The sequence below is a fragment of the Xiphias gladius genome, chromosome 22 (assembly GCF_016859285.1).
Source record: "Xiphias gladius isolate SHS-SW01 ecotype Sanya breed wild chromosome 22, ASM1685928v1, whole genome shotgun sequence".
Classification (NCBI taxonomy): Eukaryota; Metazoa; Chordata; class Actinopteri; order Istiophoriformes; family Xiphiidae; genus Xiphias; species Xiphias gladius.
The window spans coordinates 21,860,216-21,931,812 of NC_053421.1; the positions used below are offsets into that span (position 1 = coordinate 21,860,216).

General features: G+C 39.7%; 4 protein-coding genes across 5 annotated transcripts; 1 reads left to right on the top strand and 3 right to left on the bottom strand.

Annotated features, from left to right (window-relative positions):
- Window positions 1–1,320: 1,320 nt before the first annotated feature.
- si:ch211-1i11.3 (mitogen-activated protein kinase kinase kinase 5) lies at window positions 1,321–17,739 on the bottom strand. 2 transcript variants are annotated; one of them, XM_040118171.1, is made up of 28 exons: window positions 17,290–17,739; window positions 17,049–17,188; window positions 15,963–16,150; window positions 15,624–15,792; window positions 14,923–15,029; window positions 14,553–14,720; window positions 14,219–14,331; window positions 13,806–13,965; window positions 13,434–13,584; window positions 13,114–13,218; window positions 12,743–12,792; window positions 11,981–12,076; window positions 11,293–11,377; window positions 10,832–10,965; window positions 9,999–10,126; window positions 9,328–9,464; window positions 9,070–9,175; window positions 8,767–8,924; window positions 7,720–7,918; window positions 7,323–7,491; window positions 6,825–6,990; window positions 6,118–6,294; window positions 5,933–6,038; window positions 5,432–5,678; window positions 5,005–5,117; window positions 3,674–3,771; window positions 3,482–3,558; window positions 1,321–3,276 (listed from the first exon to the last, which is right to left on the bottom strand). In XM_040118171.1, the coding sequence occupies exons 1-28, from the start codon at window positions 17,624–17,626 to the stop codon at window positions 3,180–3,182; spliced, it is 3,981 nt and encodes a 1,326-aa protein (XP_039974105.1). In that variant the 5' UTR covers window positions 17,627–17,739; the 3' UTR covers window positions 1,321–3,179. The 2 variants fall into 2 exon arrangements, with proteins under 2 accessions (XP_039974105.1, XP_039974103.1); XM_040118169.1 differs by having other exon boundaries at window positions 14,553–14,723.
- Window positions 17,740–18,165: 426 nt separating this feature from the next.
- snip1 (Smad nuclear interacting protein) lies at window positions 18,166–21,434 on the bottom strand. Its single transcript, XM_040116666.1, has 4 exons — window positions 21,065–21,434; window positions 20,706–20,835; window positions 19,355–19,896; window positions 18,166–19,157 (listed from the first exon to the last, which is right to left on the bottom strand). The coding sequence occupies exons 1-4, from the start codon at window positions 21,223–21,225 to the stop codon at window positions 18,905–18,907; spliced, it is 1,086 nt and encodes a 361-aa protein (XP_039972600.1). The 5' UTR covers window positions 21,226–21,434; the 3' UTR covers window positions 18,166–18,904.
- A 290-nt stretch (window positions 21,435–21,724) lies between these two features.
- dnali1 (dynein, axonemal, light intermediate chain 1) lies at window positions 21,725–25,142 on the top strand. Its single transcript, XM_040118433.1, has 6 exons — window positions 21,725–21,895; window positions 23,621–23,757; window positions 23,838–24,007; window positions 24,215–24,393; window positions 24,681–24,845; window positions 24,964–25,142. Exons 1-6 carry the CDS (start codon window positions 21,815–21,817, stop codon window positions 24,997–24,999), a joined length of 768 nt encoding a protein of 255 aa, XP_039974367.1. The 5' UTR covers window positions 21,725–21,814; the 3' UTR covers window positions 25,000–25,142.
- gnl2 (guanine nucleotide binding protein-like 2 (nucleolar)) lies at window positions 25,089–36,664 on the bottom strand. Its single transcript, XM_040118432.1, has 16 exons — window positions 36,601–36,664; window positions 35,713–35,797; window positions 35,498–35,592; window positions 34,825–34,964; window positions 32,964–33,148; window positions 32,760–32,826; window positions 32,494–32,652; window positions 32,261–32,374; window positions 30,427–30,555; window positions 29,150–29,254; window positions 27,676–27,834; window positions 27,171–27,278; window positions 26,557–27,035; window positions 26,097–26,179; window positions 25,742–25,818; window positions 25,089–25,559 (listed from the first exon to the last, which is right to left on the bottom strand). Exons 1-16 carry the CDS (start codon window positions 36,662–36,664, stop codon window positions 25,416–25,418), a joined length of 2,193 nt encoding a protein of 730 aa, XP_039974366.1. The 3' UTR covers window positions 25,089–25,415.
- Between the last annotated feature and the right edge of the window lie 34,933 nt (window positions 36,665–71,597).

Consider the following 71,597-nt stretch of genomic DNA (forward strand, 5'->3'; position numbering starts at 1 on the left):
AATGATGAATAGGTAATTAAAAAGCACGTTAACTGATGGTGCACTCAAGACCAGAGACACCATTTGCTCCTTAGGACACAATCAAAAGTCTGAGTCATGTTGCAACCCCACTGCTGTACTTTTAATCAGAACCTGCAAGAAATGGTTACATTTTGCTTTGCTCGTGCGTGTGAGCTCAAGTTCAGTCCAGGACAGTGGGGAGACCTGTCCCATGGGAGCTGGCATGGAAGAGGGTGAGCTCAGTAATCCCAGAGGTTCTGAGCCTCCCAGTGATGCATCCTCAATCCCCCCAAGACCTTGCCAAAATCCCCCTGACAGCAGTCCTCATGATTTGCATATCAGTGTTTGAGCTCCACCTCCACACGGGGCAGAAATGGAGAGATTAATTAAGGAGGAAGAAAAGAGGGACATTCAAGACAATACAAACATGATTCTCTTATATCCCAAGGTTACACTAAAAATATGTGGAAAACTAGAGAATGTGACTAGAAATGAAAAATCTATCATGATGATGACAAGAAGATAGAATAGACGCATACTTTAGGACAAAAGGTACATTGTCAGTGTGAGTGATAAGAAAACAGTGAAACCTTGAATGTTAGCTCTCTCCATTGTAAATAGCTGAATTCTCCCACGAGCCAGTTGACACTGATTCTGTGCACCATTATATCTGATCAATGCTAACAGTTTGCATCCAATTAGCTGGACAATCCTAATGCTACTGTGTTACAAAGCTTATTAGAATAAGGGAGACGCAGGGGGCTGTGCTCACATTACATTAAATTATCTGTTATAAGAACTGAGTTTGAGGTGACAGCTGCTGCCTGCCTTGTAGCTGTTAGGCACTGTGACTCAGTAAACATAGCACTCTAGCATTAGTTTGCCGCATTTGCCGACAGCCACTTAATGTCAGTTTACATTAAAGAAATCTGGGTTTGCTGCAATCATGTGCAACAGAGAGCACATGGTTGGAGTTTTCATTTCAGCCAAACAGTATTACAATCTCATTTATTAGCAGTTTAAACCAGAGGAGGAAGTAATCAATGACATTGTCTGCGGGTTTGAGTGAAAAAACCTGCAAGCATGTAGCTCTCAGTGGCTCATGGGTAGACAGGACAGCTTTATATATAGTGTATGTTGGAAAGAATATCCTCCGGTTCACCACTGAAAGCCTTTAAATCCAGGATGAATATAAGCATACTATACTGTATAATTTTGTATATATATATATATATATATATATATATATATATATATATATATATATATATATATATATATATATATATATATATATATATATCTCCAATATCAAGAGAAGGTTTCTTTGTGTATTCATCACAATATTAATATATTACACAAAGAATAGGGGAAGCAGTGGAGTGGAATGAGAGGCCAGGATGGTACCAAATTGAATTTGCTCGATAACATCTGAGTATTAATTTTCTTTGCGTCACTATCCAAGGACAGCCGAGGAAGACGTCTAGCTTGATTAACTGGCCCTTGTGCCTTCCGATTTGTCCGGCATTCTTGATCAGTCCACAGGTAAATCAAAGACTGTGATCTTCGCTGTGAGAGGCCTAAACAGTATTATGGCTAAAGGGGACTTCATGATACTGAATGAATAATGGATGTCATATATCCATGAACATAGGAATGGGAAGTGCCAGTTATAAATTAAAGCAGGGATTGCAAAACATTGAACATTTTTTATAATTCTTGCTTGACAATGTGTAAGCTGGGCGACATTGAACATATACATAAACATGTACATCTGAACATATAGATAAAATATCTTAAATCATGGTGGGGTTTTTTCAATAATTCAGGCACTTGTTCGCTCTCGTTTCATCACGACAACATTGCCCTCCATTAAATACGCCGGGTCACACAAGGCCATGTAAAAGCAATATGTACACATCCTTTGCCATTGCAGTCACAGCCAACTGTTCAAAACCAAATACTGAATAAGGCATATAGTCATATCAGTGAGCGCCGTAGTTATTAGGAGCCAAGCCCAGTCTCTCAATGAAGTCATATCCCTGTTGACAGAACACGGGGGTGACATTATCAAAACAATGAGCATTCTCTGATCTGACACATCGCTCCTGAGAACACAAGGCGATAATGACACACTGGAAAAAACAAATCAGATAAGTGCTCAAATTTCTTCTTACACTAGTAAAGAGTTTTCACTTATGCCATTAATTCCCTAACATTTTGATCCCTACCTTTTGCCTTCCTCCTTTTTTTTCCATTATTATTACCCAAGCTCAATTTCTGAAGTCTAAGCCATAAACCTAGGTTTTAACACTTCTCTCCTACCTTGAAGAAGTGAGGAGCAGACAAAGTGATTTATCAGAAAAAATGAGCTCTCACATGGAATGTGTTAAACAGTAGACTTAGCTATCAGTAGCTAAACAATACAACACCCACAGCAGACATATACACCGACATACACACAAAGTCCATGTCGCTGTTTCTAAGGAGATGTCAACATTGTGAATACAGATGAGGAAACACATGTGGAATTTAAAGTCTGCTCACCATTTCATCACTTCTTCCAGCCTACGTCACTCCCTCACAAACCCCCTTTTCCGGGTTACAAACAAATGGCTGCATCCAGATAACAAGCCAGTCTGGGAAATTCCATGTTCCTGTACATTATTTGAACGAGTTTTTAACATTATTTATAGTGCAAATAATTTTCAATATAGTATCCCCTTAATAACTTAGGTCCTGCTACGTTTTCTGCAAAACAAAGTAGTACAGTCTCATCAGAAGGTATCATTAAAATACCATCAAACCACTTTGTTTGCAGACAAATCAGTACTCCACTAGGTAGCGTTTTATAAAGGCATAATTATCATCCCACTTGCCAAAGCCCTGAGAAAATGTTTAAAAAAAACCAAAAAAAAAAACCAAACAAACAAACCAAAAGCTGGCAAGATTTGCTTTTAAGTGAATATTTTTGCATTCTGCCTTACATGGACAAAAACATGATGAATTGGTCAGGATCTTTACAAAAAATGACATTCACAGTTCAACAAGGTTCAAAATCTATTCTGCTTTACATCAGCTCCCTGCAGGTCAGTTATGTTCACCGCTGCCTCTTCCCTCCACAGCACAGGACCAGCCTGTCAATAAATCTGTTCATGGATGTACAACATCAGCAGCCATTAAAGAAGAGTGTCCTCGCTGTCCTCACTGTGTGTGCTGAGCTGGGCCCTCCTGCGACCTGTGATGGCTGCCCAGATTCGACACAGCATGCCGCCTCTGAAACAATAATATTAGACAGAATAAAAGAGATTTACGTACATTGTTCCAAATTAATTATCTCAAAGACTAACTTAAACTAATGAGGTAGACTGCATCTTTTCCCCACCACCATCTCGAAATGGAGGAAGGGGAGGTAACCCCTTCCTGCATTTCTGCAAGTACAGATCGCGTCAGGGTGGGGTGATGTGTGGAGGAGGCTCACCTTATTCTACAATATATCAAATCATCCCTGGAGGCCATGGAGAGGAGACAGTCCAAGGTGAACTCATGAGAGAGCAACTAGAACACAGGATCGCACAGGTTTGGATTAAAAGTGAGTGGATGAGTAATACCAACCAACCAACCTCAGGAGTAAAAAAAAAAAAAAAAAAGGCTGATCTTCATTTGAGTTTACCTTATCAATGGTGTCTTGATCTACAGGGACAGACTTGAGCCAGCGCACCAAAGCCTTCATCTCTGGATAAGAGCGTTTCTGCAAGGCCGACTCATCATCTATATTGTAAAGACATAAGAGCCATTCAGGCTGTCTGTTCTGACACTTGATGCAAATTACAGGCATTCAATATTTTATGCTATAAATGTTACACACAACAAAAACACTTAATCTGTTTCTGCAGCCAGACTTTATAATCTTTGTACAAACAGACAAGTCAAGTCTGAGCACATCACAGATGGTCTACGCCTCTGACGGAAACCAGTCAGGCAGAAAACCCGAGTCTGAAGCTGAGGCGTGGTAGGGATTGACTGGTACAAGTGTTAGGAAACACTAACGAGAATCACTGACTGTATTGATAAACCCAAGAGGGCTTGGCCTCTTGATGTAATACTGGTCATGCAGCAGCGTGTGTGGCTAATCGTCAGACCACAGGCTGAGATCTTACTATCTCCTAGAAATTGGCTCACTCCTAAGCTGAAAGGAAAAACAACTTACATGATCAATCAACTTGTGCTGAATATCCTTTATTTTAATATGGTATATTTTCTTTATCAAATATTACAATAAGGGGGGAATCCTATAACACAGAGAGGTACTTTACATGGACTCAGACGTTTGATGGTGACATCGGACCCAGATCAAATAAAATGTGCAAATATTTCTGCATGTTTGTTTTAACCTGCTCGGTGTACTGGATAGGTAGGTTACGACAGGTCAAAGTTAAAGCTACTGGAAGATCGATTATTTGAAAAGACCACATCAAAGCCTTTGAAAGGATAAGTTTCGATTTTTTTCAAGTGTATTTTAATACAAAATATGAGATATTAAGAGGGTATATTCCAATGTTACAGTCTTTTTAGTGCAAAATTCCCTTTCTGTGTTTCCCTGGACAGTGGTTCCTAAACCTACAGCATATGACTATGACTATCAGAATGCAGATACCAACTTGATTTGGATAGCTCATACTGCTGAAGCGCCATATCAGCTTTGGCTAAACAGAAATTGTGCCGCACCCCATTTTCCTACAAGTAGTCGTGCTACAGTGACCCAACTGCAGCGAACAACTCTAGCAGAATACATGTGGCATGTAAGGTTTGTATTGTGATAGGCTTACGCTATTTATCTAAAACTACAGCATCTGAACTGCCTTGATCCGGCACAAGTGGTGCTCTGAAAAACCTACAAAGACATACTTACACACATGATCAAACTCGCCTGGCACTGAGAGTAGCTATAGCGCAGTCGACATGGTTGTAACAAACTGTGCGGTTAAAAAAAGAAAACATTACCTTCAGTGACAGCTGTTTTCTTCAGTGCATCTATCTGTTCCTGTTTCCTCTGGACAGAGGTCCTCAGTAGCTCCTGGTACTCTCTCTCCTTCTCGCTCAGCTGACTCAGCAGTCTGAAGCACAAACAACCATCATCCCCTCAGCAGAGAGCAGTGCGACTAGAAATTCCTACTAATTACTGTGTACTGCCCAATAAAGATGCCAGTGTTATGCTTGTTCGCATTTCTTTGCAGCGAGGGTGTTACTTTTAAATTTCAAATGTCAGATTACGTAGCCTTGAAAATTAAATACTTTAAAGGCATGACATGACCTCAGACCCGAAAATCATTGGCAGTTTGTTCAAACACCTCAAACACATTAAAATCATCAAAAATAAATGTAGCACAAAAAAAAAAGCATCATGATAACGAAGACAGCTGAATGCTACCTTTTGGTCCCTAGTCGTAGATCTCTCAGTTTCTCGCTGAGGGTACAGGTAGAATTGAGGACAAGGTCTGTGGGAAATTGGAGGTCGGCCGTAGGGGTGATCTCATTGCTGGGTGCCGACTGCTGCAGGTCTGCTGGCGCCCCCACCTGGTCAGGCACAAGGACTACAGGAGTGTCTGGGTCGGCAGACTGTTCCTCGGGGGAGCTGTCCTCCATCTCAAATGAGGACTGCAGCTGGAGTTTCAGCTCTGAGAGGCAGGGAGGGGGCGGGGGTGTGGGGGAGAGGAATGGAAGAAACAATGACAAGGAATAAATAACCAACAGGAATCCCCAAAACAACCATATAAATAAATGAAAAAATATAAACACTGGACACACGAGAGAAAAATTTAAACTGAGAGCTGGATGACAGTGTTCCTACTGCAAATATCTAATATCTGCCTGGCTCTCTAAGAATTTAACCCAAATTATTGGACTTGTCTAGAAAAAGACGACGCTTTACCTGGTAGGAGCACAGTGATGGCATCTTGTACTGCCTGTCTTAGAAGATTGTCCAGGGCAAACATCCAGTGAGGCTTCACTTGCTGCTGCTTCAACACCCTCTTCACCTACATACAGAGCAGTTAGTTTGACACGATTGTGAGAAGAAGCTGACAGCTGTTGTGTTGACTCAGAAAAGAAACTCACTGCATCTTGGAAGCTGAAGAGCACTGCCTGCAGGCTGTTGAGAGGTACTGTGGCAGCAAGCAGCGCGGCTCGAAGGTCCAGCAGGTCAGCGGTCAACTGCTTCCTGTCCGGGGAGCGGATGTTGTCGCGCAAGCAACCAATGAGCTTGGAGATGTGGTCCGCAGTGAGCGATGATCCCTTGCCATAAAAAAAATAAAAACATACATAAAAATAAAAGACTGAAATATTAGCAAACAGCTTTTCTATCGTTCTCCCTCTGGAAATATTTAAAGACAACAGAGCAAATACAGCTGTGGTATTTGCTCTGTGGAAAAATCCTGCAATGCATAAGACATAACAGCTTTTAAGTAGAAAACAAATGCTAAACTCAGTGTGAAATGAGATGTGAAAAATGCCCTTAGGCTCCAGATTTTAAACTTATTATTAACTAGCAAGCTAACTTTAATGTTAACTTTGCACTTTGCAGATAGTCAGTGCCATGTAGGCCCCAATTTTTCTCATCTTTCGATACTTTGTCCCAACTTTGCCGATACTGACAAGCTATCTGTGAAATGTAACAACTGGCCAATAATTATTAGTGATCCAATAATCAGTCTGACTCTTAGAATTTTCGAGAAAATCCTGTAGGTGTCGTGCAGGAAGCCATGCGGTTAACAGATTTCAACACAATGTTTTAACCTGTGGTGTTGTGACTTTTCTTCACCCACCTGAGGCACAGACTCCTGTATATTTGCGATGACGTGACTGATATAGTCAGTGAGAACTCGGTGCAGTGTGGCTCTCCTCTCGCTGTCCTTTCTCAGCATAAAAAGACCAATATTCTCCTCTGTTGAGGCTGGACTGCACGTTTCTGAGGGAGAATCCTCTGGTATCCTGGACAGCAGGGGGCAATAAAGAGATAAATCACACTCAATCAACAGATAAAGATATTAAAAAAAACAAGTGTTGTACAGTATATGCCGAAATGAAAATTACATGACAAAGAAATGATGACATGGTAATAAATATGTATGATTTACAGGTTATTTCATAAGTAATAAATTGATAACTGTGGCATTTGATACAGTGGCATTATACCCTTTTTAGACCTACAAATGATACAACCTGACCTCATTCAACTGCACTTCCTGTAAAATTCTGCACCACTGTGCCCTTTTCAGACATTATAAGGCTTTCATCTTCTGCCGAGCAATAATTTAACTCACGGCAGGAAGCTGCTGGTGCTTGGTGGGCTCTCTGAGACTTCAGCTGCTCTGAGGGTGAACTGGGTCCTCCTGAGGTCCAGGGAACAGGACAGGTCAAGTGAATCCGAGTATAAATCAGTGTCCTCCACAAGGATGGAGATAGGTACAGACAAGCTGCGTTGGTAGTCAGCTGCAGAAACCCAGCAAGATGATAATTAGATTATGTATAACACTGATCAATACCTCTGAGCACTTATCACAGGTGTCACAACAAGTGCTGTAACAACAGCAATGATGCAAAGAAGAAAGATTTTTGAATGGAAATGAAATGCAATTTAGATAACCTGGATGATGAAAACTGATAACATATATGAGAAAGAGCAGTACGTGAATTTGAAGTGCACTTAAGCCTCACTACCAGAAAGGGAGTCTTTAGTTTCTGATTCCTGCGGCGCCTTGGTCTTCTTCTTGGGGGGCGACCTGAGGAAAGTGTCCATCAGCAGCTCCGCAGCTGTGGCTCTGTCGTCTGGGTTTGGTACGAAACAGTTCATGATGAAGCCCTTTGCCTCACCTGACATGCACTCAGGAACCTTGGGGTGGATCTTAAACATGCCCACCTTGACAGGATTGTTTAAAAGTTACTGACAGAGTATGGAGCAGATTATAGCATTTCTTATTAAAAGTAAATTGTTGACGTTCATTCAAACAACTTTGCTTTTAGATTGTTTGTTTTGATTGAGAAAAGCTGGATGTTGCGTATATTTATTAAACAAGACTACAGCCATGCTAGCTCTGTGAGGCTGTACTTAGGCATAGCATTACTTTGTGCTAAATGCTAATGTCACCATGCTAACATACTCACAAGGACAACTCTAACCTGCTGATGTTTATCAGGTGTGGTGTTTACGGTGTTTGTTTAGTTTGGCATCTTAGCATTTGCTAATTTAGCACTAAACACAAAGTACAGCTGAGGCTGATGAGAATGTCTTTAGTTTTAGCAGGTATTTGGTCAAAAGAAATTTAAGAAAATAAAAGAATTTGACCTGATGATGGTGTTAGATGAAAAGTTAAGGGATGACCAGAGTCAATACAAATCATCCTAAGGGGATCATGAATGGTTGTACCAAATTTAAAGGCAATCCATCCAATAGCTGTCCAGAGATCTCACTCAAAACCACAACTGTCAACCTCACGGTGACACTCGTGGGAAAGGTTGGGGTATCACCAAGTCATTGGGATTCATCATCTGGGGATCATGAATGTCAATCCATCCAATAGTTACTAAGATATTTCAATCCAAACCCATTCAGAGTGACTATTATGATTTTTCCTCAAAGCCCCACTAATGTCTACTACCATTACTAAAAAAAATTAATGTATGCCAAATTTAAAACTATCATACTATGACAATACCACTATCTGGATGTATTTACGTCTACATAAAATGCAACTTTCTCTTTTTTACCTTGAACATGGCTGCCTGAGGACTTCCCAGCTCATGGAAGGGTGTTTTGCCTGTTGCCATTTCTATAATAGTGCACCCTAGGGACCAGATATCAGCCGGCTTCCCATAACCCCGAGGCCCTTGGTCTATAATCTCCGGGGCCATATACTGGAGAGTTCCTGTAAAAAAATCACCATGAAAATAATGAAAATGCAGCTACTTTAATCAGTTCAAAGATAAAAAATACATTACATCCTTGTAAAATTGTTAACTTTGTATATGGGGATCACCTTATACTCATATACACTGTACACAGCATCTTACCAGTAAATGTCTCAGTACAAGGGTTGATCCCTGCTAACCGTTTGGAGGTTCCAAAGTCAGAGATCTTCAGTACTCCACTATATGTGTTGATCAATACATTGTCACCCTGCGGCAGAGACATGTTTGCCCAGGTTACAATGTTTTGTTTGTTTCACAAATACTGCTATCTCATCCCACAAAGCCATTATGCAAATTATTCCGCAAAATAAAATAATTATTTGCCATGTTACCCACAGAGTCCCAGGGTGCTCTGCTCACCTTAATGTCTCTGTGGACTATCTGATTCTCATGAAGGTATCTGAGCCCTTCGAGGATCTGTTTGGTGTAGAAGATGATGGTGGCTTCGTTGTCTTTCAGAGGACCCCATTTGGAGCGCAAGAGAGATGACAAACTGCCTACAAGCAAGAATGTAAAATTGAATAAGCTTATACATTTTAAACAATAGAAACTTGTGGTGAAAATATTTTTCTCACATGTTCACGAAGGCAGGGGTGAGAACAAAACATAATATCTTATTTTAGTGTCACACTGGAATATAAATAATTTTTCTGTTTTGGTTTAAAATGGGGGTTATTTCTCAACTGTTTCTTAGCTACACCTAATAATATCAAAGTCATTGTCATACAGTAAAATAAAAACTCCTTCCTCAAGCTTTCTTATCCATCACAGCCTCAAACTAATTTTAAACACCCTCAAACATTTCTAGACAGACACACTTTCATGCAGTTTCCTGTTTTTGACTACATTGTTTTTAAGTTTCATACCGCAAGGGTGTTTTTTTTCCATTAAATGTTTTTAAGAGGTAAAACACTGTATTTTATAAAACACAGTGTTCATGTAGATGTGGCTTAGGGAATCCATTCATGGACATTTACTCTCTTGCTATTTGCAGCTTAAAGTATTAGAAGTTTAAATCTTTGGATCTGTACCTCCTGGTACTTCCTCCATGAAGATCTTGATGAAACCGTCGTGACTGACAGAGCCCAGGTACTGGACAATATTCCTGTGTTTGAGTCTCTTGTGAAGAGCTATCTCCTCGTGAAGGGGCTGGGAGTACCTGGAAAGCACATGAGAATGAAAGTTGGTGATTTTCTTAGTTTTTCAAGGTCAACAATATGATATCTCATAGGGCACTTTATCATTTTTAAACAGTGAAACACATACACACAGACGAGAAATGATCTCTTGTATGTATGCAAGGTAAGGGCACTTGACCATTTGAAAATAAATTTAGAACCCCTACCCTGAAGAACTTAAAAACGCCTTTTTCATTATGTCACATGACGGCTGCTATTGCACCAAGCTGAAAGTTTTTTTCCCTCCCTTTTGTCTGCCTCACTTCAATTAACAGGATATCCAGTATTCTCTGCACAGCCAGATAATTGCAACATCAGAACAGTGACATAATACAAACATTCCGCGTATTGGACACGGAGAGGTTTGGCAAATGCTTACAAAGTGATTTATTTATCACATTTCCACTGAATCCTTTTTTTCCATACAAAACTGCAGTACGGGCCTAAACTCTTTGTGCAGATTATGGAGTAATAAACACTAAATGAAAAGTCTAAACACTCATCCATCTTCCCCAAGATTCCTAAAGAGTACTTGGGATCCAGAGCATGTCAGCTAGTCTGATGTCTGCCAAATCCTTTCCCATTAAGGGTATTTTCTAAAAAAACATTCATGAGAAACACTGCAGCTTAGTGTCTCCCAGTTAGCGATGACTCTGAGTGAAAAAAAGAACGTTTGTTTCTCGTACGTGCTGTCCTTCTCGGGGATCTCCTTGATGGCGATGCGCACTTGGTTGCTCAGGTCCCTCCCAGCGTAGACCACACCGTACGTCCCTTTACCCAGAACCACTTTGTCGCCGTTCTCATTGGTCTCATAGATGTACTGGAGAATGGGATGAAGATGGCATGAATGAGAATGCAGAAGTCTCTGCAGAACTGTGAGGAATTTCACAAGCGACCACAAGTAGTGAAAGAGAGAAATGGTAAGACTGAGAGTAGGTTTGTTTCATTCAGGGACTTCTGACAAGAAAATATGAGTCCTGTAATCTAAGAATGGATATAAATTTAAATAATACACACAGTGCCAAATTATTTAGACAAGCTGTCTTTATATCAAGGAAATGTGTCTGTTCTCGCCGACTTGTTCGGGCACGCAAGACCTACAGTGTGGCACGCTCGCCGTCAGAGGAATTGAAGGGCTGTGACTTACCTCTAATATTCCCTCAGTTAGATAGTCCAGGACCTGAACAGAGTCTTCAGCCTGCTGAAGCAGAGAGCTCACCAGCTCACAGAAACTACAAAAGTGTGAAAAGACATTAATGTAGATGGAAATATGCTCTTAGTGAAGCATGTAGTTAGATTAAGGTAAACTAAAGAGAACACCAACGATGTGCCTGTAGACTTTTGAATTTACCCATAACAGGCCATTGTGTGGAAGTAAAATTCACCTTTGTCAATAGAATCAGTTTTCGACCACAAGTAGTATATTTTTTTATATATTAGTATATTATTTGGGGATTTGGGTCAACTGACTCTTGAAGAAACAGTGAAAAAAATGTGTCCTAAGGGGATTTTCGAGAGAGCTGCACAGGAAATGTGACTCATACAGCGTCATTACATCACAGTCATTTCAGCAGGCCACCGACTGGACAGTCAGCAGAACTAGCCTGCCTATTATTCTGTCGACCTCTGATTATCTTCCTGCACCCAGAAATGATCTGTTTATCTCTTTTTAGCCAGTAAGTTGGTCAGTAAGCAAATAATTTGCATTGACTCACACACTCACACACACACACACACACACACACACACACACACACACACACACACACACACACACACACACACACACACACACTCTGCCTTGCTGTATCTATGAAGATTTATTAGTCACTCACCCTTTGCAGTGAAGGTCGGAGGGGAAGCAGAGTTGGAAGTCATCTGAGTTGTAGTGGACATATAGGAAGCAACTGCGCTCATCAATCTTTGAGGCACTTTAGAGGGAAAGAAGCGAGAGTTGAACTATTCAAACAGTCATGACGTCCAATTTATTTGTTTAGAAAAAACATGGCTGTGTCATAGACTATATGTAAACGTACTTCTGCTGAATGTAAAAGATAAAGACACTGATTAAAACACAATCAATACTGACACACACCAACACCCTTTTTCTGACTGTTCAAATAATCGTCGACTATTATTTGAATTTCAGTGTCAGCTTTAGGTAAACACATGGGGGACAAACTGATTAATGCAGTAAATGTTGGTGAAGAGCAAGGCCCCGCTCCAATGAAAGGAGTGTTTCTCTTTTCCCCCAAGGGTTTGACTATTTAATAAAGTTGTTTGTTTGCTTTTTATTTTTAATGGCCCAGCAGTTGACTGTTTTGAAGTATTTGCTGAAAAAGCCAAAGTGGCTAATCAGCAGACAAGACAAGGCTAAAGAACACAGTGACTCCTATCAGTAGCCAAAGTGGCATTAACAGAAAGCCTACAAACAACAGCCTGAAATCATACTGACAGAACAAAAATCTGACTGACAGCCAAGGTTTCCCAGACAACCCGCATGTTTTGGGTCCTCTGGCTATGCTGCCAGTTTGGACACACCCAGAACTGAGAGCAGATATTTTAAAGATATTAGCACACGCTGTTCTCCGCTTTACCTCACTCCGCGAATTGCAGAGGCTGGGAAAGTCCACTGGTGTAACCCTTTCTGTGGAATCAAAGATAGTGTCAAAACAAAGCATGCAGACAGTCTGACCGTAAAAAAAAATAGTGCATTGCCCACAACAGGGCAGGTTTTCGTGTGAGAGAGAGAAAGTAAACAGTGCTGAGGTAGGAGATAGGTCATTTGCTTCACACAATGATACTCAAAGAACACGCCCGAACACTTCCCGGATTAAACATTCCCCGGATCATAAAATTACTTCTTCCTTTGTTTTGCAAGTTATACTGCATTCTGTTTGTATGGCAGGGAGACAACATCAGATAAGAGGGTGGTTCTGGGGGTGGGGGGAATAGAGGGTCCACATACCTTTAAGGGTGTGACGTGTCTCAACTGGACAGTGCGACTTTCGTCCTCCTCACTCACACACACAATAGCTGGTTGAAAGACTTTACTGGGCTCCAGAATGAGAACCTGAAAAGCAGAAAATTCAAAATCCAAATTCCATTACCAATATTTTATAATAGCCACATGATTATTTCCATATTCCTCCATATTGTAACGGTATAACAGTAACGTGTGTTAACCTTAAGATCAAAAAGGGTCCCATTTGACAGATATCAACTCCCACAGATGAAAGTTTTCAGTCTATTGTATTGGCCACTGTTAACGTGATTGTGTTGTCTTACTGGGCAGCGGTCTGTGGAGATGGTGGGTTTACAGGTTTGCAGTAGCAGCTCCATCCAGAAGTTCATGGTTTCCTGTTTAGGAGACGCCACCTCAGGCAGTTTGGCAAATTGACGGTACAGGATGTACGTCTCCATAATTGATGCCACATACCTGAAAGAAACACACTCAACTCATTAATCCACATTAAATGAATACTGAAATAAGGCAGGATTCTCTCTAAATGTTTTCTATTTTGCAGGAGTTTTTGATTTTTTTTTTAATCAAAACAATCAAAATGAACTACCGTGCTCTAGTACATTAAATCTTAATGACGATTAAACACTTTTATCTGCATGATTACGACCAATCAAGAACTGGTGGTTAAGCCTCACCAGATAGGAGCCTTGAGCCTATAGAGTTTCTCGGAGGCCTCGATGACCTTCCTGTATTCGTTTGCTAAAATGTTTGCTCCGAGGTAGAAGCCGACATCCCAGTAGTCCCTCATCTTCTCCAAGCTACCCTTCCTACCGAGCAGGGTGCTTAAAGTCACACCTAAATAGCAACATATTAACACAGTACAAAAGAATTCATTGACCATATTCATTTAAAAAAAAAAAAAACATTTCAAAATTATAAGGCTAATACATGCGTCAACATATGATGACCCTGTGCAGAGCTATAAGCTCATTCATCTTGTTGTGTAATACATTAATAGTATAAACTTCATGACACACTGAATCTGCAGACGAAGCAATGTATTTGTCATCGATTGTCTCTGACAAACAAGGCATAAAACATTAAGCACCTATTTTGCGCAGCTCAATAGAAGTGTCAAATTCATGGCCAGCTGCCATCAGGAGGACCACATTATTGATGCCCGAGTGAAGAGTTGGCTCGGTCTCAAAAGCTTTTCCATACCTGAGAAATAATATAAAGCCGACACTGATGAAATACACCACAGCACCAGCTGATAGGGGGCAAAAATAACAACAGAATGGTGATGCAACGTAACCTCAGCAGGCAGTTATTAAATAGTGTCTGTAGTGAAAAACAAAAGACAGCCAAATGCAACCTTTCTCATTGGGTGTGGATACGTTTGTATGACCGTACCGAACCACAAACACACACACTGGTCATACCAATAGCAGGCCTGGTCTCTGCTGCACTGATCAGTGAACCCAGAGCTCATGAACATGTCCTTGTAGATCCGTCCACACAGGCAGTAGACGTCTGATGCCACCTTGTCCGCCAACTCCACAATAGGCAAGATTGCCTCCAAAGCCTTAGCGCGATCTCCAGGGTGATTCCTCCTTGCAAGGGAAAATTTGATAATATCATCAGGGTTGCAGCTTTGATAACGCCCTTTATATCTTATCTTATACATACAGGAGGAGCCAGGATGATAAAGGCACAGACCACTATGCCGAAACCAGAAAGAAGAGATTTCAATCGTCTAATTATGTTTACTTATAAAACAAAATCCGGATCCAATAGGAGCCATGCGGTTACCTGTTTAGAGCAAATATGTAGTGAAACTGGATGTTCTGATGTCTTGCTACCAAACACATGGGCAGGTTGTTCAGAGTCTCCACCAGTTTGATTATGGAATCATAGTCCTAAGAAAGGGGATGTAGAATTACAAGTACTATTTAAAATGCTCACATTTGATGACATGTAATACTTTACATTATTACATCATTTAATATTAGTAATCATTTCTAAGCCTCAGTGGTGAATCTGTTCTTTACATCAGTGTTGTACACTGCAAATCAGGTCTTGGATTTGATTAATCTCTTGCTGGTTCCTATATTGTCTGCTTTAAGTCCTCAGCGATACTTCTATAGTGAAACACAGGCATTGTCATGTTTCAACCAAAACAGGCACCTATTTAGTAGTGAAATGTTTAGTCCATTAGTCAGTTAGAGGATCTAACATGTAATGAACAATTAATTTAAGCAATTGAATCTATTTTTAGGGTTCAGCCTCTCAAATGTAAATATTTGCATGTTTTTCTCTATCTCATATCATTATAAACTGTTTGTTTGAATAAAAATAAATAATTCAACAATATTAGAAGAAATAATTGAAAGATTAATCAATAAAGAAAGAATCAATGTTCCCTGTGACACACCTATTACACACTCCTTGCAGACCGCATTTGCTCTCGGACACACAGACGCATGCACACACATAAATATCCACATACACACCTGAATGTCCCTGTAGGACAACAGCAGGTTCATAACTATATCAGGGGTGAGCAGCTCCACACTGTCCAGGCGTTTCTGGATGTGGCTCAACTCTTCACTCAGGGCTCGGCCGCTGAACCGCTCCCGGGCCATACGTATCTCATGTCTGATTGACTCCCGGAAGTACTCGCTGTCAGCATGGAGAGCAGAGGGGGGTCATAAAATCCCACACTGTCACGATCTTCATAAAAATCAGCCAAGTGAACTCAAAACATAATGGAAGCTGCGAGTTACAGCATTGGCAAATGCACGTGTAATCTGAGGCAATGATGTTTTGGGGCCCTGCAGTTAATGCCTGACCTGGACTGAATGTGTATGTTGTTCAGCAGATGCACCAGTCTTTCCACCAGCGGGGTAAGCAGGGGCTCCAGCTGGAAACTAGGCTGCATCAACTCTTTGATACCAGCCATTATTTTGACATCACAGGCAAACACTTTACCTTGAGGTGACACTACATAAGGGATGAACGTGTAACTTCCACACTGCTCCTGAGGGACGACAATGCAGGCATCATACAGGGACAAATTCATACTCGACGGCGCTGAAGCATCAGTTGCCGGTTGTTTTGATTTTAAGACTCAATGGTTCATTTCAGTTATATTCTTGAATAAATACAACACATTTGCTCCTGATTTCAAATGATCTTTGGCCTAACACCTTAAACACCATAACACCTTTTTCATCAAATTTCTCCTATAAGGGGCCTTTGACGAATTGCATTTTTTTTTTAAAGTAAAAAAAACCAAACAATCTCTAGTCCCAGGTTCCCAATTGTGAGGATTTGCTGCTTTTATATGATTGTATATTGATTATCTTTAGATTTTGCACTACTGGTCAGTGCAAACAAGGCATCTGAAAATGTCCCCTTTGGGTTAGGGAAATAGTCATGGCCATTTTCAATATTTTATTACTATAAGTTATTATGATTATTATAAATTATTTTGTAGACTAAATCATTAAGTGATTAGTGCAGAAAATAATAAGCAGCAATCAATAATGAAAACCTGTTAGTGGCAGCCATGGCTGCATCTACATGCCATGGGATTCTGGGCCAAAAAATAATATTACTTCCCTGGATCAAGTACAGCGTACAGTTTAGAGTACACTTGAAATCTTGCTGTTAATTTCTTTTTTTTAGAGCCCCAGAGCACAACCACAGAACCTATGTACGCGCAAAATAGGGGCCTCCAGGTTAAATAATACTGCAGGACAAGCCTTAAGCTCCTTTTCATTTCAGTTCACGTTACACTTGAGTGGTGTGCATTCTGAAACAAATGAGCAAATATCACAATGTTACAACATCCGATCGTTGCAGAGCATGTCAAAATATGTCACTGATTTACAATAATAAACAGTGGGTGGATATTCGTTGCCTTTAAAAGTTACCTTGACAGCCTGCAGGTCACTATCTTGCTTGTAACAGTACAGAATGATGTTATTGGTCATACTGAAACTCTCTCTCACGCCAAGGTGATAGAAGAGGGACGGCTGGCAGAAAGTGTCACTCATCTCCACTACTGCCACATCTGCGGGGTGAATTTGAGAGAGCGGGTCAGTCGGGTAATTGGCGTAGCGCCGCGTGTATGTGTCATCCGCGGCGCGCTGCGCCCGGCGCGCCTGCACTTGCCTGCGTTGTAGAAACTGTCCAAGATGTCAGTGGTCCCCAGGGATATCCTCTCAAACGAAACCGTTCTGAACACGGCGTGGACGTCCGCGCAGGCTTCCTTCAGGCATTTCAGGGACAGGTTCTCCTCGGTCTGCGGCACCGACGCGTCCTCGTTCACGATGTAAGCCACGGACACTGCCCGGGTCCGGCTCCGGGGAGAGACGATCTGTTTACCCGAGCTGCTGGCGCTCAGCTCCATCGCCAGGGTGTCCTGCCACAGACTTCCCGCGGACACCCACACGGGATCCTTCCTCCTCGACTCGTGCAGGCTCATTCGCCTGCGCTCCGTAGTGTACATGGCCCTGCCTTGATCCGCAGCTGAAACTCAGGGCATGGCTTTCGTCGGGACAACTGCCATTAAACACGCACACGATCCCCGGTTTGCTTGTTCCTGTTTCCCCCCCCCCGGGTGCGTCGCCGCCTCCGCCTCCGCTCACACACACAGTGACATTCCTGGTACTCCTCTCCACTTTACCCGCCCTCCCCTGCTGCTCCGCCCGCTGACAACGTTAGACCGAAACCGAACGCATCACGGCGTCGACTCTCGCACGCCCTCTGCCGGTGGATCACGTTTCTGAAGAAAACGAACGAGGTGCTTGCTTAAAGCCAAATTTGTTTGCCGTTTTGTGTCCAACCCCTCATGTAGCCAGATTATTTATCCTCGCCCAACTGAATAGAATTAAGAGTCTCACGCTGTAGATAAACGAAAAGAAACAAACAAAAAAAATAGATATGCAGAAAACAAGATGCGTAAATGCACGTGTCCGACAAATAATTGATTACTGTTCTTCAATCTGCAGTACAAAAGTCAAAGAATCAAACAAACAAACAAAAATGACACAATTCTGATGCCGTGTCTACATTAAAACTCGAGACAACAGAAATTTTCCTCTTTATTTACAGTACAAAAATGGAAATTTACTATGAATGCTGTGGGCCTCCAAACAGACAAAAATAAAAGGGGGAGTCTTTAAATACACACAACATTATCTACTATTGTCCCTACACTACAAAGCAAAAAAGGCAATACCACTTAAAGTTGCATGTATGTATGTATGCATGTATTACTCTGACAATAAGCAGTTTCCCCATTAAACATGAATCTAAAGTTCACATTCCACATTATCATTTACATTAACATATGCAGCCTGGACTTAGACAAGAAGTTAGTCTACAGGTATATTTGTACTCAGTGCTGTGATCCAAAAATATAAATTTAACTATTGTATTTAGCAAGATATCTTTATCTGGCACTGAGCACTTTTTTTATTTTAATTTTTTTTTATTTTTTATTGTGAGCACTATCAGATGAGAGATCAGTCATGCTTCACACAGACATTGCACAAACAACCTGAGAATAGGATGTCTTCTTTGAGACAGTTGTGGCAGGTTTAAGCAATAGTTCAGTAATTACAGAATAAACAAACCAGTCTTGTTCCATTATTCTAATAGAGTCCCACATTTACCAGTTTCATTCATTGTTCCACTCTCTGCAGAAACCGCTATTTGTTGAACTTTGATGATGGTGTTATTTTAAACCTGAATGAACTGAAGCAATACAGTTTGTGGCAACGATTTACTCATCGAGACCCTCATCCTCCTCTTCCTGCTTGGCGTCCACCTCACTCGTGTCTGAGAATTCGTGCAGGAGGACGTACTCGCGGCTGCTGAAGCCAAACTTGAGAACGTCTTTTTCTTTGAGCTCATAATAGCGCTGGGGATCGATACGCTTGTTGTTCAGGTAGGTGCCATTGCCAGAACCCAGGTCAATGATGTAAGGCCTTACCCTGCGGCCAGTGGTGCCGTCCGCACGCGTGAACTCCACCAGTCTGGAGAAATACAGACGTAATGGAAGACAAGTTTACTTACACAGCAAGAAACTCATCCACACATAATGCAACACACTGTTAAAAAAAAAATGACTACAGCTTGAATAGACTTCGTCTAAATTATACTGATTAACGTAATCAATATTTACAAAAAAATACCAAAATGAAAGACCTTAGTTGATGATTGTGGTTCTTACCTATACTGGAATACTGCATGTTGCTTGGAGCAGGAAGGATGGTCAATGGGGATATCAGCAATTCTTCTCTGCCGCCCCAACAAATAGGCACTCTGTCTGTGAATGTACATGACTGGAAGGGGTTCGTCATTCTTGAAAGGGTACAGACGCCATCTGCGCTTGGGAATCCGAGCCTCAGGTGGCTCGTTGTACTTGATCACTACCCCACGGAATGTGTTGGTATCTTCTGTGAGCGCCCCTGACAGTTCAAAGTTAGGCTTCTCCTTATCACCAGGAGGAGCATTTATGCCATCGCTCCCTCCTTCAGACTCTCCAAAACCATGTTCTTGGTTTTCGTCACGCCGCTGGTGGTTTTCCCTGCGCCGCTCATTGTGCTGCTGTCGCTCAGCTTGTTGGGAGGCGAGCGCGTCTCGTTCTCTGTGTCTGTCTCCGCCACGGTCTCTCTCCCGTGGTCTGTCTGATTCCCACCTGCTCCGCCTCTCCTCTGGCTGGTCGTTTCTTCTCCTCCGCTCATCACCACTACCCCGATGCTCATCCCGCTCCTGTGGTATTTGGAGAGAAGGCAGTTAAAGAAAGAAAGATTGTAAGCCCTGGATAAACCTTCCCAGTTACAGTTTATACAATCACTACCATTACAGAGGTTGTATTGTATGACATTCAGTAAGACTGATAAGACTGAAAATTGGCAGATTTTATGCTGTTATGTCTAGCAGCACTCTGCCGCTCTACATATGCCATATGCCACTTACAAATGGTAAGTAACTGTGACATGACAGCTACAACGTTCTGTGGAAATATACCATTTAAAATTGCTCATCAGACTATTATACTTACAAATAACAACCCCTCATAGACAGCTGTACCCTTTAAATATCTTTGTGGTAGCAAATAGTGGCTCTGCACACAACAAGCACAGCCTTTCTGATTCAGACCAAGTTTGACTGAGAAACCATTAAATTGTTTTCTGTGTATTTATTCAACTTTACAAAGTTGCTAACTGGCATGTTATGGTATCAACAGTTTTTAATGCACAACATGCCACTGGTTTGAGCATTAGGTGCCAATAGCCGTTGCAAAACCAGTGACCAAATGGGTTTATGTGAGCAGGAAATTGTATCTGTCAGTGGAGAGCCAATGGCACACTGACATAATAATGTACCATGTGCCAGTGCAGCAGCAGAGAAAGGTGCCAATTATCAACAATGTAATATGCTTGTAAACATGCTGAGTACTGGTCTCCCAATTTGTAGGCGACATACGGCAGCAAAAACAGTGAACTACCCTATTGCCACTTTTCGGTCGTCGCTACGTCCTATCAGGCTCTATTGCACCTCACTTAAAACCTAATCACCCGCTTTATTTTGACATCAGCCACACGATGGGGACTGCGACTTCTCCTGTTTCTGGGAGATCTGCTGCCTCGTCTGGCGGGAGATGCCTCTTTTCTGCCCGGTGAGCGGTCCCTTGTCCTGGCAGGGGACCTACATGAAGTACATGAAGTACATGAAGACTTTTACATAACACCCGTCTGAAAAACAAACACTGTTTCCGTTAAGGTGGAACTAGTATGTACTGTAGCTCCGTGTGTCAAAGGCTAACGGACAAAATCGACTATATTAGCTAATAAGGACTCACTGGCGAACTTCTGTCAAGTTAAATAACAAAACACGTGGCAATAGCGAGACGATACACCAACGATATCGTATATACCTGCTTGTTCTTCTCCTCTGTGGACTTAAGTTGCCGCTGGATCTCGACCTGGAGCGGCGTGATCTCTGTGGCCTAACAGGGCTCAGTTTCTCCTGCTTTATCTTAACTTTAGACTCCCGCTCCGGAGATTCTCTTCTTCTGTGTCGCTTTTCTTTGGCCATTCTAAAATAATTACACCGACTCAACTGTTAATGTGACAAAACACACACCAACGACCGCACAACCGTATATAAAAACAAAGGAAAACTCAAAAATGTAGCGATTACAAACTTCGGCTCTTGTTATCAGATCACGCACTTCCGCTTTCGTGCGGTACGCCGAGAATTTATCTCGGCCTGGTCGCTGTCCATTTTCCCCTTGGTTCCGTCATGACTGCGTATCTCATTTACTTGTTCTTCAATAAGGCCAGGGCTGTGTAAAGTGTGAAGGAAGGATAATTAAAAAAAAAAAAGTTAGAATGAAAATTTTCCTTAAAACACACAAAGCACATTGTGGGGCGTAAAAAGACACACGCGTATATATAAAAGCATGTATGTATGTATGTATGTATGAGAAATGACATTATTAACCGTATCGCTGATTCTACTCGGGCAAAACTGAAATGGAACGCCGGGACGCTGTTGCCAGGACAACGCAAACACAGTGCACCAACTTTGTCAACAACAAGCAACGATATTGAACCGAAACCCAAACCAAGAAGCTTCTGGTTTTAGTGTATAGCTTTAGTATTATTTTTCATAGCAAAACACTATGATTCCACCGGCCGAGTCTCTCCTGAAATACAGCAATCCAGTTTTGGTCAGCAAAAGTACGGACAGGAAATCACCGAAGGTGAGTTGACCGAACACCGCCGGCAGAGTATGATTAACGTGACCTGGATAAAGTAACGTAGGATGGAGGATTGAAAGAGTGGCAGGCAGAGGAGAAGAAAAACGGGAAATTAAAACAAAAGAGAGCAGAACACATTCTTCACAAACTGTTTACGGATGTAAATATGCTGCTGGGTGCCATGTATGCCAGGAAAGAACAGATTGGCACGTGTGTTTTTTAAATATATTCAGTACTGTGCAAAAAGTTTAAAGGCACTTGTGAAAAACGTGCGGTAACGTGAGAGTGATTTCAAAAATAACGCAAAGAATGGTTAACGTCATACCTTGTGCAATAAAGAGATTTTTATTTTCTTTTATTTTATTTAATCAAATCAGTATTTGCTGTGACCACCCTTTGCCTTTAAAACTGCATCAATTCTCCTCGGTGCACTTTCTCAAGGTACTTGACAGGTAGGTTTTTCGAAGCATTTTGGAGAACTTGCCACAACTGATCCGTGGATTTAGGCTGTCTCATTGTCTTTTCTATCTTCATGTAATCTCGGACTTACACCATGATGTTGAGGTCAGGGCTCTGTCGGGGCCAGACCATCTATTGCAGGTTGCAGGACTCCTTGTTCTTCTTGTCCCTGAAGATAGCTCTTTATGACTGGCTTTATGTTTGTAAGTTTGGGGTCGCTGTCTTGCTGCAGTATGAATTTGGGGCCGATCAGACGCCTCCCTCATTGTTATTGCATGATGGATAAGAATTTAAACATCTAAAGTGCCTAAAACCTTTGCACACTACTGTATATTCTGGACCATATTTTCTGTAGTAGAATTCACACCACTTAGTGTCACCACATATGCTCCTAGACCTGAGTGTTATCGAAATCCTTTACACATACAGTGTATGTTCTTAATTGGTAAAATTTTTAGCTCAGGACATATATCTCCCTGGACCAGTGGTTCCCAACCTTTGTGTCTGGAGCCCCACGAGGGGCAGCTGGACAAATCTAAGGGGTCATGAGATAAGAGAGCAGATGTTTATTTTTTCAGAATTTGATAACTTTTTGTGAATTACTGGATATTTATATCTCTTCAAGCCTCTAAAGGGTATTCAAATAAAACAAGAAAAAAAAAAATCTTTGGTTGGACTGGTCACAACTGGCAGACATATGTGTTGACTCCCAGGTAGGTTTTGCTTCAGTTTAAGGGGTCACAGGCCACAGACTGGGACCCTATGCCCTAGACACACTTGCGCTCACTTGTCTAAATAAAAAGTGCCTGAAAAAGTTTACCGTAACACGTGAGCGATTGATATTCATTAATTACATTAATTTACAAAAACCTTCAAAAGCTAATATGCAGTATGTTTTTGTTAATAGAAATAAGCATCAAAGTGTCAAATGTAAACTCTTGAAATGCTTACACAAAGACAATGGCAGCTACAAGCCACATCTTCTGTAAGACTGGTCTGCCGTTATTACTTTGCTTTCTTATAAATGGCACAGCTTGGGTCGTGGAACAACGCTGTCAGTGACTGAACAGCTTCCCCTTGTGGGGAGAATCGGTACCCTGCTAAAATGTGAATGAGTGAGTTTGTGAACGTATGAGTCACATATAAAGCAGATCCATAAGATGAAGAAAGGAAATATGTAAAATGGTATCAGCTATTTTAAAAATATTTAATCGGGATAGGTAACATTAAGTACATGCAATATATCACATAAAATACTTTTCACTACAGGGGCGTCCTTTGAGAGTGAGCCCTCAGCAGCCTGTTGACTCTAGCCCTGTTCCACCTCCTCCTAAACCCAAATCAGCCTCCACAGAGGCCACCAAGCAGGAAAATGAGGAGATCCTGAATGCCATCCTTCCACCAAGGTACATTTTACCTCACCTTCAGTATGTTGCTCAGCAGGTTCAAGCCACTTTGTCATTTATCTCAACTTCTGCCATTGCAGGGAATGGACGGAGGGGAACCAACTGTGGGTGCAGCAAGTGTCAAGTGCACCTTGTACAAGAACGGATGTCGTGCACCTAGAGGAACTCCTGGACACGAAGCTGCAGCAAAGGCAGGCCAGAGAAACTGGCATCTGCCCTGTCCGCAGGGAGCTCTATTCCCAGTGCTTTGGTAAAGAGGAGGTTGAGATGCTGGTGATCACTGAGGTCAATTTATTTACAATGATGGACGATACATACATAGCTAAAGGACATAAACTAAAGCTAGTTTTGAGTTGCATATGGCTTGATTTCTATCTTTATTAGGCACACTTTCACCCACAGCAACATACTGTACAACTCAACTCTTATTATCCTCTTAATGTTCTATTTCTTTAAGATGAGCTAATCCGACAGGTGACCATCAACTGTGCTGAGAGGGGTCTGCTGCTGTTGCGGGTCAGAGATGAGATTCAAATGACTATTGCTGCCTACCAGACCCTGTATGAAAGCAGTGTGGCTTTCGGCATGAGGAAAGCACTGCAGGCTGAGCAGGGCAAGGCTGACATGGAGAAACGAGTGAGGGCATTCAGTTATTTACGTTACTTTTTATGAATGAACAAATACACACAGGTACAATGACCCCAAAATTTGAAATTTTGCAGCAATTTGTAGATAAGTGAGAGATTTGAGTTGCCACTCATTTAAAGATATGAGATTACAATTATAGACTGTCTTTCAGTTAGGTGTCCAGCAGAGAGCACAATTTCTCTTCACAAGTTACTGTAAACTAAGGATGGTGGCAGTACATTTTACAATGTTGAACCTGCTTCTGCAACTTACTTACAAGTTTGTTACGTATCTAGATCGCTGATCTGGAGAATGACAAACAAGACCTGAAGAAACAAATGAACGAACAGAAAGCCAGATGTGATGCGACTGAAAAGAGAGAAAATGAAAGGCGACAGGTGGAGGAAAAGAAGCAAACAGAGGAGATACAGTTCCTGAAGAGAACCAACCAGCAACTCAAGGTGAGGTTTCATACCATAATTACATACAAAAGAAAAATGTCTTTTTCAGATCAAGCATCAACAGTAGCTGTGTTGCCTGTCCTAAGATTTTTATCAGCTTATTTGTCTCTCTTTTCAGACCCAACTGGAAGGGATCATTACACCAAAGAAATAACTTCAAAAACTGAGATGCCATTTCCCAGTACAGAATGTTACTTTGTCTTTTGTCTCGTTTCCCAATAATATCAATTAATGTAAACTGAGTGTGATTAGCAAATATTTTATTTTTCTTTAACAGCATGACAAGTACAATTACTGTACATTTCTCTTGAACGTCAAGAGAACTTTACACTTGTAAATGATGAATGAAATGTCATTCAAAAACAGAAAGTTGTTGAAGGGAAAAGAAAGTTGAAAAGGCAAGATACAAAGTCATTTTCTTGAGGGACAGTAAAGGTCAGGATAAGGCCATTTAACACTCAGCTTACATTCCACCTTTCATCAACTCTACATTTTCAATTTAAAAAACATGGCCTTTTTGGCTAATTTAAATAAGGATTTATTTCGTATGTTTTGTTTTATAACTCCAGTCTAGTGCTTTGATCTTTTGGCCTTTTGGCCGTCTGTGGCTGATGCTGGGGCCTTTCTGTTCTTGTTCTTGTTCTTCACATTGTGTGTTTCATAATAGCGTACACCAACTCTCTTTGTCCTCTTAGCACGGTCCATCGCTCTTCTCTGTAAAGACAGACAAAGAGGACCAGGGGGACAAAAAAAAAAAAGATGAAATATTCTGTTACAAAACACCAGAGCTTTCATCTTCATTCCTGTTACATCAGAAAGAGGAATAAAAATTCATCTAACATATCCACTCAGAGAAACTGGCCTGTTTGACATCAGAGAGAACAGACACTTCATACCTGTTTAGAGGTCAGTTTGCGTGGGTGGGTGGACTCCTCATCCTCAGCTTTCCTCTTCTTGCTCTTCTGATTGTTATCTGAATTCAAACAAAGATGAACAAATTTGATGTCAGTTCCTGACTGGATCTCAATGTCAACCTGACCCAAACCATACAAATTTAATTTGTATAGGTACAAGTAACTACTGTGCAAATCAGTAATTATGTATTTGTGTGTCAAACATGGAACAAAACATCATTATACCAGTAAGACAGCATGTTTTTGTGCTGGTATCTCTAACCAAATCTGATGCATTTTCTAAAATAATTAGTGTTCACCACCATACAAAGTTGTGACAAACATGTCGATTGACTACCTTTCTTTTGTGCTTGCTTAGCTGCTGCCGCTTGTTTAGTCTTTATGTCTGTGAATGCTTTCTCAGACATTGCCTTAGGTATCCTGTCCAAAGAGAAGAAAAAAGCAAATCATTACCCCACAACAAACAGGTCACCCCTGTTGGGATCTGCTGAAATGAACCGTAATTAATTTAAGCTCAGTGTAGCTATACAACTGTTATTTGCCCTTGGTCTTCAGTGTGTCGGCTGAATTTTAACATGAAGAGATGCAGAAAGTGCACAATGGCATCCAAAAGTTATGGAAACAGGCCACCATTCAGACAGTCAAACTGATCACTGCTAGTCTTCAGGGGATTAAAGGCTGGTTAGCACGGACCAGCTAAAATGCACGGCATCTCTCTGCCTGACAACTTCATGGTTGCTTTAAGACATGAGGGCAAAGAAAATATGCAAGTGAGGTTTGGGCGAGAGCAGACTGACCGGATTGCAGAGAAGCGTTTGGATTTGGCCCGGTCCAGGAACTGCTTGTACTTAGCGATCTTCTCATCCAGCTCACGGATTACCTCGCGTGAACTGTTGTTGCCATTTGCTTTGCCTGTGTGAGTGGTTGTGGGCTCGGAGACCTCAGTTTCTCCATCAGCTGGCTCAACACTGGTCCCGTCTTCCTCTCCAACCTCTTCTTCCTCACTATCTTCCTCGTCATCAGAGCTGGAGAAGTCAGACATGTCCAGGTCAGGCATCTCCACGGGAACCAAATCTTCCTCGCTGAACTCAGGTGCCACGTTAATCTTGCCAAAGTTCTGTCGCACATTAGCCAGAATCTTCTGGACCTGGTCCTTCTGTCTCTGCTGCCGCTGCTGTTGTTCCTCGTGTTCTTCTGAAGTGGCGTCCAGATTGTCTGGCTGTTCCCCCTGCACATTCTCAGCTACCTCTGAAGGTCCTTCAACTGGCAGTAGCTCCTTGTATTAGAAAAATAACAGTAAAAAAACATGGGTTGAAGCATAGGGCATGGGTTGCTGTGGGAAAAAAAAAAAAAAAAAAAAAAAGAGTAATTTACTGAACAAACACAGGGGGAAAATTCAGTAAACGCTTACCTCTTGATCCCCCTCAGGTCCAGGGGGTTTCACAAAGAATGGGATACGTCCTCTCTGCCAATCGTTCAACACCATTTTCGAGACCGTAGTGAGATCTGGCTCACCACCCTGCACGATACCAGGAATATACTGCTCAAGCTTTGGATTTAAAACTAGTAGTTAACATACACTTTGCTATTTAACTGAAATCCACCCAAGGTACAGCATTAAATGTAGGAAAGCAAAAAAAATGACCAGATGTATGAAGGAGTTGCTTGTGCACGTCATAAAGTGGACAATTAAAATACTCCGGTCTGCAAATGAAGCATTTGCATAATACACAACAAATGCTTTAACTGAAATGAGTAGTCATACTGACTATGAAGTTTTGTTTTGTAACCATACTGTCTGCTTGTAGAACCTTTATGGCATATTTTTATGAAATAAATAAATGTATAGAATAAAAACTTGAAGCAAAGGAGTGTTGTTAAGGTCCTGCAAGAAAATGAAAGAGGAACATTCAGACCTTTAGAAGTTTCCCAGTGCGAAATGCCAGCTTCTCCAGGAAGTCTTCAGCAGAGTCCCAAGTAGGGATACGGTAGGTCTTCTGTATGTACTCTGGCTTGGCCCGCTCCAGTACTGCCCCAATGTGCTCTTCTGGGTTCCTGATCTTCTCCACTTGAACCTTAGTTAGGAAGGGGAAGAAAAAGGCATGCAATGTAGATATGAACCTGCAGCCTTTCAGTTACGGGGACTGCATGTTAAACCTGTAATCCGGAAAAAGGATCCAGAGGATCAGAATTGGAGCTGATCAAGGTTTTTTTTTTTTTTTACAGAAGGGTATTAGCAGTATGAAGACCAATCCACTTTGAAATCTTTCTTCATTACTCTCCAGTTACTCAGGAGCTGTCAAAATGCCACATTAGCAATTGGTGGATTATTGTGAGTAACTGGGACACTGTTTCTGCAAAAACACATTGCTGTTAAGTTTTTCAGATGCTACTGTTTTCCAATGCTATGAAGACGACAAATTGTGTCGGTTTGATGGCAAAAGTACATGAGGCAGATAGCACAAAAACTCAACAGATGAAGGGAATTAGAATCAGCACGTTACAGTTTACATTCATGTCTGTCCAGACTGATATAATATACATGTATGTAGTGAAGACTTTGAAGGTTTTTAATAAAAAGATATTAAGTGTATTTGCAAAACATGATGTCACAGTGAAGTTGATCTTTGACCTTTTGGATATAAAAAGGTCACCACTTAATCTTTTTATCCTATTAGACATTTGTGTTTGTCATAATTAGACTATGAATTCTTGAGTTATGGCCAAAAACATGTTTTGAGAGGTCATAGTGACCTTGACCTTTGACCACCAAATTCTAATCAGTTCATCCTTGACTCTAAATGGACGATTTTACCAGATGTAAAGAAATTCTCTCCATTTGTTCCTGATATAATGTATTCACAAGAGTCGAATAGATGTGAGGTCACAGTGACCTTGACCTTTGACCATCAAAATCTAATCAGTTCATCCCTGAGTCCAAGTGAATGTTTGTGCCAAAGTTGAAGAAATTCCCTCAAGGCATTTCTGAGATATCGCATTCAAGAGAATGGGATGGGCAGATGTATGTAGGTATAGTCAGGCACAGAAGTATTTGGACAGTGACACAGCTTTTGTAATTTTGCCTTTGTACACCACCACAATGGATTTGAAACAAAGCCATCAAGATGTGATGAAGTGTAGACTTCCAGCTTTAATTCAAGGGGTTTAACAAAAATATTGCATTAACCATTTAGGAATTACAGACATTTTTATACAAAGTCTCTAATTTTCAGGTGTGGTACTGTTCCTTCATTATTTCATGACATAATAACCAGATAAAAGGTCTGGTGTTGATTCTGAATGTTGAAGTTGAATTTACATTTGCATTTGGTAGCCCCCCCCCCCGGCCATCACCAACGCAGAGGCATAAAAAATTAAATAGAGACTTACCACTCCTTTCAAGACAATATCAGATTCACTGTCTTCTGAAGGGTAGACAACACCGGGGCAGTCAATGAGGAAAATGCGCCTCATCAAAGTGATGTACTGCCACACCTAAAATGGAAAAAGATAACTGTTGGGTGCATGGTAAAATCATTTCAGTTTCACACGACGTGAAATATATATATAAGCTTCTTGCTCTTTATTGATATGAAAAGATGAGACATTTCTTTTCATATCAACTAGACAAATATGATTAGTGGGCCAGCAAAATGTAAAACAGATTTACCTTTGGGAAAAGCAAAGTAAAGACTGTATAGAATCTGGTCAAGATCATAATCACAGCTTCTTTTCTTCTCTCTCCTAATTAAAAAAACTTCCCCCCCTTCAATGACTGGTTCATCAGGTAGGGGGATTTGTGATTAACTATCCACATAAACACAAGTGCACATCCATTCTAAAAAATAAAGGAATAAGAGTCACAGCTGTGCTGCGGATCATGAGCTTGTTTGGCTGTCAGTAAACAGTGTCGAGTATGTGGCAAGAATCAAAGACAAGGTGGGAAATAAAGCAGTGCTGGCCACAGGCCCATCAGATTCACTGGATAGGTGTGCAAATAAATCTCTCCTCTGCTATGGTCCAAGTTCACAACTTTCGCAAGCATGGAAAGTAAAGATATTTTCCCCTTTCTTTCCCCTTGACCCTTCTTTGGACATTTGGGTTTTCAGACCCTTGTTCGTTTCCAAACAGGATAAGCAGCCCAAGAGAGAGGAAATTAAGGATAAAAATGGTTGTTGTTCTTTCTCTTGGCCCAGTCTCCACTTAGATTTTCAGTTACATAGTTAAGAACACCGAGTCGACTATTTCTGTTGTTGCAGCTATCAACGATTACAGAGTTTAGAAAAGTAACATGCATCTTTTCACCTCATGTCACCCTCCCACTGAATCAAAGCTCCTTTTTGCACTATATATATATATATATATGTATATATATTCAAATATGTACTATTGCCCTGAATCTTTTCTTTCCGTATTCTACTGTCTAAGCCTCTGAGCCACGTCAGACAAATTTCCATTAGGTTGTGACTGACTGCGGTGTTCATTTGCATTCAGTTTCATCTGAATTTATTGCCAGATATCCTCGGTGTTGTTATAAGGCACAATGTATGCAAACCTGTAGAGTTCACATTAATAATCGTCTTAAGAAATCAAGAAACTGTCGTTTCTTGTGATCTGTTTACAGGTCTGCCTCCTGCAGCATGGGCGAGATGATACATGGACATTACCTTTGTTTCTCCGGCAAGGGGTGCCACATTGCAGACCTTCTTAGACCGCAGTGTGTTGATGACTGAGCTCTTTCCCACATTAGGGTAGCCAATGAAACCCACACTTATCTGTTTCTTGTCTGTGTGGAGCTGTGGGAGACAAAAAATAAAGTCAGTGTTGAGTTTCGTAAACAACAGTCTCAGTCTCTTCTGAGTTCATTGAGGTAATTTTAGATGGGGCTTTGCTGCCATTAAAACAAGTGATCTTGTCATTGTTTCAGAACTACAACATAGTTTGTTCAAAACACATACCAAAGAATATCTTAAAAGAATTTTTTATGTAAACAAGACAATTGTGAAGATCTAAAACCTTTTAAAAACAAGATATAGAACTCTCTTTTATATCTCGTGTTTGTCCTGCGGGGTTAACTCTGAAGGCTGTTTTGGAAAAGGTTTTTTGCCTTGTTATCTCCTGACTTTTCTGTGAATGTGGTCCAACAAGAGAGAAATTTTTACAGGGAAAGGAACACACAACCTTCTCTGTGTCTCTCTCATAAAAGCCAGTTTAAATCACAATATTAAATCTAACAAGAACATTCCATTTGAACATTAAACTGCTTTTATTTCTTGACCTTTTAGATCTTCTAAATCCCACACTTTCATAAAAATGCTTCATTCCACAGCCCCTACATCACATTGGCCGTTCAGGTGGGTTCAGACAAAACCATTTATCAAAACCTTTTATCATGTTAAATGTAATATTAGGTCTGGTTAGAGATACATGTTATAATGTAGTAAAAGTTTTGGAAATTTGTTTAAGGAACTATTTTCAGATAAAGTTACTATGGGAATGATACAAGAATGTCTTTTGCGCAATCAAGTAACTTAAATATGTAACAAATAGAGGAATACTTTATCATCACATTGATGCATATATCTAATGATGTCAGTTATTCAGTGGGCTGTAGTCAAACAAAGAAAATCTGCACATTATCTCTAGATTAACTGAATTGTCCGCAGTGCACCAAGTGCGCTATACCTAGAAGCCCTATTAGCCTAAATGAATTATAAATAAACATAAAAAGCTAGTATTTGCAGCATATTAAAGAATTGCAACCTAATTATTTTAAACTGAAATGATAACAACAGACTCAGAGCAGACCAGCGTGCACCTGCCCATATCCATACGATTTCCGAAAATAGAACTATATCAACTGGTGATCCCAGCACAAGAAGTATTGAGGAATACAGACTCAAAGCTTCAAGCATACAACGCGTAAGTTGACCGAGCATCCTAACGGAGACAAGGTAGCATACCGCTTTTAGATGATTTGCCATTTTGGTTGTTGAGTTGTGATATGCTAACTGCTGTTTGTAAAGATTACACTTAACTTTTTGGTGATCGGTTTGAACCAAATGCAGCAACACCGATGACTTCTTTGACATGGTGTCAATTAGTTTGGAGCTGACTCCAAGTAAACGTTCAGAAAATGTTCATAAACGTTGAATAAGTTAGACCTAGCAGTCTCCATTAGTTTGGGCTAGAGTTCAGAGTTTTGAAACTCAACCAACTCACAGGCAGTCTGTCTCTCCTGCTGCCGAAAATAACGGATTAATCCTGGAAGGTTACTGATGTAGCGCTTTTGTCCTTACGAAAGTAACAATGTCAATGACCTGACTAATGAGTATTTGGCTAGCTACCTGTGTATCAACACAAATGCAAATTTCTACCAACTGTCAAATCTTCATAATCTTGCATAATGGCATATTTCTCAACTCTTATGTTGATAGATTAAAAGAGGCTTGTGAAAAATCAAATATGTTTTGACATATTGAATTTCAGGTATGTGCTTACCTTGCCAAACTGCCTGAGCAGCTGGATGAGGGAGCCCTTACCAAACGAGTTTGTGAGGCTGGCATGGAAAGCCAGAGTGGGGTACTCTTGGGACAAAACAGCAACCCACCGTTTCTGGTCCAGAGTTGAGAGGAGACAAAATACCGTCATGTGATGTCATACTACGAAAAGACAGACAGCATCCCTCTCAGCCAAATGGGAAAACAAAGATGAACATGTTGTAAATATCTTACCGTGACCCAAGTGGGGATCAGGTCACACTTGTTTAGCACAAAGATCAGATGTTTCCAGGGTTTCTCCTTCTTCAGATATGTCTCTATGCTTTTGGAGCGTGTTCCCATGGGATCACGGGCATCCAGCACTTGGATGATGACATCAGATGAGTCAATCACCTGTTATAATAAAACAGTCAGGAATGCACAATGTCCCCATAACTCTTTAGTATACTAACTCTACATTAACATAATGAACAGTACTGTGAGGAAGATGGAAACGATACCTTGTAAAGTTCTCCCCAGATCCTCTTGGACTGACCCTTCTTGAAGATTTCCTCACGTGCTTCCTCCCTGTTGCAAAATGAGAATAAAAATTAAAAACGACAACAAACAATATATTCCTACCTTTACATATGAAAATTCAGCAACTTAGTTCCTGACCAGTTAGACGTAGCGTGTATTGATGCAGTATCTCTCGAGAATCTTACCGGACCCCTGTGTCCTCTGTCACCAGGTCTTTGTCCTTGTCTGCACTGTAGCTCAGGGCTGAGGCCTCAGCCTTCTCTACGAGGTCTTTCATATCCGCCACCATGAGACTGGGCCTTTTTCTCTGAGCCTTAGGTCCAAATGTGGTCTCAAAACCTTCCGTGTCTAGAATGTGCACCTTGGAGTTCTGCAGTTGTAGAAAACGAGACCAAATTATCAAATCAGACTTGTGTTAAAACTCCGACCATTGTTTTCCTTCAACAGCACTAGTTGAGATGTTTTACTCTGCTCAGACACATACAAGTGATTTCTTGGGATGTCCTATGTAATATACCTTCACTCTGCAAATTTAGCTTAGAGTAGCCACTTATATTAAAATTAAATGAAGCCAATCCAACTTAGATATGTTATGTTTGGTCTACCAAATATCTGTGCCATTAAGCATATACACTGTATAGACTGCATCACAGGTTTTGTTATGTAGTACAGTGCCCATTACTGTTTTGTATATTATTTGTTGAAATATGATTGTCAGCGTGGATTGTTGTGCCATGACAACTTGGACAACTTCTCTTGATCCACAATATGAATAAAATACTGAAGAAAAAATTACGCCACAAGTTGCAGTTGGATTGAAAAAATAATAGCTTATGAGATGTGCACAGTAATATTCTACTGAAACAGGTGAGGCAACAGGAAGAATGGGTTTTTTTCTATTTTACAACCAATTTTACAGTCAATGTGATACAGATTCAGACCGAGTCACAGAACAAATGCATACAGTCAGCAGAACAACCAAATATGCGATGACCAAGCGGCCAAGTCTGTGCCGATGCTGATTAAGTGTTCCAATGATCTTAAATCACAAGCCATCCTTCTATTGCGTCACTGCTATGAGGGGCAGGGGACAAACAGTTCACGACTTTGTCACAAAACAATACTTTTTGAGGCTTTAGGTTTCCTTGACTGCCAAGATCCTCTACAGAGCCTCCCGGGTATTTGAAAATAAACGAACCAATCCTCTTCTGAACCACAAACTCTGATTTAATTCATCTGCCTTTTTGGAACAAGATCATTCCACTGGTCAATCAACGGTCAGACATCTGAATTCGAGAGTTGTTTTTCAGTTATTCACTAAGTGTTTTACCAAAATCACCAAATGTCCTAACTTGGTTGTGACACTGTTAGTAGATGAGTACGTCTTTACTAAGATGGGAAAACAATGCTGTGCATATGCATGAATGTACTGACCTGACTGGCTGATCCCATACAGTCATAACTTTAATGGAACATGCACAACTAGAAAAAGCAAATGAAAGAAAAGAAAATATACCAGAAGACGTGCTTTTCTGCAACTTGTCAATAATTAATTAATAAAAATTATTTTTTAATTAGAAAAAAATAAAAAAGACTAAAACAGATCCAATGATATGTTGGAAGAGAACAAGGAGAACTGGATGTTATTTGGAACTGTGTTGGTTTTGGGTTGGAAAAGTTCAAGCCTGGCGGAAGGCAACTCTCTCATGCCAAGCACAGTGCCAATACACTCAGGGTCACACTGGGGCAGAGAGAGAATTCAAGGAGGATTAAAGTGAGGCCTTGTGTTCATCTCACCCCATAAAATTCCTTGAAACAAGCTACCGAGGAAACAAGAGGCATGATTCTCATTGCTAGGTATAAGACAGTTCAAAACATAATAAAACTCATAATAAAATTTATAGGTGTTAATTCAGACAAACAATGCAAATCCCCTCTGGAGAGCATTCTTAGAGCCACAAGGACCATCACAGAGAATGCACAGGACAAAAAAACAAATTATTCTTCCTTTAAAGTAAAAAGAGGTTTTATACCCTTTATACTCACATGAGCTTTGACTCTATCATGCAAAAGGGACATGGGGAGTTTGCTTTGCCTCATCACCACACGATACGGATCCTTTTGTATTGCTCCCATCTCTTCCTGGAACTTCTGGAGAGACGACTGTTTGATCACACGGGTATTTGCTGAAATACAGTTGATGACGATGAGTGTGAGTGTGCCCCGGTTAATTTAGATATTCAGTCTTTAAACATATTTATAACCCCTTGTCTCACTGATTCCCAATTTTTCCTTTCACTCACTGATGAGTTATATCAGGGATACTCAAACTTGTTAATTAAAAGGTTCACATATGAATTGGAAGGCTCCTTCTTTCCACATCTTCCTTTAAAGCAATACATATGGGCAAACGTCATATTGTTAAATTTACCTAACAGCAGCAACTGGCACTCATACATTTGGCAAAATGCCCTTCAAATAGATTATATTATTATCAACATGACCAGGTCTTGGTAAGGGCAGTGGGGTAAATTTAAACAGACAACTTAAAATTTACCGTGCTGGAAAAATATCCTTGTTCAATGTTGCCTTGTTTATTAACAAACATGAACAAATACAAGCATAATTCAAACGAGGAAGCCAATGTGGTCTCCCTCCCACCACAGCAGACACTGCTAGAAGATGGACAACCTATACAACATTAAGGAAGTGCACTTACCAAACCATTTGATGTTAGGTTCAACTCTGGCTACAGTCCCTGGAGCCACAGTGGACTGGTACTGTAAAGGTTTGATAACTTTTCCACGGTTATTACTGGAAACACAAGATCAGAGTCAGTGCGAACAGAGCACTTACTGTTATATTTCACTTCCACTTACAACATCTGCCAATCAGCAGCTCACAGGAATAATGCAAATCTTTATCATCAATTACCATCTCTGTTTTTGTCTGTACATATTCAGACGCTTGATAGTGGCTCGGTCCCTCATGTTGTTCCCACCAGCACCTTGGGATCGATCTGAGAAATACATGTACAGTTAGTTTAATGTTTCATCTGTTCAAAAACAAACAAACACTTGTTATCATAATACACACACTTGCCGGCTTATTAGGTACACCTAGCTATTATCAACCCAGTCTAATACGACAGCCCTGCAATAAATGCTACCTTCAGAAAGGTTATGATGTTCATGCTTTAGTTGAAACTGTTTAAGAGAGGTGTTGATTGAATTTCATGGTCATTTTGGAGGCTGCAATAAATTGTTCTGTTAAGTTATATAGTTTTATACTGTGAAGTGTTTCTACCTTTTTGTCTCTAAAACAGGTTCGATAAATACATAAATAATAACCTTTACGAGGGTTTAGTTTATTGTAGGACTGTTACATGAGACTAAACTAGTATCAGCTGGGTGAAACTGTCAACGGAGTTTATTCATTTTCAAGCAACACCCGAGCTGCTCTAGGAGACGTCTTACGACCAACTGATAGTAGCAGTAGGTCCCAGACTTTAGCAACCATGAGCCTAAACACTTCCACGCGTTCCCTCAAAGCTGAGTACTTCAGTGTCAAATTTAAAAGGCCCAACGCTACGCTAGGCTACGCTAGTGCTGTGGCAGTAGCTATGGTGAACTTTTAGCTAAGCCCACCCCGAGTTGCGTGATTCACTTTGACACACTTTTACATGTAATGCTAGCGATTAGTTTAATTTAAAAAAGGAAAAAAGAAGCCACACATGTCTTTTACAGAGCACAGTATCGCCCGGCTAGCGAAATGTAGCATTAGCTGTAAACAAACTGTCTGGGTAATGGGGGTTTAGCTCACCAGGGTTGCTGCTGGACGACGAGGGGTTTATCGAGCTTTTCCCCTTAAACCGAGGCTTCACCATTTTGACGGCTTAGTCGGCAAAGCCTTGTACGGACAAAGAAACAGTCGAGACCACGTGAAAGGTGCCTGAAAGCTGAAGTTCAATCGCTATTATTCCCCCCAGCTCAAAACTGTACACCGTACACGTGTTGTACGGTGGGTGAAGCAGGAAGGACGTCACCGGGGGGAACGACGGGAGCCAATCAGAGAGCTCCTGTGAGTGCAACCGCACACGGACTGTCTGTATGTTGCAATAATTGTCAGCTGTATAACATTTATATGGGCTCTTGTGTGAACATATTCACGGTGATTTATGTCCAATGAAAGCATGTAAAACTCGGAGAGGTTGTCTTGAAATTCATCGTGAACTTAGCTGTGTCTGCAGCGGTATAAATTTATACATTAAAAACATTGCCTCCAAAAGTAGGTTCATTAAAAACAAAGCGAAGCGGCAAATCGAGCATCTGTCACTTTGAAATGCAGAAAAGTTTCAAAGAATATTTCAACAGACTCTAGAACTCAATAACACTTCTTTACTTTATGTAAACGTTACATTGCTATACTCTTTTTATCCCAGAAGAGGGTGCAACACTGTTTCTATTAGGAAATTTTCATATGCCAACATGCCCTGCTGAATGGCCATGGTCTGCCATGCTTACTTTAGCCCTTCATTAACTGAGTGGCTGCTGTCTACAATTTGAATTAAATAGTAAGGGTCACAGGAGACACAAGACTTGAGCGGAAAATGTGTTTTGCATGTTAAAAGAGCTGCGGTAGTTGAATAAATGTGCTTAGGTTAAAATAGGGCAAGAAAAGGGATCCATGAACAGGGATGAGGCAGGGAGTTTTGAAATACTGAGGTCACAGTTTCCCTGGTTCACCAAACAAATCCCCAGAAAGCTATTGTTAGGATTTATCCTATTTTATTTCATCAGTTAGCTGTTCAATTATATGTTTTCTGTATTTTTTTCTCCAAGATGAAGGTCTCAATGTTGATTCAAAGCCTGCTCCACTCTACAAGGAATAAAATTCTGGAGGGGAAATACTGAATCATTACTTTTTTGTTGTACTGAAAGTACCAAGGATATGACCTCAGTGTCCTCTATGGAGGCTATGGCACTGCCTATGCAATGCAAAAATAATTGAATCAAAGATAAAAATCCACAGTAAAAAAGTGTAATTATAGTATTAATATTGTTTCTCTATGTTCATTTTAAAGATATTTTTGAAGAATTCACCCTGGCTGGGAGATGATTTGCAAAAGAAAAGAAAAACAAAAACTAAACTAAATAAAAACTAAACTAAACTAAACTAAAAACAAAACAAAACAAAACAAAACAAAACAAAACAAAACAAAACAAAACAAAACAAAGAAAACAAAACTCCCAGGACAATATTACTTTTCCCACCCAGGCCATTGATTTTCATTAATGCAGAACTGACGCAAGCCTTCAGTAGGCCTACTTGACACCAGAATGTATGAAAGGACATTTTTGTCTGGTTGTGATGATGCTGCCTTCACAGTGCGTATGGTATGTTACACAATTGTGGCTCAGCTCCAAGGTAGGCAAGTTCGTAGAGACTCCGGTCTGGAGAGGAGCCATCCAGTATTCAGTTTATACAGCAGGGAGACCAAGGAATGTTCTCTGTTCATTTTCATACAGATGAAATTGGAACTGACTACATCAGCAATCCACTGCAATAAATGATTTTTTAAAACAGAAAGTAGCATTTTTTTTCCTTTTTAGGTTGAAATCCACGCAGAGAAGAAAACCCAAGCAGAGGAAATAAAAAGAAACTGTTTAGGTTCAATCTAAACATTTCTTTCTTATTAAAATCTACATTTACAATATAAAAGTCCTCCATGAAATACATATTTATGCAGACAGGAGAGAAACAAACATCGTTAAATCCCTTTTATTTCAAGCCAACTTCATTTATACTCAAACTGTTATGGTTATACTTACAAACAGAGATTGTATTCTCTTAGTTTCCCACCATCTTTACCTTTAAATGTAACAATTTTCATTATATGCCTAAACACAGCCTTATTGTTGGGTGAGCCAATTACAGCATTTAAGTGATAAGATCCCTTGTTCTGCCTTGAAGAGCGCTGACTTAAAATGTACTGCCATTTTTGCATGTAGTAGTTCCCTCTCTGTCTTTTTGCACCTAATGCATTATTATCCTCATATGTAGTGTCTTCAAGTCCAACACTGCCCGTTGCAAACCGTTATTTTCAGCACTGGTTGAATCATTTTGTAGCAAAAGACTGAAATGAAGATAATTTTTTTTCTGCCTTAAGGAAATTTAGTTTCCTCTCATAAAAAGCCACCACCAGTTAACCTCTTCAATTAGCAGAGGCACTAAACACAGTTCAAAGTATGTTGTCTTAGTCATTCTGTCATCAGAATGAACGTAGGCTATATTTTATCTGTATTCAGCGGTTGTGCATTTATAGCCGCTGGACCAAAAGTTTGGCTGAACTTCACGTGACCTTTATTTTCTTGAAAGTGTATATTTAGGCAAGGCGCTGACACATCTGAGAAAACGAATTGATCCAGCAAGCATTAATCAGAATTTACATGCAAGGAATGCAACAGGGCAAGGACTGACCATCCATTTACCATCTATGAAAGACTGACCACAATTTATGATTGATGCCCTTAGCAGTATAGGAAAAACGTCATGCTTATGCGAGGCTTATAAACAGTTTTTAAACCAATAAAACTTATGAAAGGATACAAATACAGCTTAAACTAAAAGATAAACTAACTAATTTGCCTGCTAGGAGGAAGAAAATCTATTGATTTTAGTAACATTATATTGCACGCTTGAACAATATTACTTCTGTACCAAGCATTGTACATCAGCAGTTGGCTACGCTTTTCTTTTTTCATACAGACATAAAACACATAAAGAGCAGCTCTAAATTAAAGAACTACAATAAATAGCAGATTTAGGGAGCAATTTTATATTTCAACACACAATTCTGTTATACACTAGATTTTATAGACCCATTTAACTTGTAAAAGGTTGAACACAGTGGAGCTCCATGTTCTCAGGCCTCCCATAAGGGTGCTGGAGTGAGAACACTTGACAGATGATGTTACAATTTCCATCACTTGCCTCTACTCTTTGGTCTTCTACCTGTGGAGCATGGCAGGTAGAGCTAGTTTGTATCTGTCAACTACATGGAGTACCAGCAACTGAGGTCATGGTATCCATCTGGCAGGCAGATATCCATTCGGACCGTCCATCTCCATGGCTCGTGACTGACAGCTCAGAAGTTATAAGGAGTGGGGTGTCTGCACCAGAACCCCTGTGTATAATACGGTTTATGACAGAATTACGCACAGATTGATACCTCAGTCCCAGCATGTGTCTTAAAGATTTTATGTATTGAGCTAAGGAGGTTTATTCCACAATGAAGTAAATGATGAGATGTCTACTGTTCGAATGAAATATTCAAAAGGAAAAATATATACACATTCTTTCAAAGTGCTTAATGGTATAAAAAGCATCAAGAAGAGAGATATTTTCACTTCGAAGAAAGGCTATAGACTTCGATAACACCTGCTTAAAAAGCATTTTAACTTTATTGAATGATTGAAATAAAACAGTTCCTGCAAAAAGTTCCATAAGAATTAGGAGAAGAGAATAAAATGCAAAAAAAAAAAAAAAACTGTGTTGATGATGGGATTTGTTTAATGGAAAACAATGAAAATCTAACAAGCTCACAACAGTAACAGTAACAAATTCACAGTGGGTCGTAAAACCATAAGACCCAAAAGTAAAGATTTTCATCATAAACAATGCAATTAAGCTATTACTTCCTCGCTGTTGCTCAGCGAGGCTATAATATGCCGTGGCAGGAATGATAAACATTTGCTGTAAAAATTTTTGCACTCCCACGTCCGCAGTTCGTTTGGTGAGAAATACCAGATACAGAGGATCTCAGTGGGTAAAGGTACTCAAGGTTTTTTAAACCGACAAACTGCAGTAAGATGGGAACAAGTTAAATGGGTTTAGTGTGACAGATGCTGCTTCACAACTCAGCAGTAGTGCATCGAAGCTCCCCATAACGGTTCATGTGAATGTGTGCATTTGTGGATAATATGTCAGCCTGGCTCACTTGCTGAGTCTCTGCTTTGAGTCAAAATTGGAACAACAGCTAGATGACAGAGCGCAGCCTCCGGTGGGCCTGACAAAACAAAAAGAGAAAAATTGGCGAAGGCCTGAAAGTCACTCCGCCTTATGGCCTCACTGTGGAGAGGGTTTACACTCGAAAGCGTAAATGTCTGCTTAGAGTGCTTCATAGCTTAACTGGAGGGGTACTGATGTGTTAAAGGCTGATAGTCACTGATAGTGTCATGAGCCATTTCATCAAGTTCTTCTGTATTTAGACAGAGTACTACTGCAATGAGGCTGTGATAATGCAGAAACACATCACAGCCTGAGTTCCATTTTAGGTAGAAACAAGACTCTGTGGGGCTGTACTTAGGCACAGCAATACTTTAAGCTAAATGACTGTAAGTTAAATAACATGTTTATGTTACGCAGGTATAACATTTACCATGTTCACCATTTTAGTTTATTGTGTTATCATGTTAACATTTGCTAATTAGCATTAAGTACAAGTACAGCAGAGGCCGATGAAAATGTCATTAGTTTTGCAGATATTTAGTCATAAACCAAAGTAATTGGACAAACTGAAATTTTGACCGATGACGGCACTAGATGTAAAGTTAAGGGATCAGCAAATGATTACAGTTCATCCTGAGAGGGACACGAATGTCTGTACCAAATTTCATGGCAATCAATCAATTCAACAGTCATCAAGACATCTTGCCAAAAAAAAGTCAACCTGATTGTGGCACTAAGAGTCAGAGACTCACCAAAGTCAGAATTCATCTTCTGAAGACAATTAATGTTTGTACAAAACTTCATGGCAATCCACCTAAGAGCTGTTTAGACAAAATGGTGGACTGAGCAACAAACAGACCAACACTGCTTTTCTAGAGATTAGGGGCTTTTCAAGACTAAAAATTAAACCACGGCAAACACCATCTAATAGATACAATCTACTGTTTAGTTGACATAAACGCTGCATGTGTTAGGTTCCCAGTGTAACTTTCCAAACGTTAAATGCAGAAGTTTCTAAATTTGGGTTCCGAAGACATTTGGAAATATAAAGGTCTTGATTACAAATTCTGGACTCCAAAACAAATTGTCCATCGTACCACCATCTCAGTCTGAAGTGAGCAAAGTACTCCAGCTAGGAGCTCCTGTCTTCAGATAGCACTCACAACTCATTTATATATAGACATGCTATTGACAGTTTCAAAAGGGGATTAGACCGATTTCACATTACATAGAGGCAAAACAAGGAATAATGAGAAGTGAGAACTATGAATCATGGAACAAATAAAAATTCAATGTTGGAAAAACCCAGCAGGAGATCAAGTGATGGAATATGTTGTTTTTTAACAAAACATGTTTCACTAATGCGTAATATCCTCTGTTTATTTTCACCAAACCTAAATCTTCCTCTTATTTAGTTCAAGGTTTGTCGTGGCAAGAAGTTTCACACCACATAAATCGTAGCATAATCTGTTGGCAAGGACCTTTAGGAAGCATTCTCAGAGCCCTCTAATGAATAGTGTTTATGAGTGCTAATCTGTGGCATGTAAACCACCATTTTTGGTTGAGATAAGAAACAATAAGGTGAAAATTTATTTCTAAGTGTTTTAAGTGCAGGCTTTACACTCACTGAACTTGGCTCGCACGTCAGTTTCCACTTGTATAATCAGTGACCTTCAGTTTGCAGTGTAATATAAATGTGAAGCCAAAGTATCTGCCATTTTGTGACATCACTGAGAACCTCAAGATAAAAATAAGTTCAAATACATTTACAATTTGTAACATGGACATTTCTCACTTGGTGGAAATTTGTGCATAATCACTTCATAATCATTGACACGCAACTCTGAACCACCTCTGATGTTAGTAAAGAGAAAAAACATGCCTTGGCAATCCCACTGCCAGGCCTCCAGGTGAAGGTAATAACTGAATGTGGTTTATGGAAATATGGGGTTTTACAAGAAGTTGTTTGGTTACCTGAAACATTTCTTTTTTCACTTTTGATTAGTATTTTGCCTGATAAGATTGACATCTCTTGAGAAACATGTGGGAACTATTACAGGGAAATAGGCCTAAAAGGTCTAAATAACCACGATTTGAAGGGATTTTAATGGAACCATGTTAAGGGCCTCTATAATCTTAAACCACAGTGCATGACTGACCTAACAGAGACAGGCTTGTGTCTAACAGTTTCCATGGCAATGTAGCATCAACGAAGAGCTCTTCACATTCTACAGGAGAGATAAAAGAAGAGTTGAAGCCTGTCTTTCTCCTGGTGCCTCTTGTCTTTTTCCTGTGGCTGGAAATGTCAAGTAAAATGTACCAAGAAAGGCAAGAATGCAAGTTATCCCATGGTGAGTAATGGAACAATAAAATAATTACCTTCTGATAAGAAAAATATGTGTGTTAAGAGTTTCTCAGAAACCTAATACTTATATTGAATGAAATGCAAGATTGCTCCCCCACACAATCTTGATGTACCAAACCCATTCGGTTGCTGCATGAGCACTTGCTCAAAGAAGCTGGCAGCAGGTCTGTCTCTAGTTCATCCAAGACAAACACACTCCTCTTGCTCCAAAGTCCAAAGATGAGCTGCCATAGAGTTGAGGCCTGTCTTTGCCCCATGCCTGTGCATCTGGTCCGCAGCACCAGCTCGACCTTGCCAGCGCAGGGCGTGTGTGCAAATATGGTTTGGACCTCTACAACAATTTGAGTGTCAGTAACTGAACTGAGGTTCGGCCATGATGTAAACTTAAAGGGTCAGCTAAAAATAAGCCGTGCATGGCAAGTTTTAGGTGGGCTGTGTGCCGTAGTGCTTCTTGCCAACAATTTTCTCCACTTGAATTGAAATAGTGTTCACCGGAGGTGGGCACCATCACCCCTCTCTCCTCTCTGCTTGTTTTTCTGTGGCTCACCAAGGCAGCTTGTCTCTAATGTTTATCTGCTGCCCTTTCAATAAGATAGGGACTACAGAGAAGCCCATTTGGACAGAGGTCTGTGTCACCTCAAGACTATGGTTGCCACTACTGAGGTCATGCCATGAAAGGGAAATGGAGCACTACTGTTTCCCCTGAGTGCTCTGAAACACAAGTGATTACACTGACTGACTCTGTCCAAGGGACCCTGGTTGGTGAGGATCAAAAGAAGCATGGAGACCACCTGGAACTTCTCTTGGCAGTAGACTTGGCCTGTAGAGGCATGAGAGGCTCTGGGAAAAGGAGCAGAAGTACTGTGCCTCTCATTCCCATCCTGATCTTTGTGAGAACACAGGCTCTTTGAGTTAGGAACCTCCTTTGCTTCCAATGTGATCTTTCTAAGCATTCAGTGTTACATTCAAATATATGAAGATGAGTGATTGGGGAGAAAAGGCTACAGTTAAAAGACAGATTTTGAGAACTCAGCATGGAAAGCTTTCTTCACTGATCCATGCCCTTTTTCTGGCAAAAACTAAGTAGACTAGGGCTGAATGGGGTGGATTGCCATAGTTAAACAATTGACCTCTTTGGCCTGATCATCCTGTTAGGTCTTCCTGGACCCCCATGAAAGCTGGATTAATTAGTTAGGACCTGGCACAGAAAGGACACAAGAACTCACACATCCAACTCAAGTCCAAAAGCTGTAATAATAATAATGTAATAATTATAATAGTATTAGAAATTGTGTTTGACACTTTATACTCGTATTTCAATTTTTTTGTGGACATGTTAGGCAATTATAATTTTAGTGTAAAACAGTATTACAAATTTATTTACTAAGATTAATATTAATATTCATATTATGTTCATAAAGAATAACTGAATTTTTAATTTCTCTGCACTCCACAGTAAAAGCTATTTCACCTAAGTGCAATAAATGCTGTGAAAGTCAAGAAATATGGAAAAATACTGCAAATCACAGAGGGATGTAACTAGAGTAAGTAAAATGCTGGACCATTTACCTCCTAAATTCCTATCTATGGGCCAGTAGTGTGGTTTGGCGGACACATTACCCCTTTTTCTACCCTATGACAAACATACCCAAATGTGTACTCAGTGCAAGAGAAAAGAGGGGATACATTGGTCCTGAATCTCAGGGTGGGACTGTGTAACTGGCCGAGGTCAACTCTTTACATACAAGTCGCAGATTGGAAAAAAGAGAGAAAGAAATGGGATGCATAATGTGTTCCCAGTGGTCTGAAAATATATCTACACACAAATTGATACTGCATGCATACAGGCAATATTTTATACATATTTCAGTGCTATACATAGTCTCTACATGACCATGAAAAATCAATTTTGTGTGCTTTATAAAGGCCATACAAAATTGTTAAACAACTTGAATCTTATTGTTTGATGCTTTCTTGGTCTATGGCTGTGGATACAGGACAATTGTGCTCAGAATTTTCTAAGTAAAGACAATAAAACAGTAGTAGAAAGCTCATTAATCTAAAAATGTTACAAACTTGTATCCAGGAAAAAAACAGTCTACACAAACTCTCTATAAAAGTGAGATTGCTCAGACCTAATGGTTTTGTTTGTTTCTGTTTCCATTGCATTCATCCATGACACTGTCACAGATAGCGAACTAGGTTTGTGTTAGTGAACACCAGGGAAAGTAGATGCTTAATATCCTCACAAGTTACCAATGGAAACAGACATGGGGATGTTTGTTTCCAGCAGCTCAGGTCTTTAATGATCTGTGTCCGATGTTGTTGCTAGTTGTGATTGTTTCCCAACCGTGTGTCCTTGGCAAGCAAGACATCGTCACTATGGTTCAAATGTTAACTTTAAAGGCCAGAGCAGCTTAGAATGAGTATCAGGTTAAGTTTCCAACCTACCTCTCCAGCATCTAACCTGCAAGAACCAGATATGACACGAAAAACGCTGTCATGTTCCTGCTAACCTGATGTCCATAAAAAACAAGTTTATCCACTCAACCTACACCATCTTTCTGAAACATAGTTCATTTTTTCTATGATTTCACCGAAGTGACACCTTTTCTAGTGGCTTTTAGCTGCTTTTAGCTGATCAAATAACAGAAATCCATGGAGAGGGATTTATTTCTTCTCTGGCACCCCCAAAAGTTCTCAGTACTCTCTCACCTCCCCCTGGTCAAGGCCACATATCTGTTGAGCACATACCACTTCACAAGAGGCTGGATAACAAATAGGAGACCAAATATGGGCTAAGTAAGTCTAAAAAGTACAGAGATACTGAGGCCTATCAATAAGCAATGTTCTTTGTGCATACTAAGATTTGAGCCAAAGAAAAAGACAGATGAGTTTGCCTTTCGGTACAATCAACAATTCATGGTGTTGCATGTTGGCTGAGGAAATGATGACAAGGCTTTTTAAGTACAGGGATAAGTGAGTGTACTGCTTTCTGAATCAACCAAGAATGAATGCAGTCAAAAGAATCTTTGTTGTAAATTAAATTTACACTTTGCCACAGTGGAATTTGTGGCTCTGAGTTCTGAGTGCCATAAGAGCTGCAGGGCTTTCTCAAGTTTATTGTTCAGACCAGTTTTCATGGGCCACAGCTCCTCTGTTCTTCACAAAATAAGTCAGGAATGGCTGGCAATGTAAAGGGGCTACATGTAAGTTTTTGCTATCGCTACATATCCAACATTAGCATTAACAGCTGAATATTTACCAGTCCAGATAAAATATTTCAAATTCAGCATCAATTTCATTCCTTTACTAGCCAAGATCTGTCTCCAATTGGTGGAAAGCAACACCAGTTTTAACTCTTGTTTTGCTTCTATTTCTATCACCTCATTTCTTCTACTGAAGAAGCTGAAAGGTTCTGGGACTGTTAGCATGCTAACCAGCCGGCCTGGCCCTCAGTTCAGAATTAGAGGATGCAGAAGTAGCGCTGCCCAGAGGGCGTATATATCTAACCTCTCGTCTTGTAAATGCCATGATGGTTGAGGCTTTGGCTAGCGCCCATCACCACCACCACCATCACCCGCACCCAGCAGGAAAACCACGTTTGGTGGCAGAGAGAACTTACATATAGCGCTTTTAAAACATCATAAACATTTTCTAGGCATGCTTGGCTCGAGCTTATCGTCCACAAATATGCAAAAAAAATGTATACAGCCAAAGCTTCCAGACCTAAGGCCAGAAAGAACTTTTTTGCACCCAAACAGATTAGCAAGTTAGTCCTTAAGATAAGGTCCTTAGGGGAAGATTAATTCCTGTATATCGCGAGAAAACTTCACTTGAATTAATTGACTGCTTTGGTCACCGTGTTAAACTCCTTACAATAGTGGTCTAAAATTGTTCTGAAAATGATAAGCAGTTAGTCTGCCGGCCCCCTGCCATGAGCTATATGAGATCTGAAATATTGGCTTCGACAGGGGAGTTAGGATAAAAAGCCAACCTGTGTCTGTCTCCAGGAGGAACTAAACCTGAGTCTGAAGGAATGTTCCAGACCATAGAAAGTTTCTGTGGTGCAGATCGGAACCCAGACGCATAGACCATTGTGAAGGGATTATTAGTTCCCATGTAGTCCTTATGCCCTCCAGCCCCCCCCCCCCCCTTCCTTACCCACGCTTGTCTTTGTGCTTGACTCTACTCCCTGGGTCCATTGAGCTGAGAAAATTAGGTTCTGGTCTTTAAAGATTCGTGTCCATTAACTTCATGACTCAGCATGTGTAAAGTTGGTTTGATGTGTCAGTAGGATGTAAAAATAAAAACCTGTTTCCATGACGTTGGCCTGCAGATGCTCATTAGTGCCATATTTCTCAAGAACACTTTTGACCTCAGTTCTTTTACTGCCTTGCCCTTCCTCTCTAATGGTTTCAGTTTGACCTGACCTAACGAGAAAGGAGCAATTTGCCATTGGCTGCAGTTCTGGCGCTGTGGCATCCCAAGCCAACCACAACACTTTCTTCATGGTGGGCCTGAGGACCTGTAAATTAGACAAGCTCCCACAAATCTCCTGTTTTTGATGAATTGACTGAAGCATTCTAATAGTGTTTTCTATTTGGGCTGGCAAAAACTGCCAATTTGGCATCACCGTGATTGTCTTGCTCTGCGGAGTCCCATAAATTTTGCGCTGAGTTTTGTTGTTACTGAGGTCAATCTGCCTTTCCCCTCATTCTGTCTGGAGGATGAGGAGAGTTGAAGATACTCAGCTCACTCCTGTGTTGTTGCACCGGGTAATGTTGCGCTGAACCTCTCCCAAATCCTTGGCCTGGTAGCCTATTTATGTGCTCTTTCATGCCTCACCTACATTCAAAAACAGTCCATCATTTGCGCATCATTAAGTTTGGTTTAGATGGATGTGAGATTCCTTAGATCACTCTTTCCAGTCTCCCAATCTTGGATGAAATTTCGATACGTTTGTGACGGCAGTTCCTCCTTGTGGTCATACAATATGTTAGCGGGCAAACATAAGATTAACAAAAACTGTTGTGAAGACATTTATAGGCAGTATCTATTCAATATATTCCTCTACTGCATCTACAGTACATATTAGGTTATACCAGGAAAAAGAGGATGATGTTGAAGGAGGGAGGATATGGTTAAATAGCCTGTCAGTCATATAAATATCATATACTCCACTACAACTTCCTTTCCCAGTATCTGTGACTTATCTTGAAACTTCTTAAAGAGGCTTTACAACCTTCTACATTCTCAGGTAATAGGCAAAAATGTGTTTTCTTCATGCATTTGCTTACTCTACATCTGTCCTGTCTTGTGATTGACTTATCCTTATGTTATTTGGCCAATAAGTTTTTAAACAATATGTTGACAAATTTGTACCCACTAATCCCTGATGTGCAGTGACACTGGAGCCCTCAAATTAGCCTTTACATATATCAGGCCTTCCCATGCTGTTCTTGAAACAAATTCCTTCTGCTCAACATTTTACTATTTTTGACATAAGGAAATACTAACACTTGAAGACTAATGCTGAGATATTATTATTGATTACTGGTTAAATGAAGGGGATGGGGTTTTAGGATTATGGTTAAAGATCCCTTTAAAGACCATATTGTTAGTTTGTTTTAGCCCATTCTTACAAATAACGCTTAACAAACACTTAACATTAATAAGCCAATAGAGCTTCTTTTTTTTTTTATTGTTTATGATTAATTTGCTACCTTCCATCTACACAGGCTCTGATTTTAAGTCAGCACAGTCAGAACAATATAAAAATCAATTTACATAGACTTAATATTCTTATTATAGTTTTATTCGTATATAGACTCTTTGTTTAAAGCAGATTGCATATTTTGATACACAAATAAATTCTATTTGACGAAATTTGAAGCTTTCCAAGTGTTTACTGTTGTGAATTACCTACATCTGTTGATTTTCATACTCTACTGAAATAAACTCAAACCACCGGCTGGCTTGAAGGTCGGAAATTTGTCTCCAAATATTTAGCAGTAAATGCAATTGGTAGTTAATGGGATTAAAGGAAAAAAAACAGATAAAGATATGTATTTCAGAATAACTTCTTGCATTATTGTCAATGGAACAATCTTGTAAAAATATGATAATAGGCCTAATTAATATTAGAAGAAACTGGTTGTGATTTTCAATCCAATCAAAACTGACAGAAAAAATATATTTCCTTGAGAGTATGGACATTTCCCTGTGTTTGTGACTATGTGGCCAGGAGCTCCTCTACAATGTTTTGGAGTGATAATCACGCTATTCATTTGTTCCAAGGCCTTTTGAAACGCAATGTTTTTGAACCTTTCAGCAAATAAGCCTGGGGGTTTTCTGTGAATGATCAAGATATGGCGTGTCTACATTCATCAAACAGTGATTGGCCTAGCAGCAGAGTTTTTGGTCAGTCGACTGCTGTGGGAATCAATTTCACTCTTCCATTTTTGTGATTAAAAAAAAAAAGTTTATCTGTGATTGAAAAATTGGACATGAATCCCATACCCTTGCCTTTGTGCGTGTGTGTCCTCTTGTGTGTTTAATATATCTTTCTAAACAGAAAAGGAGAGGGAATGAAAGGGATGAAGGAAAGCTGTTTTTATATGAACGTAGAATGGGATGAGCTTTGTGCGTGTGTGTGTGTGCATGTGTGCACATATGTGTGTATAAGGCGGAATGCCTTTGCCCCTGTTCCCTCACTCACCTCCCACTTGAACCACATCTGGAAGGGATCAGCTGGAAGGGCTGGAGACCGTGAAAAATTAAGAAGCACTTAAAACACAGCAAAATATTTAAATTGAGCAAGCAGATAGGATGTGTGAACTGCACCTCCTTGCACTGCAGGAATGTGGAACTGGAGAATCTGTGGAACATGCATCCCTTGTTTCCTCTCTCCAATGCTTATACTTCTTTATGGTTTTGTTCTAATATGCATCCTTGATGTGACAATTTCCTTTAAAAGTCCCATAAAATACAAAAAGCTTTTTACATGTCCTTTTGTGTCCCTGGGTGTAATCCTCTGTTTTTATTATGCGTCAAAATGATTTTTTTTGCAACTTTTTAAATCAAAACCACACCCCTTTCTTCTCCTGTAAATTGTCAAGTTTATGTCCAAATCTTATTCAATAAGATATAAACAGATTTTAGGACAAACAAGTCAGTGACTCCAATTATTTAAACCCTTTAGGTTTATCTGTGCCTCAAGCTAAAACTATGGCATTTTCTGACCATTTTAAAAGGAAAAATATTTTTTAAAAATATCAGGAGAAATATGACTTTAGGTGTATGCTTGATGCTTAGACAATGAAAATCTTTTTTCTTAATGCTGTATTTTACAATTTAATTTTATATTATGGAAAATATGGCAAGCTGAGCAATTTCAAAATCGGGTTGCTATTTGGAGGTAAAGAGGCAGAAAAAGAGAAAGTGTATTCCACCAAATTACTTAAAACCCCAACCAAGCGCAGCCATTTTTTTTTTCCCACATTGGAAATTGAAAAAAAAAATCACAATATGTGCATACCCAACCATTCAATAAGAAAACTCAAATTGAACAGCTGTCCAAAGCTGTTTTTTTTTTTTTGAAAGAGGAGGTGGCTTTAGTGACCAAAGCAAATAGTGAAATTTACTGACCCTCACTGACCACTCAACAGATAAAATCAGTCCACATGTATGCTTAAGGAAGCACAGGATCAAAGGTCTGCATTTGTGACATGTAAGAATGCTTTTGCAGTGTATCAAACCCACATTACAGGATATTAAATGTTGTCTTTAGCAGCAAAACAGTGGTTCCATTTGAGACAGCTGGGATAAATTTTGGAGAAACCAAACTCAGTGTCCCATTTGTTGTTCTTTTGTGTGCAAGTCTGGGATTTTCATTCATGTCCCGGTCTCTTAGTGCTCCCTTTTACTCTCTTCCTGCATTGATTATATCAGTTAAATCATATCTGCAAAACAAAAAGTCCTCTATAGACAATTCTTCCTTCTCGAAAATAAATCTGTGCTTGTAGTTCAAGAAATACTTTTAGTCCTTGCAATCTCTAACCACCTCTTATAATCTATACGGCATGTTGCACAGTTCAATCTGTGAACAATATTCTGATGGTAACACCACTTAGTGACATCATAACATTGTAGTCCCTCTTTCTGAGGGTCAACAATGGCTTAAATCCCCTTAAAATGACCGCTATAGAATTTTAAAGTGTCCTGCTCTTGATGCCCTTACCATATTTCTGTTGAAAAAGAAAGAATATAGGAGCAGACAATAAGGTATTTGTCTAAAGAAGAAAGAACCGAGAGAGGTGAACATTGGTATCAACCATTCTATACTCTTTCCTTTTGTACAACTGCATTTGCAACCACAGTGATGGCATCCTTTCTGCATATTTCTCCCAAGCTTTCAAACACACAAGATTTAATTTGGGGGAATTCCCATTTTTTCCCATATCTTTCAGTTCCTCCACAAGTCTTAATTGGCATCCTAAATATATTTTCCTAAGTTATTTGATCCTCAATAGGTTCTGTATCCTACTGCAGCACTTGAGCTCGGTTATTGGGCTGTGACCAATTTGTAGACAGTTTAACTGACTCTTAATACCTTCAGGGGAAACAAAATCTTGTCACGGATTTTTTCCTCTTTTCTTTTCCTTCCCTGTACTTATAAACTCACATGCAAATCCAATCAAAGTCATTCTTTGAGGGTCAATTAGGAGTCATTAGGACAAATGTGGCAATTTTATTAAAGTGCCATTGGGGGTGCATATGTCTGCGGTAGATGTGTTATCATTTCTGATTTCTGTGCAGTAGGGGGTCATATGGGGTTTTGAATCATTGTGTTTACTGCACAGTGACATACTAAATCACTAGCACATGCAGACTTCCAACATGCAAATCCTCTTATGTTCACTTGTACAGATGGGAAACAAGTCCCATCAATACTTCTGCTACCAATGATCTTTTTTTAGTGGGAGACATGTGCATGTTCAAAGGGTGAGTCTGCAACATATTGATAATTTATTCTTTCTCAAAACAAACAGACACGCGTACACAGTAACTCTTTCAAATGCACAGCTGGTGATAGTTGCTTCTTAAATAGAATAAATCATGCTTCCCTTACTGTAAAACACCTGTAGCACCTGCCCCGTCTGCTTTATTAAGACTCTCTTCTTATATAATGGTAATAAAAAATACCATACCATACTTAGTCATTAGTCAAGTTCTATACATGTTGTAACTCTTCTCTGAATGTACAGAAAAGCTGTAGATGAGAAGTGTCTGGTCTGATGGTCCTTGCTCTCCAAATATTGTCTTTACACCACAAACACAGAATATACATTGTGAACAAAAAATTTCTGTTTGACATGTCTGACATCTGTTCAGAACAGAGAGAAGTCTACAGCTCAGCTCTGAAGAGGGAGGACCATTTCAAATAAAAGACAGAAAAGAACTATTTTCTCATTCCAGTGCCTGAGGAGACCACCACCACCACCACCTTTGAAATTCTGTTCTTGTTTAACAGTTGATGAGAAAATCGTGTAAAAGGGCTATTTAAAAGCATGTTTTCTGTAGCGATGTCATTAGAGATCTTCAAAAATGCCTTTCACTTTAATGAACCGATAATACAAACGTTTCTATTGAGATACATAACAGCTTAAAAAAGATCATATACAAAGTTCTTACTAATTGAAATATTTATGAATGGGCCTGCAATCTACTCCATAATAACTCCGTAGGTTACAGGTAAAGGATATCACAAAAGCAAAGCCTGTGTTGCGACTACACATGTTTATCGTGTAAATGTGTTGAAAGGTGTTTTATTGAACTAAGGCTAAAAGAGTTGTTTCAGATGGTTTCGATTCATCAACCAGATTGGACAGCTGTTCCTGGCTTAACCATGAGAAAGGACTTAACTTACAAAAATGTGTTTATTTTGGATTGAGTTTTCAATGGCCCTTCCAATCCTAACAAGTTGTCAAGTATATGCAACATGCAGGTAAATTGCATAGTTTTGCCTTCAGGCCCTCTTAAAAGTACTTTAAAAGCAATTTTATTGCCGTTTAGAGGTCTGACAATGCACAGCCACACCACACAAAGAACATTATATCTTAAACCCACTCAAAAAGTCCAAAACTGAAAAATGTTTGAATGTCACGTGCTATTCCTCTAGCATGTTTGAGCAAGGAACTCAGCATGTTATCACTGATCAGTGGGCATGGAAATCAAAGGATTAGACAGGAAGGATAAAATTACCCCACAGAGAAGTGAATTAACCCAAATTGAGGTTTTCACCCCGGATCTGAGAAAAGCATTAGCGAGAGTCACGGCTCACCTCAACAAAGTGCAGGGCTCTTTGCTTCATGAGTGGGGCTGTTTCCACATCACTATTATTCATTCCTTATCACTACATTATCAACAAAGCGTGAATAGGGGAAGTGTTTCCTATGATTAACAGCTGAGTTCAGAAATGAAGAAATATTGTACTCTTTCAGGGGATCTAGAGGCTGGACGTACAAAGAAATTATTAAAGTTACGCTCTTTTACATGCAAATGCTTCCTAAGCAATGTCTAAATGCTTTTGCCAATAGTTAGCTTTTATGTGAAGAGTAGGTGTGTAATTGCTGGCGATAACTCAGACCCATTTCTATACATACTACAATCAGGGGATTGCAGGTATTTGGTCATAAACCTAAGGATTGGACAGATTAAAATTTTGACCAGATGATGGTCAAAATCAGAAGTCAGAGGCTCACCAAAGTGATTAAAATTCATCCAGTGGGGCAGATGAATGCCTGTACCCAATTTCATGGCAATCTACCCAATAATTGTTGAGATATTCACTTAAAACTAAAAACTGTAAACCTCATTGTGACTATAAGGGTAAGTCAAGCAATCCCAAAAGTCACACGATTACTTGATCTGGAACCATGAACATCTGTACAAAATTTGGTGCCAATCCATCTTGCAGGTGTAAAGATTTGTCACTGAACAAGAGAAGACTTTTCCCTGCTGGTGGAGCTTGATGAAAAATCAGAGGATCACCAAAGTCAGTGTGATTTATCTTCTAGAGATCAAGAATATCTGCACAATATTTCATGGCAATTGATTCAATAATTGTTGCAATATTTCAGTCTGGACTAACATGGTGGACAGACCAGTCCTTAGAAATAAAGATAAAAGTTCATTTATTAAACCAAAATGTTTTTTTTTTAGAGTTGTTTAATACCAGATGATGATGGAACACATTGGGGTCTGGCAAAAAATACCCACTTCCTAATCATTTCATGTCATCCTCAATAAACAACTTTAAAGTTGACATTACCCATTTTTTTAATGTTATGGTTATCGCTTTGACTCATTTTGTGCTGTTTTTAAAGTGTGGCCTTTGAGGTTGCATTAGGCTGACTTTTTCCCAGTACTCTGAGTCCAAGGAAACATCTGAAAATCAAGAAATACAATTATTTTAGAATTAGCTACTAATATCTAGACGCTGTTGTAAATTGTAGAAGTCAAAAATTGGCAAGATTATCCCAATAATTGGTACTGAAGAGGGAACTCGAGCCATGCTTCAGGATGAAGTATTTCATGTTCTAAGATAACTATAAGCTTCCACTCCAGTGGGGAACACCAACAGTGTCCTCTGCCAAAACTTAAATGAGCTCAAGGCTGCTGACACAACTGATTTTCTATAATGACGCTACTACCTCTCCAGTTCCATATTTTGAAGTGGGATTAAAACAAAATGTGGGAGGATTCCCAATGTCTGCAAACCGGTTGTTCTAGGAAACGGGGTCACATGAGGATGGATGAGCAGAGTTGGAGAGTAAATCAGAATGAGTTCTTCCACTGCTTGTATTCTTTTATTTTGTAAGTAAGTGCATTTAAGGGTACACTTTATGTTCTGCACTGCCCCTTTGACCACAATAAAGATACTGACAATATGTGACAAGTTGAAGCCTTGAAATAGCTGCAAATGCATTTTTTTCCATCTGGATGCTCTTCCATGAAAGAGTTATTGAGTGTCAACGGTTTTTACAATTTGATGATGGCTGCAACTGTGCAAGACATGTACCACAGCTGACTTCGAACAGATGCATGCCGCTGTGATTTATCTTGAGGGCAATAAACTGCAGTAATTGCTGCTAAATAGCAAAGCTAATTTTCACATGTGTCATATAAAATCTGAACATGTCCAGACTGTGATTAGTGAACATCTAGCAAATGCATTAAAAGGGTAAAAAATTCTGTGTGGTCTTTGCTGCGCGGCAAAATGATGCAGTGGTTAGCACTGTCTCACGGAGAGAAGTTTCTGGGATCGAACCCCGGCTCGGACGGGCCCTTTCTGTGTGTACTTCGTATGTTCTCTCCATGCCTGTGTGGGTTTCCTCCAAGTACTGCGGCTCCCTCCCACTGTCATTCTCAAGACATGCAGGGGGTTGGGTTAATTGATGTGAGCATTACCGGTTGTTTGTCTCTATATGTCAGCCCTGTGATAGACTGGCAACTTGTCCAGTGTGTACCCCGCCTCTTGCCCAGCGTCAGCTGGAGTAGGCTCCAGTCCCCCTGCAACCCTCAAAGGATAAGTGGTACAGCTAATGGTTGGTCTTTGCTGCAGATACATCATGCATTTTTGGTGGCATTTGAGGATTAGTCTTTACATACAGCTGACTGCTTGATTCTGTCTCTTCTTGAAACAAGTATAACCACTACTGTAATGTATCCCGATTCCTTCAAAATCTTGTCTCTTTTCTGAGGGAAACACTGCTACATCTGGAACTCTCTCGAACTGACTGTTGGAAAAGTCTCCTTCCAGAAAAACAGATTTTATAGGAGTTTCTTTCAAGCTGCATGTCTCTGCAGATCCATTTAGCCTTCTGTTGCCTGCACAATGCGTGGGGGTCTTCCCACATTTCCCACAGTCGTCCTCAGTGTTCCCTAAACCACAATTCAACCCTAATAAGAGCAGGTTTCCAGGCATGGCTCATAGAACCGTGGTGAGCATCAGACCTGTGGCTTCTGGTTTTTGTTCAAGCTAACGCAGGGGTGGGGGTTACATAACTGACGGCAATTTGTAAAGTCACGCAAGGCAATCCAATGTCTTTGTGCTGACATCATCAGGCCATGCCATTAGGGGTTTTAAATTAAACCGTTTTACTTTGGTTGTTTTCTTGTCTGTTGCTAGTTATGCAATATCATAGAGCTGCAGTTCTCCCCAATATCACAGCTGCTCATGTCTTTCAACTGACTAACTCTATAAGCCAATTATCCGGCTCTAAACACTGAAACTAAGATTATTTATTTGGATATTTCCCATTACATGTCAACACTACTGGCCAAATTTGTTCTTTGAAGAATTGCACGGCAGTGATACAGTGCAGCTTGACCAAGACTTAATGACCTTATTACATTGTTCATCTTCACATCACATTTGCAACATGTTATTTTATAGATTTTGTGCTGATGGGAAATGTAGTCTTTTGTTGGTGCCTACATGCAGCAGAAAATCTGAAAATATATAAATATAAATATATCTTTGCGACATGAGCCACGAGTAAATAAAAATTCTAATAATTTTTCCTCATTGTATGTTAAAAAAATAAAATATGTTGTGCATCTGCTCGTTTCAAGGCTTAATTGAAAATGCGTTGCTTATTTTGAGTGAAATATTAAAACACAAGATGACGTGTTTTATGGTTACATCAAATGGAAATATTCTAGTTGTTAATTTTATGCACATTGCCCCATAATGAAGGGGCACACATTTTATATTTTTGAGAACATAGTGATCTACACTAGAATTTGACATGAATTTCATCTGGTTTGACCAGAGCTTGCCTGCATGACATGCATCTGTTATGATGGATCTACCTCTTGGTCTGGTAGAATTGAAGAGGTAGACCAACACCCCGAAAAATAATTTACCCATTTATTTCAAAATTTAAGAGGGGAGAAGCAGAGCAATTGCTGCATGAGAGTATCTATATCTAATGCATTGTTTTCAGTGTGATGTATTGTGTATTTGCAAATAATCTTACTTTTAAAATTATCTAGATTTACTTAATCCACTTCTCTGAATGTGAGTTTGATCATATCTGTATAAATTGAAATTCTCTTTTTTGTGGCACTGATAAATGAATTTCAGAAAGAAACCATACAGCTGTAGAATTTAGGTGAAAGAAATTTGACAAAAACTAAGAAACAAATATTTTTGAACGAAAGATTCGAAAAAGTCCCTTATTCTTCGACACTGAGAGACACAACACAACAACTACATTGTTAAGAAATGTCAATGAAAAGGGTAAATATATATATTTTTTTTATACCTAAAATATTGTAGAAAAATACAGTATGTTATAGTTACTGATGCCAGTTTTATGTACATTGCATAAGTATTTTGTGTAGTAAGCTTAGAAGCTTGAAGGGTCCCTTTTCAGTCGCAAGTGTTAATGAACTCATCAGCCTCTGGATGAGAAAAACACACAAACGCCTTATAGAGAGGTTTGGGGAAGACTGAAATGATTCCAGGCTCCTTTAAACCATGGACAATGTTACTTGTGATTAACACTCTGGCCAGTTCCAGAACATCTGTGGGAGGTGAATCACGGTCGAGTGAAACATAAACAATATCAGCCAGAGAGAAGAAGCGTGACTGGAGCTGTATAATCCATGCACCATGCAGGGAAAGGAGACGACGGAGAACGGCTGACAATAAGAGCAGTAGCAGTAAAGTGGAGTAAAAATTCAACAAATGTTGAGCAAAACTGATACATAGCCGTGTTATCTTCAAATATGCCCCCTCAGTGCGTCCTTAAGTGATTCCATTTGTTAATGTTCCACCTAACAAGATACAGGTTGTATCAGTCATAATAATTATTTACATTTTGAAATATAAATAATGAAACTTTGAGCCTGACGTCTTCCTGCATACGTGCATCATCGTCTGGATTCTTATTTGACAGAAAGAAAAATTATATATTTTGTCATTAAATATCATCCTCAGCTGCAGGAATAGTATTCTTGGGAGCCATCAGTCAGACTAGACTTCATCCATGTGTGTGTGAAATCAGCCAATATAATTTGGTTTTATCTGGGAAAAATCTTGGGAATATATAACCAGAGGATAAATTTTGTCATGACACACCATTTGTGGTACATCAAAAAACAATAGTGTTTGGCATGATCTGTATCCAACAATTTTTGCTGGATACGTCAATATTCTGTCTTGGAAAAAAAAAAACATTATTCATAACATTTTCTATCAACATCATTTTTTGTTCAGTGAGTTCATATGTTGTTATCGTGATTATTATGATTTGAGGCAAAATACTACCCCATAAAACTGAAAATTTGTTAATGAAACAAATAAATTCTCATGTTTGAGTTGCTGGGATTGGTCATATAAATGTTTCTTATATTCTTGTTTATATTCTATATGCTTCAATTTAAGTACGAAATGCTTTACTTATTCTTGGTGGAGTATTTAGTTGATATATCTGTGAAGCTTCTCAGTCACCCGGGTCACAGTATTCTGTAAGTGCTTTGCGAAGGCAACTGGACTTGCTTGAACTTCTCGACACTGTGCTCTCTCATCCACAAGGCCTCTTCAGTTCTACCTGACTAGTCAGGAGTTCCAGGTATTTATCCTCTGGTGAGATCAGCAGCACTTCTGAGTCATTGGGGTCACGCGAGTCGTTGACCCTCCCGGTCATCATGTGAGTCGTTAGGATCACATGGGTCAAGGTGTGGATGGGTGCTATGACCTTGAGGGTCGCTAGGCTGACCAGCGAGTCGTAGACCCGCCCTGCCATCGTGTGAGTGGTTGAGGTCACATGAGTCCAGGTGTGGATGGGTGCTCAGCCGTCTGGGGAGTGAATATAGAACTGCATTGTAGGTGGCTGTAACGCTGTGTCGCAGACCACCTCCTCTGTTTGTTTGATATCTTTAGTGAAACAAATCAATGCGATCATTCAGATCAATTGTAATCTTTATTCAGAATTACATTGCACAAGTACTTATTTTATTGATTTTGGCTCCGTTCTGGAAAATATCAGGTATGATTACAAAAAGATTTCTTGGGCACTTTCCAATAATTGGAACCTGTATAACTTGTAAAGATAAAACCTGTAAATTAAAACAAATCTTACATAATACACCTTGTCACAGACAAGGACTTGGTTAACTTTTTTAAAAATGTGATAATGAACATTGGATGAGATCACTTTTTTTTACCATAATTAATCATTTGCAATGCAGCTAACATGTCACCAATACAAGGAATAATTAAAAGTACAAATTTAAAATGACAACATTGGGTAGTCATATCCGCTTTCACAACAGATTGTCACAGCAATGGAGATATGGTCTGCCAAATCACTTTTGACAGACCATATTTATTATGCATATTTTATATTCTCCAAGCATATACTCGCAAAACTGAGGTGTCATAACCATTGAACTTAAGAACTGAATGTTCTAGTGGCACAGGAAAATATTATGACTGAACAGAGATGATTGAGAACAAGCTTGGAAGCATTTCTGATTAATTTACAGCATAAACTGCTTCAAATCCAAAAACATTAAATGAATGATCCAACACAGACAATTACTATTTCCACCAATTCTTTTCTTGTTTATTTTTATGTATAATGGTAAACCAATTTATGGTTCTGTATGCAACCAAATTGAAACAACATCTATCTCAGGATTACTGGATCAAATCAGTCTCCTCTCTGACATCCATAACAGATTTGATACTCACAGTGACGGCTTTTTTAGCCAGGTGTGAAGTTACTCTCTAAATAGGTACAGTGTCAGAAAGGCCCCATAAGAAGATCATCTAATGTATCTGTTTACATTACACCCACACAAAGTTTGGGCTGAGAGGGTTCATCCCATGTCAAGAATGAAGACCACAGCCAACATGTCATCCACCACAGTAACATTATACTGAAGATCAAATGTTGTTGTGCATTCTGCATTACGTGAATGCATGCATGCATCAGCTTTTGTCTTATGCATGTCCTGTACATTCAGTGGTTGTTTTCTGTGAATCCTGGGTGCATAGGTACAGAGTGCAAATCCTACGCAGGACAGGAAAACGCCGCCCGTAACAAGGCACTTACAGAATGCAAATACATTGGCTTTTATTGGAAAAAAGGCTGGACATTATGAAAATCTTTGATAACTTAAAGCCTATAAATTTCACAGCTACTACAGTATACGAACGGGGAGACTTTAAGCAGAGTTCCTACAATGTCTGAGGCTCACATCTGGAGCCTTCAGACATCTGTTAAAGTCAAGCTATTTGCCTCATACGTTCTTAGGCCTCTTTTACTCTCTTGCTCAGTGATGTTATGCCTCAGATCTTTATGACATGAGACTGTCTTTCACCGGGTCTGGAGCTAACATTGGCTATTAACATGAAAATAAAACTTATCTTTAACATAATTCAAATCAGACGGACGGAGATCAAATTGCAGATGAGTATTTAGAATCCTTTGTAGTGAGTAAATTAAATTTGTTTACTCTGGGGTTTTTTCGCTCAGTTGAAATCTTAGACCATGTAGCTCACCTGGTTCAAATTGTCTGGGTATAACAAAAAATGTTTATATGTGATCCAAGAAGATGTTCCAAAGGGGAATTTAAAATAAATGAATAAAATTCTATTCTTAAAAAAGGGGCTATTACTTCCTAGATTATTTTTCCTCAATAAAAAAACAATCTTTTGCATTTTGAGTCAGCCAATGTGTGTTAAAGGGGCAATCTGTATGTATTTCATTTTATAGCAAATTAAAATTAACAAAAAAATTAAGAAAAGATCATCAAAAGAATGTGACTTTTTTCAGGTTATTTCAAAGACGTCTGTGTATTGTGTTGTATATATCTACAGAAGTTAGTGTGCTACCCAGCTACCCCCGGCTCGTCCTGTCTCGTAATTACGCTTTTGTACCTCGATAGGCCGTAGTGAGTCACTGTAGTGTCCAGTCTGTCATCAGTCTCACATTAGAGGACGAAGAAGTAGTAACTTTCTAGTGATATGCTGCTCCCTATTTGTGTGGAGTACGAATTTGCCAGTTTGCCAGTTCTTACACATCGGCCCTTCAAAATTGTGACAGATGTCAAATCTAAGAGCTGTGACAGAAACTGCACTTTTCTTATGTAAAAATGCACACTGTGATTTTGAAATTTCTTCACTGAGGAAATGGTACAGAAGCAAAATGCTGTTGATTTGATCGTTTCAAGATTGATTTAGGTATGTATGGTGTGTAGGGTATCTTGTAAAGAGCAAGGGGTGATTGGCATTGCACATCCTTTCAAAAGAACCACATGCCGTGCATGAATAAAAAAAGGTGAGATCCCGGTTGTTCATTTGAGGACCAATATGGCAAACACATGTTGGCAGGAGCTTATTCTCTGGCACGTTGTTTCAAATGTGATCAATCTTTATTTTCAAGTAGTGGGAAGAGTTTCAAAGAAAAAGCTTCCCATACCATTTGAGCTACACATACATCTTTTATTGAGTTGACAGGATGGCTTTTAATTAAGTATTCTCAATCATAATGTTGATGTTAAGTAAATTGGTGTGATAAATTGCTGTACACATGATGTTTATGACTGCTCAGATGGCTCTGAATGTATTGCGAGTCCAAAAATGGAAGAGTTCCCATTTTTAGTAAACATGCCTTTGATAGGGTTTCTCTGGTAACACAGTTACAGTAAAGATTGAGGTTCAAATGGAGAATTATTTTTGTAACTAAAGCCCTATGCATACACAAAATACCACAATTTGCAAATACTACACACAATTATTTATACATTTTTTAAATATGACTGAAGCAGTCATCAGTTTTAAGATACGGCAAGTAAACATTTGGTCTCCAAACAAATGATGCAGTCACCCCCGGAGCCAGTCACAATCAAGCTAAATTTATGACCCCGCACCACCACTATCCCATAACCATTGACATCAATGCTAGAGAATGCTAGAATGGGCATTGAGAGATTTTTTTCCCTTCTTTCTTTCTTTTTTCCCTTTGAGCCATGAATTCTGAGGGATGTTTTGTAATCTTTACCCAAGATACTTGTTTCATATGTGCTGTCTGTGAATATTGATTTTGCATTGATGGGTTTTATGCCTTCTTCTCATTCTCTGCTGTGACAAATTGTACCTGTAAAAGAATCTACAGTGAAAATGCAATAGAATATTTCAATCACAAAAGCAAGTGGATGCTTTCTAAAGTATAATTCATGAAGTGATACTGGAGGATCGGCAACAAGTGAACTCTCTGCACTGGCTATTTCTGAGTTCTTAAGAAAGGGAAATCATCAGGACGCACATGCACATCCATAAATTCTTTGCCGGTGTTGGTTAACAATGATCTGTACAAAATGATAAACACTGCTATCTTGCTCGCAGGTCTTATTTTATTCTACATTGACGTGTCCGTGTTGCAAACACAAATGGTCCTCCTCGAGTTAAGGTGAGGTGAATACACAGATGTGTGAACACAGATGAGCTGTGATGATCTTGCAGCACACATCCACTGTAAACTGGATAATAAAAATATATGCTATATTAAATATTCTCTGATCATAGATTTATGCTTTTGACCGGAAAAGCAGGAATCAATGATAATAGTGCAGCAGAGACATAACACCTCTGTGAATGCTGATGGAATGCATGCATTTTGCACATATCATTCTGTAGGTACATGCACAGTTTCAGTTAATCTCAACATCCCTGAAGAAGAATGGCCAATTTTTAAAGGCCTGTTATTGCTCTCCAGCTGTGTTCATAGATCTGGGCTTACAACATGTAACCATCCATCTATCAACACCATGGCAGAAATAGTGTGTGTTTGCCCATGGTAGATTATTGTGTCTGCACTTCGCTAGGACAGAGTAGACAAGGAGACTGATGATACATTAAACAAAAGGCAACAGTTCAGGATATCTTTCTTTGTTTACTTATAGAGTTACAATAGGGTTGCATCGCAGTAATCCCTCTTATTTTGAAATTCCATAATCAAAGTTTTCGGTCTTCTGCTGTTTGTCAAACACAGTAAATTCTGCACCCTGTGATTATTTTAGTACTTCTGACAGTCCAATAAAGTGGTCGTGTTAGCCAGGAGACATAGACACAAAGACAAACTTACAGCTCCAAACACTTTTTATTTTCTTGTCTTGAATCCCATTGTTGTTCTCTCAAGCTCCTTATAGCCCTTTAGTGATAAAACTGATCTCAGGCTCTTTAAAACCCCTTTAGTGATAAAATCGCTGTGTGATCTATTGGGATAATCAAATCAATCGGTTTTGACTTTAAGAGCTTAAGCTTTTTGGATTCAGTATTTTTATTTTATTTTTTGTTTGTTTGTTTTTTTAACCAGCAGAAACAGGAATATTTAAATCAGTCCTGTGCACAGCTGTGACAAACATCTGTTCAGTCATGGACTCACTGGTAATTAAATCAGTCCGATTTATCCCAGTCGACACCATATTGTTTCATAATTTAGTCTGATATGCAAAAAATGTCTAAATCCAGTTTGGGCGTTGTGCAGTGGCATTTCTGTCCACTAAGCACCAAGTTAGATATTCACCGTCACATTAAGCTCAGGCTACAGTCGGACTGTTGGCTGATAATAATTTGGATGTCGTTTTTGTGAGATTTAAGTGGAGTGACAAAGCTTAATGGTGAAAGGTGTCTGGGCCTGTCTTTCCCCCGTGACTTTCATTCCATCTACAACAAATATAGATTGTCAACAGCCACACTGGTAAAAATTCCAGCCAAAATTGTGGCTATTGCGGGTTTATTTTAAAAAAAAAAAATAGAAAACACGACTCTCTTGTGATATTTTAATTTTATCAAGACATTTTGATGAATTTTGGGAGTTGGTGACAGTGGTTAATGGTTGTTGTGTGTAATATTGCACCACATTTGATTCAGATTTTAAGCTGCCAAAAGGATGAAATGGGGATGAAAGGCAATTGTAATGCATGGAAAGTACATACAGTACTTCCCTCAAGTTTTAGGGATTGCTCAGTTTTTTGTTTTCTTTTTCTTGTTTGCGCTGCCAGCATGGATGCATATTTACTAAAATTATGCTGACATACTTTAATTCCAACATGATCAAAACCTTGTTCAAACAGTTTCTTCCAAATAGAAAAAAACCTACCGTATTCCAACCATCTAATGATAGGCAATTTCAGCCCCGTGTAATGTGTGTATGATAACTGATATACAGTTTGCGTGAACTCTGGACACAATAGCCCGCGGTCATGAGGATCTCTGCACAGACGTTTGGAGAGATAACTGACTTTGGAGCAAGCCTCAGCTGCGCTCTTCTCAGGGATTAGAAGGGAACTGAATGTGGTAAAGAGCTGTTGGATGGGGAGTTACAGCCTAGGATGGCACACACACAAAATACGCAAAAACCTTGTTTAACTCAACTATACACCTCAGACACATCCTGCAAGGATTGCCAAGTCTGAAATCATTTGTACGGGATATGAAAACGTGTTGAAAGAAATACATGACTGCCTTAGAACAAAGATAGCCATGCCAAGTTACCTTGTACTACAAAAAAAAAACAAAAAAAACAAAACAAACATGTTCCAGGTCTTTATTTAAGCACAGATATTATGGACACTCCAATTCCCAATGCCAATAGAATTATAATAACTTGTATCGTCTTCTCAGTTAATTTTACCCCCGAATTATCTATAACCCTTAAAAAAGTTTAAAAAAAAATTGAGCTACAAAGATGTTCACTGAAAGTACAAGAGATTAAGATGAAAGACCTCGCTGACATCCAGAGTGGTTCAGGAGGGAACGTGTCCCCGTACTGTGAGAATATCCTCTTGAGATTATCCGTTTTTTTCAGAAGCAAATTAATGTGTTATGTATGAAATATGGCACAATTTTCCCTTTTATATCTAAGAAAGACAGGATGAACAGGGATCTTGACTGATCCCATTTGAGATTTGTTTTCCCATATGTACGCAGGGAAGGGAAATCCAGACCTGTCATGTACATGCTCAAAACTGTATTTTGTGTAGTCTAAAAATCGTATGATGTTTGGTTTGAATGATGACTGTTTGCACTGTATTATATGGTTTTAAAATCAGCTCTTTTTGATTTACAGGATAATTGTTTTTGGGACAGTGGTGTTATTTTCATTGTTGGATGATGGATGTGAAGAACTCTGTATATCTTTTTCTGACATTCTCACTGTTCTGCACAGTCACAATGTTGGAGTCATAAACCTATCATTAGTCATCATTAATCCCCAGCACTCTCTTTAAACTGGCTGCTCTGCAGTCGGTCCTGGAGACATTACATTGCCCATAACTACCCTTGGCTTTTAGGCTATGACAGAAATTATGACCTCAATAAAGTTGACTTTGCAATATTTGCATGCATAAGCATCTCATACAAAAAGACTGTCTGGCTCGGTTTCAGGACTCCCCTGGTGTTGCTGCTGGCAGGCAGTGGATGTCCTCATGAATTAACGGTGTGTCAAAGTGACTCAAAAGTGCTTAAAGAATAAGTCCAGCTGCCAGTTCAGGAGGGCCACTTGTCGTTTACCGTCGTAACGCGAAATAGCAGCACAACACATCAACACATCGTGAGATTTCCCTCTTTTGCTCAAAGTGGGGTTTTTGCATTCGTTACTTTTAAAACTCCCCAACACCTCCGTGAGTTGGACAAATTGCAGGAAAACATCAGTGTCAGAACGTGTTACACGGTAGAATAACGTAGCCAGGTATAACTTGCATTTTTGCGCCAAAATAACGAAAAAGGAAAACAAACATAACTCAAACTGACTCAAACTGCGTGCATGCTCCACCAAGTCAGTTTATATTTAAGATACAGTATCATCTCTGTTTTTCTTTCATGGCAGACGTCAAACTGCATCACAGGCCGTCATAAAAATGAAGTGATGATGTGTTGTTTTCAGGCTTCTGGCTCTGTTTATTTCTTGGCGACTAGACAAAAAAACAAACAGGCTGCCCTGTAACTTAATTCTCATGATAAATCCTTCAGCAGGATAAGTGTAGCTGAATGGCGCTGGTGTTTATCCAGTAGTCCCTCTCATCGTAACACTGTTGATAAATGTCACAGTCTCAAAACAAGGAATGTTGGTCTGTATGATCTCCAAGAATTGTTGTTTATGGCCCCCTGTTGGATAACAAGGAAACTGAGACTGTTCTGATATTTAATACTTACATTATGTGTAGATGTATACTAATTATGTGTTAACATGAACAGCCCTCCTACGGATTGTGATTCTTTTTTTTTTAACGATTTCAGTGTCATTTTTCTTGAGAAACACTGAACTAAATTAACAGCGATACCATTATATAGACCTCAAGATATCCACGTGATCGTTGATGTGTGAATCTTAGTTATGCAGTTGTGGTGACGGAAACCTAAACTTATACATAAAACCTGTAAGTGTAAAGTGTAAATACAACATATCCAACGATACTGTGTATTCACTCAATAATTACATGGGTTCCAAAATCCCTGTTAAAAGGTCGGAGTGATTTGAAAAAAAACATTTATCTGTGCCTGAAATGACAAAAACCACCAGTCTAAAGACCCAATAACTCACCGACCTAGAGTATGTGAATTTATGCATAATCCTACCCCCCTCTGTCCATTCTCACCTCAGCTTTAGGATTTTCTTAGGATTTCTACTTCATCGTATTTCAATTTCTTGGATGCTATGCTCTTTCTGAGTAACTTTATTAAATCAAGGTTATTGAAAGGAAGTGAATCCGTGTCCAGCTCTGGTGTTGTCAGGCGCTTTTTTTTTTTTTTTTTTGCTTTTTCCCCGAAAACAGAGGTCTGAAACTTCGACCTGCCTGCGCAGAGTCAAAACAGGGTGAAACTCGTGAAATGGAAGTCACTGACAGGTGCTGAGGGCAATTTCGGGGCATGTGTGTTTTGTCTTATATTGTGGCATGAAATAATGAAAAAAGGTATCTATCTGGAGAGGCTTTATTTATGTTCTGTTTGTGTTGTATTTAAGTTTGCTGGCCAGGACGGAGGCCCAATAGACGAAGAGCAATATTTATTAGATCACATCAAATGAGGGATTCAGTGTGAATTTGCGCGCCACGTTAGTTGTGCTTGCACAAGTCCGGCGCAGGTTTTTCGTCTCTCAGTGAGAATTTTAGGGGTGGGGCCTGTAATGCCCGCTGGCAGCTCTGGGGTTTGGATGCAAATATCACGGCGTTGTGGCTCTGCTTGTCTGAGCTGGATGCAGTTCGACGCTCCAAAGTGGATTTAAAAAGCGCAACTCGCAGGAGCTTCAGTGCAAACACGCTTCCTCATTTAAGAAGACGAAAAAAAAAGTCAGACTGACTTATTCCATCGAGATATACATATATATATATATATATATATATATATATGTATATATATATATATATTCCATACAATCTTTTATTGGAGTTCATATTTAATCCATTGCACATTTTCTGTCTTGTGCATCCTCTCCACTGCCTGCTAAGGAGCTGCGTCGGGATGGTGACGGATGCGAGAGAAATTCAATCATACGTCTTTTTAAATGATGGCAGAGAAAAGTTGCATGGGGGTATCCTGTAGGAGGAGTTTTTTTGTGACCAAACAAGTAACGGATTTTCCCTTATAAAAAAGGAAATTGAGCCCCGACCGCTCTATGAACAGCGTTACTCGGGGACCTCGATGTACAGGTGGGTTGGTTGTTTTTTTGTTTGCTTGCTCGTTTCGGTTTTGTTTTGTTGTTGTTTTTTTTTTTAACATTGTATGATTTTGGATAAACTGATTCACCGCTTTGGTTATTCGGTCTGGAGCAGTTCTTATGAATAAATATCCTACTGGAGTTAAACGTTGTTGTAAAGATTTATTAATTCAATTATGTCAAAGTGACTTTATTGTGCCCTACATAAATGAAAAAATCATTTTAATACAGTAATATCGCTATTATTGTAATAATAATAACAATAATAATAATTATTATGAGTACTATTATAATTATATTTATTATAATATTATATGATATTATTCTTATTATAATATTATTATATTTGTATGTCTCAGACGATAATAATCTTTTTATTTTTTAATTCAATTTAAACTTTAAAAAAATTCAACTTTAGACTCTTAAGTGTTCCGTTTTTAGCCCCCCTTAGTGCTGATGTAACTTTGTCCTGAAATAAATTTCAAACTAACTGAATATTTAACCAAATGGGTGTAACAACACTGAAAATCAATTTTGGCACATCATAAATTGACAGTTCTTTATACTGGCTGGACTGGACTTTAGAGTGGGATAGAGTTTACATACTTTTCTTTTTCACTCACTAGGATCACATTCTACCGCAACTATCCATAAACACACACACACACACACACACACACACACACACACACACACACACACACACACACACACATTACACTAGCTCCTTGTCATCCTCTGGAGCTGCATAGATATCAGCCTCCCCAGCTTCAAAGTGAAGGGCATGCAGGAGAGATTTAGAAAAACAACAGTTCGGCGATGTGACAGCAGAGATGCTGGACTGGGGACAGGTGGGGATCTGCACTTGATTTTCCTTCTCCCTGAAGAGCAGCGCAGTGCAAACAACTGTAATCCAGCATGGTGTGCGAGCCCCGAGGCAAAGCTGATCTGTGCTCAACCGAGCTGTAAAGGATCAACCCTCTGACTGCTGGAGCTGTGCAGGCTTCAGTGCTACAAGACAACTTAAAAAGAGAGATTCTGGTGGTGGTTTGATTGGAGGATGAGGTCAGTGATGCTGTTCTCTCCTGTGTGTGCTAAGTATGTTTCAGCTGCCGCATATTTGACCTGTCGCTCCCTGAAGTCTTCAAGCAGAGGAAGACGGGAAGAGCAGGGGAAGTGATTACTAAAATGATTGAGGCTTCTGTGGGTGCTGGTGTTGCAGCCAGGTGTTTCTCCACACTCGGTGCAGATAGCTGCGGTGGATGGGCTATTTATCATCTACAGATTTAGATGAATAGGGGTTGAGAGCATGGGTGCGTGCATAAGGCTCTATTTTTCTTACGATTGTCTCAGTCAACACCCCATTTCCCCATTTCCTTCTTTCTGTTGCATCGTCTCTTAATGTTCTTCTCTTTCTGGAGGACGGTTGTTCATTATGGTCTGCATTGGCGAGCACCAACAGAGCTAATGGCTTGGATGTACAAATCAAGGGCTTTACAAATATCTAAATATATTGAAGGGACACTACGACTGGGTGAAATCGCCCACAAATTCCCATTGCTTTGTTCCCCGCACACACGAGCAATTTCGGGAGCAAAGTGGGCTCATTTAAAAGCCAGAATTAACTGCTAATTCTGCTTTTGGTGCCCATGTGGCAGATGCCACTTAAAAATAATTTCATTTTAAAAGCGAGGGTTTGATGTTAGTGTGGGGCCACGGAACAGAAAAATCTTGGCTCCAGTAATTTGTTCATTCCCATGTGAGGGAAATGACATTATGACTTCCTAACGCACAATGCCTTTTTTTAAAAATCCTTTCTTTGCCCTCAGTGTCTCAGACTCTCAGACAACAACCACTATTACCTCCTCCCATAACCCTCTTAGTAAGTTCGAGCGTGACCAATGTATTTTGGCATAAGTTATACATGTTGAGGACCTTTGTTCAGCTCTTAAATATGCCAGTGCGCAGAAAGTTCATCGACACATTGTATTTGTAACTCTGAAGTCAAGAGTTCTAGCACCTTCTCAAGTTTAATAGATTCCCAGGATGGGAGCTCCCTTTCAGTGCTTGAATAATTGATAGATTAAATTTAGGACTTACAAAGGAGGCAATTTAATCTCCTGACTATTTGATGAGTGGGGCTTAGTTTCATTGGGGTCAGATGAATGTGGCTGATGCTGAGGAAAGGCACACAGTTAAATGGATGAGGGAGTAGAGGCAGAACATTTTAAAAACATACCTACAGGTGCCTTAGTGGCCCGATGAGATGAATGTTTTGTTAAGTGGCATGTTTAAAAAAAGGGCCTTGCAATGCAGATGGACTGAGAGTACAACAATCCATTTTCTCAGTAAGTTAACAGCCCAGTCCTGACTCTTATCTCCATTGTGTCAGAGCAGATATGGATGGGCTGAGGTGGGCTTTTGGCAGGTTGCACAGTCGTGGGAGTGCTGGGTTATGAAAGAGCCTCTGGCACATGTCTTGCGTTACTCAGTGCTGGAAAGGTTGTGTTCTGACTGATCCAGGGACTTAACATGTCCCATTCTCCAGTCATCACTCTCTCAAGTAACAAACAGGTGCGGCTGAAGACTGGCTGAGCCACTCTTTTGGCCCTTTCCCGTAAATATGACTTAAGCTGAGTGGTTTCAGTGACATTCTGAGTCATTAAGTATTAAGAAGTAAATAAACATCCTGGTGGGGAAGTTAGTCTGAAGTGTTTCCCAATTAGGAGAGGCTACAAGTACCCTTCTTCTCTGTAAAGACCTCAGTGTAATTTAACAAAGTCTAAGGCAATGTTAAGGAATTTCAATCATTGGGAAATGATCCTCCTTTTTCTGAGTGTGAGTCTTCAGGAATGACAAATCCTACATGGTTAGGTGCATGTATATATATATTTGTGTCATTTTCCAGACTCATGCCGCACCAACGGGCTACGACAGACGCCCTCATTTACCAGTGGATCTACTAAACCTAATTTAGCGCACAATTAGTGTCTTGTTCAATAAGAATAAGACATTTACGTACTTAGGGACCCTCGTTTCCTCAATTTCTGTCCTCAAATAGGGTATAACTGTTGCTTCTCTCAAGGCAAGGTGCCTAGTTATCGTCAGGACTGGAAATCCATCTGGATTTTCTCTTTTACACCCATTAGTATAATTTAGAAATAAAATGAAAAACCGATGTGATTTTTATTATTTTAAAGGCTGTATTTTGTTTGTGGCGCCAAGCATCTTGCAACTCTGATATTATTTTGTCCCTTTTGATTTATACTTAACAAAGAATGTAATGTTGCCTGCTGGAATGTTTAGACGCACCAAATGGCATTGTCCTTAGTGTGATTCAGAGCCTCAACCAACTCAACAGCCAAATAAGGTCCTATTTTTCTTTATTGAGCTGCGAGGGAGGACCTCCCATTGCTCTGATCCTAACATGTTCTGTGTATCCGTTTCACACAAGAGCTGTAAATACAGGCAGGGGATGACAATATCTATAGAGGATCTCAGCACCAAATATGACAAAAGCTTTCAGTCCAAGGGTGTGTTGCATTTCCCTAAGAGAGTTGATTACACTGAATTTTCAAAGTAGTAAACATGCTCAATTAATCCTCCAAGTCCAATTAAGCTTGAAATGCCCTAACCCAAAAGTGTTTGTGGTTTTTAGTTTCCTTGTTCCATGACTGATCATTTGACCAGTCATGAGTTTAGTT

Bases quoted from the DNA above. Each gene is read 5' to 3' on its own strand.
- gnl2 (XM_040118432.1), bottom strand. From the start codon at position 36,664: ATGGTGAAGCCTCGGTTTAAGGGGAAAAGCTCGATAAACCCCTCGTCG. The intron at 34,965-35,497 runs GTAAGTGCACTT...ACTGTATTTCAG, and splicing joins ACCTAACATCAAATGGTTTG to CAAATACCCGTGTGATCAAA. The intron at 25,560-25,741 runs GTATGAAGTGTC...CTGTCTTTACAG, and splicing joins GCAAACTGACCTCTAAACAG to AGAAGAGCGATGGACCGTGC.
- dnali1 (XM_040118433.1), top strand. From the start codon at position 21,815: ATGATTCCACCGGCCGAGTCTCTCCTGAAATACAGCAATCCAGTTTTG. The intron at 21,896-23,620 runs GTGAGTTGACCG...TTTTCACTACAG, and splicing joins CGGACAGGAAATCACCGAAG to GGGCGTCCTTTGAGAGTGAG. The intron at 24,008-24,214 runs GTAAAGAGGAGG...TATTTCTTTAAG, and splicing joins GCTCTATTCCCAGTGCTTTG to ATGAGCTAATCCGACAGGTG.
- snip1 (XM_040116666.1), bottom strand. From the start codon at position 21,225: ATGGCCAAAGAAAAGCGACACAGAAGAAGAGAATCTCCGGAGCGGGAG. The intron at 20,836-21,064 runs GTATATACGATA...TACTTCATGTAG, and splicing joins CAGAGGAGAAGAACAAGCAG to GTCCCCTGCCAGGACAAGGG. The intron at 19,897-20,705 runs GTGATTAGGTTT...CAAATACCACAG, and splicing joins CTGATGTCAAAATAAAGCGG to GAGCGGGATGAGCATCGGGG.
- si:ch211-1i11.3 (XM_040118169.1), bottom strand. From the start codon at position 17,626: ATGTACACTACGGAGCGCAGGCGAATGAGCCTGCACGAGTCGAGGAGG. The intron at 13,966-14,218 runs GTGCTTAATGTT...GTTGCTATTTAG, and splicing joins TATTGAGCTGCGCAAAATAG to GTGTGACTTTAAGCACCCTG. The intron at 9,465-9,998 runs GTACAGATCCAA...TCTTGCTTGTAG, and splicing joins CATGGAGGAAGTACCAGGAG to GCAGTTTGTCATCTCTCTTG.